Genomic DNA, 72089 nt, shown 5'->3' with positions numbered 1-72089 from the left:
TGTGGAGGCAACTTCTCACCTTCTTTTTCACAAAACACCTCTTTGTATTCCTGATATTCAGTTGGAATTTCGAAAGTATCAATTACCCCAATGGATCCTCTGTTGAAAGACAATAAGGTGGCCATAGAAGGTTCTGGAATCTCTTTAACAAGAGTGAAGCAATGTTCCAAACAGAAGTGAGAATCCCTGTCGACAGTCCTGTTCTCCCAGTCAATTGTGGGATTGTGCATGGAGAGCCAAGGGAGCCCCAGATTTATTTGAAATTGTGGAGCGTCTATAAGGTTGGACTGGATGAATTCTCGATGCCCATTGGATTAAAGTAATTCCACAGATTCGGTGTGATGAGTAATTGGCCCGGAAGAGAGATTAGTCCCATCCATAGCCAGAACTGGTTCCTTTCTTTCTTTTTGGATTGCCTGAATGCCAATCGATCTGGCGTACTTGATGTCGCAGACGTTTCCCGTGGCACCGGAATCTATCATGATGGCCACTCCGATAATCTCTTGGTTCCGAAATGTCAGTGTCATTTGTAAGATCAAATGAGGTGCTTGAGTCTGGAGAGTATTCATGATATGGTGGGATCCTGGAGTCTCTTTCTCAACTTTCGCCATCTGAGTGACTCCGCCTACAGATGGTTTTGCGCGTTTCCCGAAACAGCTGTCTTGGGTCTTTTAGGACATTCCTACACAAAATGTCTGGATCCCCTACAATACATGCATAACTTCTTTAGTCTTCTTGGTTCTCTTTCTTCTTTACTCAAAGGGCCACGTACTGATCCAATCTGCATTGGTTCACTCTCTGCCGCAATTCCAGGAGTCCTGACTCCTTCCGATTTACATCTGTCAAAACGTGGGAAATTCCATCTAACATCTCTCGTCTTCTTCTCACCTTTGCGCTCGGACCAACGAAAATCGATCTCTAGAACCAAATCCACTGACTCAGTGGGGCGATTCAGAATCTGCGCCAGTGTGTCTTTAATTTCATCTTGCAATCCCTGTTAGAACAAGGCGGCTCTTTTCTCTTCTGGCCAGCTGGTCTCCACCAATAACTTATTAAACTGGGTCAGGTACGTTATCAGATCTTTGGTTCCTTGGCACAATTCTAACAACTCGTTGTCAGTGGCCTGAGAAATTTTTCGTCTATCAAAAATCCTAAGAAATTCAGTCGTAAAACGTTCAAAATCATACAAAAACGGGCCATCTCTGGCCCAATTGGCAGCATCCCCACCAAGGTAGGACAAAATGAATGCAACTCGGGCCTGAGCAACTGGGAAAAGAGTAGGGCGACACTTGAAGTGCAATGAACATTGAGTTAGGAAGAGTTGGGCCTTCTTGGGATCCCCACTAAACCTTTCAGGAGGGGCCAACGGAATAAGAGGGGAAACCAAATGAACAACTTGAGCTTCAGTGCGTGGATTTTGTTCAGGCAAGGAGCTACTTGGCAAGGCTTGTGATGGGTGAGATGCCCCTGTAGCTATTTCACTGACTCTCTTTGTCAACAACAGGGTTTCTTGGAGTGAAGCCAATATATCTTGCTTCAAACTTTTATTCTCTTCTCTAACTACTCCTAATTCTAGATGAATTCCTTCTAACATTTCCCCCAAGGCTTTCAAACTAAATCCTTCGGCTATTCTGCCCGGGTGGAGGAAAATCGTGGGCACTTCAATCTGTCAAGCGCTGGATTCACCACAGAGGTAGGATGTGGCTAAATCCCAATGCAAACCACCCAGAACACTCTGCCTATAAATGCAGCTGCTCTAGGCTAGGAAGAGGGAAAGGGGTTAGGGACAGAGAAGAGACACTCCAACAGACTCTGGACTCTCTCTCCTTCCTTTGGAGTCTTCTTCTTCGTACTCTACATGAAGGGGATGGAGAGTTTCTACTGCACAGATGGAAACAGAATTTCCAAATACCTTCCTTCACCAAACAGTTCTGAATTAAACTACACCACTTATACTCCCCCTACCATATTCTTCAAGAGGTTTTGCTTCTCTTCTATTTCTATGACGTAACGTCAGCCTTATTGATTCTATGTGCTGAAAGTACCTAACGCACAAGGGAAATATAACTTTAAGGTTAGCACTTCATACCTCACCACCCTCCAATACTATAACAAATGTATTCTCAATTCCTACCTTTTGAATTGTCTTTACTTTTCTATAATTCAGTGTCAGTGAGTAACCCCAGTAATGGTTAGTAGCGATTGAGTTTTGAAATAACTTCTCCTATACTGTCACTGTTCCATGAAAATTGTTCTTGGTTGTTTCAGCACATGCAGATAAGGTAAAGTTCCAGGCGACTCTGCTTCACAAAGGGGAACGCGCAAAAAGGATCAAAGGAGGAAAAAAAGGAAGGAAAGTAAAGGAAGGAACGAAAGAAGGCAAGGTAATGCGGGGAATCTCAAATGAGCGGAGCTTAGCTGCACCAGTCAAATTAGCTAATTCAGGCACTGCTGGAAATGGTAGCTACTCGCTTACTTGTGACTTGAAGAGTTTCTACCTGGCTCTGGAGCTTCTCACATTTTTCCTGAAGGACGTGTGAACTTGCCAATTTACCCTGAGTGGGATTCCGAAAGCCAGAACTTTGGTGGTCTTGTAGTAGGCAAGAAATAAAAGCTCAATGAGGGCTGGACCCAGGAGTAAGCACCCTCAAAAGCCTCGTCTAAGCTCACCGCAGTATTCTCACTCGCTGAGAAATATTTCGGCGAACTATTGGGCACGGAGAGTTTCCTGAGTATAAGAAACTCCGGAACCAATTCTGTACAACTCTGGAAACTGTGAGGAAATAAACGCGCCCGAATTTGACTAAATTTGGAGCGCATTTCAAAAACAGGTCTTCACATCTCAAACAACAAATTGAAGTGCGCAGTTGTAAGTGCCTTCACCCAATGTGAAATTTTGAATCACGCAAGATTTCGACTTTCAACACAAACTATCTACAAGTTACAGGAAACATGGTGGCCATCTTGAAACATGCTGGGACACATACAAATCCACCCACAGATTAACGCAAGAGGGTTTTACTAAGATCCTGCGCCTCCTGCGTTCCCTGTCTCTGCTGATTACAGCATTCACTTGGTTCCTGACAGTGACTGATCACTGTAATTGTCGGTTTGAGATTTGTGAACCTTGCACATATTGCTTGACTGCACTGATATTCCACTTCTTTAGTAAACACTTTTTGTAGTGGTCGCACATTTATGAATTAAACCTTTTAAGTCATCAGTTAATAAACAGATATTCATTTCATTGTTGATAAAGAATATGGCACACTCTAATTACTTAATTAGAGTTATCATCTGTTTGTCATGTTTGTCAATGTGCAAACATTTTATGCATCTTTTATATTCTAATTGTATAAATCTTAATCCACAGCCCTGAAGAAGCTCTTCGTTGCCTCAAGAGCGAAATGTGCTGGCTGTTGATTTGTTGCATGTTCAAGATTTTGATTTGAAATAACGAATACATTTTCACAGACACAAGTTGCAAAAGCATTCATTATCAACTGGAAATCAAAACTGGGAAATAAACGAAGACTGCCTTTATATTACCTCTCCTATCTGCGTACTGATAAAATAAATAGGTCCTGAAATTAACCACAGATATCCATGACTACACACACCCGAGTAATCAAACACTGCAAATGAGAGAGAAAAGATGTCAGACAATGCATTAAGGTGGGCATCACAAACCACAGATTGACAAGGACACATGCAAACTCTAAAGAACACACCTCCCCACATGTATTTAAAACATGGACTGCAACCCACAAATGAGTGAATTGGCAGCTACATGGCTCATAACACAGAGTCAGGCAAACAACAAAAGCTGGCAGAGGATGACTGAGTATCTGAGAGCGCATGCTCCCTATGAGGAGACACTTTAGCGTCACTCTTGATCCACCAGGATGCACCAACCTGTGAGCTCACACCTGCAAACACCATACAAGTGTAGGGACTAGCAACAACAACCGCTCCTGTGTTTATAATGCACAAAGCAAGATTCACCCTTGACCTCCCCAGATGGAGTCACATCACCCCACCTCAAGCTGCTACACTGGCTGTCAATCCAGAAGAGATGCCAGTTCAGGATGCTGACCCACACATACAAAGCCCTGCACTACGAAGGACCAGCATCCATCAACATAGACATGACCTTCCACAAACCAACCAGACACCTGCGATCCACCTCTTTTCCTCGCAGACACCCGCCGATATGTTGATTCAACAGTGGAGGACGCACCTTCTCTCACCTGGCTGCCAAAGCCTGGAACGACCATCCCCTACACCACAGGAATGCCGCATGGCTCCAGGAATTCAGAAAAAGACTCAAGACATGGTTGTTGGAGTGAACAGAGCACCACAAAGCCGCTGGTAACTCTATTGTCTTGGGACTGTCACAGGTGATTTGCTCAGCTTTATAAATCCTAATTGATTGAAATGGCATTCCATGAGTTGTGGTGAGGCAGGCAGCCTCTCAACACACTCCACCTCATGCACTCACTCAGGCACCCACAGCCACCTCATGTACTCACTCATGCACCCACCTCCACCTCATGCACTCCCTCATGCAAACACCTCCGCCTCATGCACTCACTCATGCACACACATCCACCTCATGCACTCACTCATGCACACACCTACATCTCATGCACTCACTCATGCACACACCTCCACCTCATGCACTCACTCAGGCACCCACATCCACCTCATGCACTCAAGCTCCCATCCACCTCCATCTCATGCACTCACTCATGCACACACCTCTGCCTCATTCACTCATGCACACACCTCCGTCTCACGCACGCACTCATGAACCGACCTCCACCTCATGCAGAGCACACACACCTCCACCTCATGCACTCACTCATGCACACACCTCCACCTCATGGACTCACTCATGCAGACACCTCCGCCTCATGCACTCACTCATGCAAACACCTCCACCTCATGCACAGCACGCACACCTCCACCTCATGCACTCACTCAGGCACACACCTCCACAGCGGGACAGCAGAAAGGAAATGGAGGTTCCGGCCTGAACCCCTATTTGCTGCATAGTAATGCCAGGCACAAGCCGGTGCTCGACGGGGTCTGGCCTCCCGGTGTTGCCTGTGGGTCCCCAATCGGAAAGGTAGCAGCTCTCGCACCTATAAAAGAGCTAGAGAAACCATAAGGAGGAGAGACGGTTGTCTGGCAGATCTTAGTGGGTGCCCCTCTACCAACCCTCCTCCACATGAGGTCCTATGTCTGAATGTCAGAGGGACAAAAAGAGCATGCTTCTCATTGAGGAGGGCGGAGGTTGTGTATATGGTCAGTGTCAGCCTGGTACATGGCTTCATGTGTTTGTTGCAGGTAGTCCAGACGCAGACATTCACACACCTCCAGGTCATGGAGAAGGGCACCTGTCTTCTAGCTCCACGCCCGTACCACCTGAGCAACAGGAGGGAACGCGTGCCTGCATTCCAAGAGAGGCCACCCCAACCAACAGGACACTACAAGTCACATCCTATGGGACCTAGCCATGGATTCTGGTGAACCCCCTTTCACCCACAGATGGCCAGGATTGTCCTCAACATCACAGGGGTGTTTATCTGGAAAGAGATGCAGAAAGTGCCACACCTTAAAATAAGAGATCTGAGTTATGTTAGTGCTATTTGTAGGAGGCGCTATTACCAAAGGTCTGTAGGCGCTACAGAAAGCACATGACACGTAGCACACCTTCCATAACAAAAATTGGCAACCTAATATATCTCTCCCTTGGATAACTGGGAGTATCACAACCAATTCAGCATTGTACACAGGAACATGTGCATAGCATGTGATCTGTCTACCCTCATGAGCAGGTACCCTTCCTCCTATGTGCCTTGGTACTCTGCACCGTAGTGGGCAACTCAGTGACCCCTTCAAGGTTGCTTGTTCATAGCATCTGCCATGTTGTGTTCGGTCGCGAGGGCGTGTTGGGCCGCACTCTGAACGTGGCCTTGCTCCTCCCCTCACTTGATCCTTTGACCCTTTGACTCACCTGCTTTGAGTAGGTGTAAAGGCTCCTTGGCCCCCCCATGGAAGCACCTACTGTGGTGACCTCCTGCTGTGTGCTGTAGACAGAGCTCTGCGGTGCAGCCCACTGGCCGTCACACACACCCACCTCTGAACCAGGGCTGTCTTTAATGGTACTTCCATGATGCAGGATTGGCCATCGAGACCCAGAGGGGCTTATTTACAAGCCCCTTGCGCCACTTTTGCGTCATTGTTAACATGGGAAACGTTGTAAATCTGCCTAAGAGTGTTTAGTGCTGCTGGGTGAAAATCCAAGTCTGGCTGCAGACACCTGGTGACACCGGGGCACTGGACAAGTGTCCATGTCCACCTGTAGAGCCGGACACACAGCTGCGTGTTTGACTCTGTCCTATGAAACTAACCGGGGTGGAGGATGGTGGGGGGAGGGATGCTGTGTGTTTGCACTGAGTTCCTCTTTAAACAAAGCCCTTTCCAAAGAAGGAAATCTGTTACTGTTTACCCCTGCTGGGGAGGCTGTTACAGACACAGATAAACGCAATTAACAACAGAACACAGCTTTCCTTTCCAGCTAACACGTACAAAACGTGATAAAAATGACTTCTTTAAAAAGATTTTCAATGTTAAAAAAGGGAAGAAAAGTGACTGCCAGAGAAGGTAAAATATGTTTCGAGATAAACAATCTGTTCTGTAATAAGGATAATTATCTGTGTTAATGCGATCGATACTATGCATATGCAAATCTGAGGCGCTACTGCATAATCATCTCCAAGGTGTTTGTGATCCGTGGTGAAAAAAGAAATCATGTAGGTTTCACCATTAGACATTAGAGAAATAATATCCCTTTTAATGTGAGCCGCGGGGGCTTCATCTGCTCTGGAGTCTCACTGACACCCTCAGTCCTGAAGCTTCACCGACACCCTCAGTCCTGCACCTTCACCGACACCCTCAGTCCTGAACCTTCACTGACACCCTCAGTCCTGAAGCTTCACCGACACCCTCAGTCCTGAAGCTTCACCGACACCCTGAGTCCTGAACCTTCACTGACACCCTGAGTCCTGAACCTTCACCGACACCCTCAGTCCTGAAGCTTCACCGACACCCTCAGTCCTGAAGCTTCACCGACACCCTCAGTCCTGAAGCTTCACCGACACCCTCAGTCCTGAACCTTCACAGACACCCTCAGTCCTGAAGCTTCACCGACACCCTCAGTCCTGAACCTTCACCGACACCCTCAGTCCTGAAGCTACACTGACACCCTCAGTCCTGCACCTTCACCGACATCCTCAGTCCTGCACATTCACCGACACCCTCAGTCCTGAAGCTTCACCGACACCCTCAGTCCTGAAGCTACACCGACACCCTCAGTCCTGAATCTTCACCGACACCCTCAGTCCTGAACCTTCACTGACACCCTCAGTCCTGAAGCTTCACCGACACCCTTAGTCCTGAAACTTCACCGACACCCTCAGTCCTGAAGCTTCACCGACACCCTCAGTCCTGCACCTTCACCGACACCCTCAGTCCTGAACCTTCACTGACACCCTCAGTCCTGAAGCTTCACCGACACCCTGAGTCCTGAAGCTTCACCGACACCCTCAGTCCTGAAGCTTCACCGACACCCTGAGTCCTGAAGCTTCACTGACACCCTCAGTCCTGAAGTTTCACCGACACCCTCAGTCCTGAACCTTCACCAACACCCTCAGTCCTGAACCTTCACTGACACCCTCAGTCCTGAAGCTTCACCGACACCCTGAGTCCTGAAGCTTCACCGACACCCTCAGTCCTGAAGCTTCACAGACACCCTGAGTCCTGAAGCTTCACTGACACCCTCAGTCCTGAAGCTTCACCGACACCCTCCTTCCTGAAGCTTCACTGACACCCTCAGTCCTGAACCTTCACCGACACCCTCAGTCCTGAAGCTTCACCGACACCCTGAGTCCTGAAGCTTCACCGACACCCTGAGTCCTGAAGCTTCACAGACACCCTGAGTCCTGAAGCTTCACTGACACCCTCAGTTCTGAAGCTTCACTGACACCCTCAGTCCTGAAGCTACACCGACACCCTGAGTCCTGAAGCTTCACCGACACCCTGAGTCCTGAAGCTTCACAGACACCCTGAGTCCTGAAGCTTCACTGACACGCTCAGTTCTGAAGCTTCACTGACACCCTCAGTCCTGAAGCTTCACCGACACCCTCAGTCCTGAACCTTCACCGACACCCTCAGTCCTGAACCTTCACCGACACCCTCAGTCCTGAAGCTTCACTGACACCCTCAGTCCTGAAGCTTCACCGACACCCTGAGTCCTGAAGCTTCACAGACACCCTGAGTCCTGAAGCTTCACTGACACCCTGAGTTCTGAAGCTTCACTGACACCCTCAGTCCTGAAGCTTCACCGACACCCTGAGACCTGAAGCTTCACTGACACCCTGAGTCCTGAAGCTTCACTGACACCCTGAACTTCAAGCTCTCACTGACGCCCTGAGCTCCCAGCTCTTACTGACACCCTGAGCTCTGCACCTCACTGACGCGTCAGCTCCCAGCTCTCACTGTCATCCTAAGTCCTGAAGCTTCACTGACACCTTGAGCTCTTCTCCTCAGTGACACCCTCAGCTCTCACTTGCACGCTCAGTCCTGAAGTTTCATTGATGCATTGAGCTCAGCACATCAGTGACACCCTCAGCTCCGGCTCTCACTGACACCCTCGGTCCTGAAGCTTCACTGACACCCTGAACTCTGCACCTCAATGACACCCTAAACTCTCACTGACACCCTAAGTCCTGAAGTTTCATTGATGCATTGAGCTCTGCACATCAGTGACACTCTCAGCTCCCAGCTCTCACTAACACTCTCAGCTCTGCACCTCATTGACATTTCCCATCCCAGCCCTCACTGGCACCCTCAGTCCTGAGGCTTCACTGACACTCTGAGCTCTGCACCTCACTGACACCCTCAGCTCCCATCTCTCAATGACACATTCAGTCCTGAAGCTTCACTAACACAATGAGCTCTGCACTTCGCTGACACCCTCAGCTCTGCACTTCACGGACATCTTCTCTTTCCAGCTCTCACTGACTCCCTCAGTCTTGAAGCTTCACTGACACGCTGAGCTCTGCACCTCACTGACACTCTCAGCTCCCAGCTCTCACTGACACCCTACGTCCTGAAGCTTCACTGACACCCTGCGCTCTTCACCTCGCTGACACCCTCAGCTGTGCACCTTATGGACATCTTCTCTTCCCAGCTCACACTGACACCGTCAGTCCTGAACCTTCACTGACATTCTCAGCTCGGCACCTCACTGACACCCTTACCTCCCAGCTCTCACTGACACCCTCAGTCATCAAGCTTTGCTGACACCCTGAGCTCTGCACCTCACCTCACTGACACCCTCAACTCTCACTGACACCCTCAGTCCTGAACCCTCGCTGACACCCTCAGTCCTGAGGATTCACTGCACCCTGAGCTCTGCACCACACTGACACCATCAACTCTCACTGACACTCTTAGTCCTGAAGCTTCACTGACACCCTCAGCTCTGCACCTCATTGACACCCTCAGCTCTGAACCTGACACCCTCAGTCCTGAACCTGCGCAGACACCCTTAGTCCTGAAGCTTCATTGACACCCTGAGCTCTGCACCTCATTGACACTCTCAGCTCCCAGCCCTCACTGACACCCTCGGTCCTGAAGCTTCACTGACACCCTGAGCTCTGCACCACAGTGACAACCTCAGCTCCCACCTCTCACTGACACCCTCAGTCCTGAACCTTCACTGACACCTTCAGCTCTGCCGCTTACTGGCGCAGCTGCTCCCAGACCTCCCTACCGCTTGTGGTCAGGAGCTTCCACTTCTGATACCATTTGTTTGGACCCTTCACTGGAAACCTAAGTCATGAGCTTCAGTGACACCCTGAGATCCGGCTCTCACTATTACCATCTACCCCCAGCCTTCACTGGCACACTGCACTCTGGTACCCGCTGATACCAGCTGCCTCCAACCTTCACTGACACCATGAGCTCTGGTCGCCACTGATAGGAACTGCCCCCAGCCTTCACTGACACCCTGCGGTCTTGTCCTCACTGACACTATCTCCCCCACTGCTACCACCTGCCCACAGCCTTCACTGACACACGTCATTATACTCCCCTGTGAAAATATCTGCCTCCAGCCTTCACTGACACCCTTCGCTCTGCTCCCCACTGATACCAACTGCCCTCCAGCCTTCTCTGACACCCTGGGCTCTGGTCCCCTCTGATACCATCTGCCCCCCCTTTTACTGGTACCCTGCACTCTGCTCCCCACTGATACCAACTGCCCTCCAGCCTTCACTGACACCCTGCGCTCTAGTCCCCTCTGATACCATCTGCCCCCAGCCTTCACTGACACCCTGCGCTCTGATCCCCACTGATACCATCTGCCCCCAGCCTTCTCTGACACCCTGGGCTCTGGTCGCCACTGATACCATCTGCCACCAGCCTTCACTGACACCCTGCGCTCTGGTCCCCTCTGATACCATCTGCCCTCAGCCTTCTCTGACACCCTGGGCTCTGGATGCCACTGATACCATCTGCCCCCAGCCTTCACTGACACATGGCTCTCTGGTCCCCTCTGATACCATCTGCCCCCCTTTTACTGGTACCCTGCACTCTGCTCCCCACTGATACCAACTGCCCCCCCTAGCCTTCACTGACACATGGCGCTCTGATCCCCACTGATTCCATCTGCCTCCAAACTTCACTGACACCCTTAACTCTGCTCCACACTGATAACATCTGCCCCCAGACTTCACTGACACCCTACGCTCTGCCCCCACTGACACCATTCGCCCCCAGCCTTCACTGACACATGGCGCTCTGATTCCCACTACTACTATCTACCCCCCCCTTTCACTGACTGGTGCCCTGCGCTCTGCTCCCCACTGATATCAACTGCCCTCCAGCCTTCACTGACTCCCTGCGCTCTGCTCCACACTGATACCACCTGCCCCCAGCCTTCACTGACACCCTTCATTCTACTCCGCATGACAATATCTGCCTTCAGTCTTCACTGACACCCTGTGCTCTGATCCCCACTGATACCATCTGCCCCCAGCCTTCACTGACACCCTGAGCTCTGGTCCCCTCTGATACCATCTGCCCCCAGCCTTGACTGACACCCTGCGCTCTGGTCCCCTCTGATACCATCTGCCCCCAGCCTTCACTGACACCCTGCGCTCTGGTCCCCTCTGATACCATCTGCCCCCAGCCTTCACTGACACCCTGCGCTCTGCTGCACACTGATACCATCTGCCCCCAGCCTTCACTGACACCCTACGCTCTGCTTGTCACTGACACCATATGTACGCACTGTTACCAACTGACCACAGTCTTCACTGACACCTTCATTCTACTCCCTTCTGACAATATCTGCCTCCAGTCTTCTCTGACACCCGGAGCTCTGGTCCCCACTGATACCATCTGCCCCATCCTTCACTGATACCCTGTGCTCTGGTCGCCACTAACACCATCTGCCCCCCAGCCTTCTGTGACAGTCTCAGCTCTGCTCCACACTGATACCATCTGCCCCCAGCCTTCACTGACACATGGCACGCTGATCCCCACTGATACCAACTGCCCCCAGCCTTCACTGACACCCTGAGCTCTGCCCCCACTGATACCATCTGCCCCCAGCCTTCACTGACACCCTGCGCTCTGCTCCACACTAATATCATCTGCCCCCCGCCTTCACTGACACCCAGCGCTCTGCTCCACACTGATACCATCTGACCCCAGCCTTCACTGACACATGGCACTTTGATACCCACTGATACCAACTGCCCCCAGCCTTCACTGACACCCTGAGCTCTGCCCCCACTGATACCATGTTGGACAGGCCACACGAAGGGATTGCTCCCTCCCCGCACGACAGGGCCCGAGCTCCGGCCCACCAGGCATAACCCACGAAAAGCACCCGTACCCCGTCTCCCGACGGATCTTCTGCCCTCGGACCTCTACTCCTCACGGGGCCCAGCCCCACCGGCTCCCCCGGCCGGTTCAAGCCGCCATCTTGGGCCCTGCACCACGAGGCCGCGTGGCCTCGCCCCGACCCTAACCCCGGGCCTGACCGGCCCCGACATCCCGGCACCACCATCCACCCGGGAGGTGAGCGGACCACTTGGCAGGTCAATGGGAGGACGAAGTGTCAAGAGCTCTTCCCCCGCCAGGTGCCGATCGCCTCCAGCTCCCCCAGGCGCTGGCTCCACCCCCTGCTGGGTGTCTGGACACCTTCATCCCGGGCCCTCCGACCTCCAAGTGCGAGGGTCCGGACATCAAAGAGCGCCTGCCCTATAACTGGGGCAACTCCGGAGCAGGAAGGCAGTTGTATCCTGGAGTCGAGAGACACCGAGAGAACTCAGCCTTGACGGACTACTGGCGCTGCCGTAGCCCGCTCTTGTGAACCATCGACCTGCCTGCTGGCGCTGCCGCGGCCTTCTACAACATCTATCCTCGTCGGGACCTGCTGGCGCTGCCGCGGCCCGTTGTAACGACCATCCTCACCGGGACCTGCTGGCGCTGCCGCGGACCGTACATCGACCATCTTTCCGGGACCTGCTGGCGCTGCCGCGGCCCGTTGTAACGACCATCCTCACCGGGACCTGCTGGCGCTGCCGCGGACCGTACATCGACCATCTTTCCGGGACCTGCTGGCGCTGCCGCGGCCCGCACCAACTAAGCTCGAGGATTGTGAGCTAATCATCATCTCATCCAAACTACCTGACTGGTAGACAGACTGTCCCGCTACCCCTTTACCCTGCTTTGAGAGACTTGAATCGAGGGGACCCCCTGAGTCCAGACCTCCTTGTACCATTCAACCGTACCTTAAGAAGTGCTTATAAAGAACACTGAACCTTATCCGTGTGTGGTATCTGTCTGTGGGGGGGAAGTTACTTGTCTGTACGATCGCTGGAGACGGCTCTCCCCGGAGACCTCTCCTCCTGACCCCGGCCGACCCTCCCGGTCCGTCTATCCTTTCTAACATTGGTGGCCAGCGGCGCGATCCGAATCAACGCGTAATCGTACAGAGAGTAGCTCACCCCACGACAACAACACGATGTCAGCCAAAGATAGCAACTCCACCGAGAAATTCCAAATGGATAAATTAGAAGAATACAACCACCGCGAACTGAGACAATTCTGCATAGAACTTGGCATTGCTACCACCGGCCTGAGTACCAAAGATGATCTAAAGCACGCCCTAGAGTCGTGGACAGAAACTGGGGTCGCCGGACCCTCCGACCAAAGCAGCATCACACCAGAGGGGAACGCCACGGCTCCCGAGGAGCGGGGAACGGGCCTCTCGCAGGAGGAGATCCGAGAAAGAGAAAGAACCAGATTGCACGAGTTGGAAATGGCACGACTCAAGATGGATGGGGAACTCAAGTTAGCTGAACAGAAACTCAACCTCGAGCACATGCGGCTCCGAGATGAACGAGAAGAGAAGCAGAGACAGAGAGAGCTGGAGGAGAAAAAAATAACGCTCGAGCACGAGCGCAAACTGGCGGAAATAGAACTTCGGAAACAGAATAAAGAACTGGGGGTGCCTGAGCGACCACACACCCCGGGGCCAATCGAGAAAAAAGTCCACATCCCCAAGGATGTTGTCCGCGAGTATGTCCGAGAAGACGACATACAACAGTGGTTTAAAGCCTACGAGATCGCCATGACCTCCCACCGGATCGACCGGAGTGATTGGGGAGCCGGACTCTGGGGGAGGTTTATCAACGAGGGGCGCGATGCCCTACTGCAGCTCCCAGATCACCAAATGTCGTCCTACGACCACATGAAGGCTGCCCTCCTCACCACCAACGGCCTCACACCCGAGATGTACCGCCAGAGGTTCAGAGATTGCACCCGGATCCCAGGTACAACTTGGGTAGAATACGTGAACTATTTCAGCCGTGCCTTCGAGGGTTGGATAAAGGGGAGCCAGGTCACCACCTACGAACAACTCTTTAACCTGATGGTATGGGAGCACCTGTCGAACAACTGCTTCGTCGAGCTCAGGCAGCACCTCCTCGACAGTAAGCTGACTGACCCCCGGCAGCTCGCCGCCGAAGCTGACCGATGGGAAAGCACCCGAGTGGGCCGAAGGGGGCCACACGAACAGAACAGAAACAACCAAGGCCAGCACCGTCCTCGGGGAGGAGGAGGGGGCCAGGGGCGAGGGAGAGACGCCTTGCCCGCAACACCCGTGGCCAGCACCCCGGCTCCGGCCGGTCGGGGCAACCCCCCGTGGCGTCCTGGGGTCCGAGCCAACGTCACGTGCCACCGATGCCAGCGAGTCGGCCACTACGCCAATGACCCGAGCTGCCCGCAGAACCAAACACCCAAGCCCCGCCAGGTAGCTGCCGCCGCCCTGGGGGAAGAGCGATCATTGGAGGAACCAGAGGAGTATGAGCCGGCCCAGCAAGAGTGGGAACCGGCCGCCATGGTCCTGGCGTGCTTAGGGGGAAGAGACATGGTCCCGCGGGCTCCCCTACCCGCTAACACCAGGAAATACGGTCAGTGGGTGACCATTAATGGACAGCGAGCCGAGGCCTTGCGTGACACAGGCGCCAGTGTGACGGCCGTCCGCTGTCACCTGGTGAAGCCCGAGCAGATCCTGCCGAACATTCTCTGCCCCGCCCGCTCGGCAGACAACTCTGAAAGTATGTGTCAAATGGCCTGCGTTCCATTCGAATGGGGAGGGGTCTCCGGCCTGTTGAAGGTGACGGTCCGGGACGATGCCCCCGTGGACTGCCTCCTGGGGAATGACCTCGAGAGTTCCCCGTGGGCCACCGTTGAGAGAAGAGAGCACCTGGGGATGCTGGGCCTCCCGGACTGGGCCTGCATAACCACCCGGTCCATGGCCGCCCGTGCCGTCCCTCGATCAGAAGAACCAGAATGGCCAGCACCTCCGCCCCCAGTCGCCCCAGTAGAAGACAACGACGAGGCCAGCCTCCCAGACCCGACGGCCGAAGGGGACGCGCAACCCCAGGACCTTCCTGACCTGGCTCAGTGGCGTCAAGAGGGGGGGCCCACCCAAGCACAGTTCCGCCAGGAACAAAAGACCTGTCCCTCCCTCGAGGGCCTCCGCCAACAAGCCAGCGCCCAGAACGCAGGGGACTCCACCGGAACTCACTGGGTCTACTGGGATAACGACCTGCTATACAGCGAGCAAAGAATCGCCGAGCTGGGGGCCGGTCGAGTACTGGTGGTACCTCTCCGCTTCAGAGACTTTCTGCTCAACCTGGCCCACGATGTCCCCCTGGCTGGACACCTGGGCCAAGATAAAACGTACAGCCGCCTAGTGACCCACTTTTTCTGGCCGAAGATGAGGAACGACGTCCTGAACCACTGCCGATCTTGCCCCACATGCCAAGCCAGCGGGAAGAGTGGTCGGAAGCTGAAAGCCCCTCTGCAACCCTTCCCTGTGGTCACCACCCCGTTCGAGAGGGTGGGGATAGACATCGTGGGGCCTCTGGACCCCCGCACGGCACAAGGACACAGGTTCATCTTAGTACTGGTGGACCATGCCACCCGCTACCCCGAGGCGGTGCCCCTACGGACCGTGACAGCTCCGGTGGTTGGCCGGGCCCTAATGGGGATCTTCTCCCGGGTAGGCTTCCCCCGAGAAGTCGTCAGCGACCGAGGCACGAACTTTATATCCAAATACATGAAGTCCCTCTGGCAACAATGCGGGGTCACCTACAGATTCACGACCCCCTATCACCCCCAAGGGAACGGACTAGTGGAGCGTTTTAACCGCACCCTCAAGGGGATGATTGGGGGATTGGAAGAGCCCCTCCGTCGCCAGTGGGATGTACTACTCCCGTGCCTCCTCTTCTCCTACCGCGAAGTTCCCCAGAAGTCCCTCGGTTTTAGCCCTTTCGAACTCCTGTACGGGCACCTTGTGCGAGGGCCCCTCAGCCTAGTAAAAGAAGGTTGGGAGATGGCCCCCCTAAAGACCCCTCCAGACGTCTTCAAATACCTCCTGGCCCTACGCAATCAGACCCGGCGCTTCAGAGAGATGGCCAAGGCGAACCTCGAGGCCAGCCAGGAGGACATGAAGAAGTGGTATGATCACAATGCCTCCTCCGTTGAGTTCGAGCCTGGACAACAAGTATGGGTGATGTCCCCCACCGAACCATGTGCCTTGCAAGATAAGTGGACGGGGCCCTTCAAAATGGTCGAGCGCAAAAGCCCCGTCACTTACCTCATCGACCTGGGGACCTCCCGGAACCCCCTTCGGGTCCTCCACACCAACCGACTCAAACCACACTTTGTGCGCTCAGAACTCAGCCTCCTGATGGCTACGGACAGTGGGGCAGAGGAAGACTCCGAACCCCTCCCGGATCTTCTGAAGACTCAGGAGAATGACGGCTCCGTGGACGGGGTCCGGCTCTCTGACGCCCTCACTTCGGAGCAACTCCAGGGCTGCCGGAACCTCCTGCGGCAGTTCGCTACCCTGTTCTCCCTCACCCCCGGGGTCACCCCTTGGTGTTTGCACGACGTGGACACCGGGGACAGTCCCCCTGTCCGACACCGGGCCTACCGCGTACCAGATCGGGTACGGGCCTGCATACAGGAGGAGGTGGCCAAGATGCTCACGATCGGGGTCATCGAGCCCTCGGACAGTCCCTGGGCCAGTCCGGTTGTATTGGTCCCCAAAGCCGCTGCCCCCGGCACCGCACCTGAACTGAGATTCTGCGTCGACTACCGGGGCTTGAACGCTGTCACCCGGACCGACGCTCATCCGATCCCCCGAGCAGACGAGCTGATCGACCGGCTGGGGGCCGCCCGCTACCTCAGTATCTTCGACCTAACAGCGGGCTACTGGCAGATCGGCCTCACACCCAGGGCTCAGGAACGGTCAGCCTTCTCTACCCCCGATGGCCACTACCAATTCAAGGTCATGCCCTTCGGCATGAAGAATGCCCCCGCCACGTTTCAACGCCTCGTGAACCAGGTCTTGGCGGGGCTCGAAGAGTTCAGCGCTGCCTACCTGGACGATATCGCTGTATACAGCCACCACTGGCCCGACCACCTCCGTCACCTCCAAGAGGTCCTACAGGCCCTCCAGCGGGCCGGCCTCACAATTAAGGCCGGCAAGTGCCAAATTGGCCAAGGGTCTGTGACCTACCTTGGGCACCAAGTGGGAAGCGGGCTGGTGGCCCCGCTACAACTTAAGATTGCTGCCATCCAGTCCTGGCAGCCCCCGTCACCCAGACCGAGGTCCGAGCCTTCTTGGGGCTCACCGGCTACTACCGGCGGTTCGTGAAGGACTACGGCAGCATCGTGGGGCCCCTCACGGGTCTCACGTCCAAGAACCAGCCGAAGCGGATTAACTGGACCCCCGATTGTCAAGCGGCCTTCGAGAAGCTGAAGGCCGCTCTATGCACCGCCCCTGTGCTCCAGGCCCCCGATTACAGTCGGGAATTCATGGTACAGACCGACACCTCCGACCACGGCATCGGAGCCGTCCTTTCTCAGTTAAACCCCGAAGGTCATGACCAGCCGGTGGCCTTCATCAGTCGACGTCTCCTGGCCCGAGAACAGCGCTGGAGCACCATCGAGAGGGAGGCCTTCGCAGTGGTGTGGGCCCTCAAAAAGCTCCGGCCCTATCTCTTCGGTACCCACTTCCGGGTACAAACCGACCATCGACCCCTGCAGTGGCTGATGCAGATGCGGGGGGAGAACCCAAAACTCTTGCGCTGGTCCATTTCCCTGCAGGGAATGGACTTCACTGTGGAGCACCGACCAGGCCAAGACCACGCCAACGCGGATGGCCTGTCCCGCTTTTTCCGCCTCGACGAAGAGAGTCCCCAAGGAGATGGGTGACTCTCCCCGCCTTCAGCTGGGGGGGACGCATGTTGGACAGGCCACACGAAGGGCTTGCTCCCTCCCCGCACGACAGGGCCCGAGCTCCGGCCCACCAGGCATAACCCACGAAAAGCACCCGTACCCCGTCTCCCGACGGATCTTCTGCCCTCGGACCTCTACTCCTCACGGGGCCCAGCCCCACCGGCTCCCCCGGCCGGTTCAAGCCGCCATCTTGGGCCCTGCACCACGAGGCCGCGTGGCCTCGCCCCGACCCTAACCCCGGGCCTGACCGGCCCGACATCCCGGCACCACCATCCACCCGGGAGGTGAGCGGACCACTTGGCAGGTCAATGGGAGGACGAAGTGTCAAGAGCTCTTCCCCCGCCAGGTGCCGATCGCCTCCAGCTCCCCCAGGCGCTGGCTCCACCCCCTGCTGGGTGTCTGGACACCTTCATCCCGGGCCCTCCGACCTCCAAGTGCGAGGGTCCGGACATCAAAGAGCGCCTGCCCTATAACTGGGGCAACTCCGGAGCAGGAAGGCAGTTGTATCCTGGAGTCGAGAGACACCGAGAGAACTCAGCCTTGACGGACTACTGGCGCTGCCGTAGCCCGCTCTTGTGAACCATCGTCCTGCCTGCTGGCGCTGCCGCGGCCTTCTACAACATCTATCCTCGTCGGGACCTGCTGGCGCTGCCGCTGCCGCGGCCCGTTGTAACGACCATCCTCACCGGGACCTGCTGGCGCTGCCGCGGACCGTACATCGACCATCTTTCCGGGACCTGCTGGCGCTGCCGCGGCCCGTTGTAACGACCATCCTCACCGGGACCTGCTGGCGCTGCCGCGGACCGTACATCGACCATCTTTCCGGGACCTGCTGGCGCTGCCGCGGCCCGCACCAACTAAGCTCGAGGATTGTGAGCTAATCATCATCTCATCCAAACTACCTGACTGGTAGACAGACTGTCCCGCTACCCCTTTACCCTGCTTTGAGAGACTTGAATCGAGGGGACCCCCTGAGTCCAGACCTCCTTGTACCATTCAACCGTACCTTAAGAAGTGCTTATAAAGAACACTGAACCTTATCCGTGTGTGGTATCTGTCTGTGGGGGGGAAGTTACTTGTCTGTACGATCGCTGGAGACGGCTCTCCCCGGAGACCTCTCCTCCTGACCCCGGCCGACCCTCCCGGTCCGTCTATCCTTTCTAACATACCATCTGCCCCCAGCCTTCGCTGACACACTGCGCTGTGCTCCTCACTGACACCATCTGCCCCCACTGCTACCAACTGACCACAGCCTTCACTGACACCCTTCATTCTACTCCCTTCTAACAATATCTGCCTCCAGTCTTCTCTGACACCCGGAGCTCTGGTCGCCACTAACACCATCTGCCCCCCAGCCTTCTATGACAGCCTGAGCTCTGGTGCCCACTGACAGCATCTGTCCCTGGCCTTCACTGACAGCATCTTCCCTAGCCTTCACTAACACCCTGAGCTCTGCTCCACACTGATACCATCTACCCCCAGCCTTCACTGACACCCTGCGCTCTTGTCCTCACTGACACCATCTGCCCCCAATGCTACCAACTGACCACAGCCTTCACTGACACCCTTCATTCTACTCCCCCCTGGCAATATCTGCCTTCAGTCTTCACTGAAACCCTGCGCTCTGCTCCCCACTGATTCCAACTGCCCTCAAGCATTAACTGACACCCTGCGCTCTGGTCCCCACTGATACCATCTGCCCCCCAGCCTTCTCTGACACCCTGAGCTCTTTTCCACACTGATACCAACTGCTTGCAACCTCCACTGATACCCTGTGCTCTAGTCCTCACTGACACCATCTGCCCCCACTGCTACCAACTGACCACAGCCTTCACTGACACCTTTCATTCTACTCCCCTCTGACAATATCTGCCTTCAGTCTTCACTGACATCCTGCGCTTTGCTCCCCACTAATACCAACTGCCTACAGCCTTCACTGTCACCTGAGCTCTGGTCGCCACTGATACCATCTGCCCCCAGCCTTCAGTGACACTCTGTGCTCTGGTCTCCACTAACACCATCAACCCCCAGCCTCCACTGACATCATCTGCCCCAGCCATCACTAACAATCTGAGCTCTGCTCCACACTGATACCATCTACCTCCAACCTTCACGGACACCCTGCGCTCTGGTCTACTCTGATACCTTCTGCCCCCAGCCTTCTCTGACATCCTGGGCTCTGGACGCCACTGATACCATCTGCCCCCAGCCTTCACTGACACATGGCGCTCTGATCCCCACTGATACCATCTGCCCCCCCTTCCACTGGTACCCTGCGCTCTGCTCCCCACTGATACCATCTGCCCCCAACCTTCCCTAACACCCTGAACTCTGCTCCACACTGATACCATCTGCCCCCAGCCTTCTCTGACACCCTGAGCTCTGCCCCCACTGATACCATATGCCCCCAACCTTCACTGACACATGGCGCTCTGATTCCCACTGATACCATCTGCCTCCACTTTCACTGACTGGTACCCTGTGCTCTGCTCTCCACTGATATCAACTGCCCCCCAGCCATCCCTGACACCCTGTGCTCTGGTCCCCTCTGATACCATCTGCCCCCCAGCCTTCACTGACACATGGCGCTCCGAAACCAACTGATACCATCTACCTCCAACCTTCACTGACACCCTGAGCTCTGGTCCCCACTGATACCATCTGCCCCAGCCTTCTCTGACACCCTTTGCTCTTGTCCTCACTGACACCATCTGCCCCCACTCCTACCAACTCACCACAACCTTCACTGACACCCTTCATTCTACTTCCCGACAATATCTGCCTTCAGTCTTCACTGACAACCTGCGCTCTGTTCCCATCGGATGCCAACTGCCCTCCAGCCTTCACTGACACCCTGCTCTCTGCTCCACACTGATACCATCTGCCCCAGCCTTCACTGACACCCTTCATTCTACTCCCTCCTGACAATATCTGCCTTCAGTCTTCACTGACACCCTGCGCTCTGATCCCCACTGATACCATCTGCCCCCAGCCTTCTCTGACACATGGTGCTCTGATCCCGGCTGACACCATCTGCCCCCAGCCTTCTCTGACACCCTGCACTTGTGGAAATGTGCTTTTCAATTAGCACACCGGTGCAGGGGTCACCCTTCTCTGTCCACGGGTCCTTAGACCAACAAAATAGAGATTGGCACTGAAGCTGGAATTAAAATAACAAGTTTATTGATCACTCATGAGTGGGACTATGTCCACACAGCACTCTCAAGTGCTGCCTGAGGTAGTACATTGAAGTCACAGAACACAGGCCTTACATACAGCTTTTTCTGCACTGGTAACCATGTGGATACAAATAGAAGGTACAGGCCTACACAGGAATAGTTACAGACAAACACGAGCAGATGGGAAATCACTTTGTCAGCAAAGTGGGAGGGGGAGCAGGAGTGCTCATGGAAGCACTAAGAGATTGACAGTTGAGTCTGAGACCAGGTGTTCTGGCAGCTACAAACTCTTTAGCATGCATATTGCTTTTAGCTGAGTCAGGAAGTCAACTACAATAGTACCCACAACAAAGAAAAGGGGGGAAGAGGCACAAACCCTATCTCATCCTCCTCGAGAAGTACGTAAACACACACTAAGAGGTAGAGCGACAAAAAAGCAGCCTATATATGTTAGCAATTGCAAAGGGTTCAAGAGAGCACACACACTTTGTAAAAACTGCCCTCACCCACAACAAGTTGTGGCATGCTTCATCATAGGGCTGCTACTAACGCCTCTGCGCAAACCCAACGCTAGAGGCGGAGCAATAGAGAGGGGTAAACAATACAACAGTGATACAAACAAACGGAAAAAGCAGGATCCTGAAGTGCAGAAGTAGTGAATCTTAAAACTGGCTCAGGGATATCTCTATAATAATTTTATTCATGGATTCCCTAGTCAGGAATAAAAAGGTATATAAAAGAATATATACCTAATGGATAGTGGTGGAATGAGTAAATTAAGTGCTCACCATCCCTCCATTCTGCATAGCGGTCCAAGCTCTTGGTTGACCTAATGGTCACTGCAAAAATAACGCCAAAGGATACCTCAGTCTGGATCTGCCAACACCTAGAGCGTCAAATCAAGAAAACCAGAAAAATCACTTCGGCTGCAAAGACAAGGGTGTCCTATTGCAGGACGTCTCCTCAGCAATATTCCACTATTCCATCAAGACCACTCCTTTGGACGGCCGCGTCTCCGATGAGGACACACGTGTCGGGCAGCAACTGAGGAAATGTGCTTTTCAATGAGCACACCGGTGTAGGGGTCGCCCTTCTCTGTCCACGGGTCCTTAGACCAACAAAATAGAGATTGGCACTGAAGCTGGAATTCAAATAACAAGTTTATTAATCACTCATAAGTGGGACTACATCCACACAGCACTCTCAAGTGCTGCCTGAGGTAGTACATTGAAGTCACAGAACACAGGCCTTATATACAGCTTTTTCTGCACTGGTAAGCATGTGGATCCAAATAGAAGTTCAGGCCTACACAGGAATAGTTACCGACAAACATGGGCAGATGGGAAATCACTTAGTCAGCAAAGTGGGAGCGGGAGCAGCAGTTCTTATGGCAGCACTAAGAGATTGACAGTTGAGTCTGAGACCAGGTGTTATGGCAGCTACAAACTCTTTAGCATGCATATTGCTTTTAGCTGAGTCAGGAAGTCAACTACAATAGACAGCCCAGGCAGGGAGAAAGACGAGCAGCAGAGGATGGGAGCATTACACAGCCAACAAAATGGATGCCATAACCAAGATGGTCTCAGCTTATGCTAACAGTAATTATTTCAGATTTCCACACGCTCTTATCTTCACTGACACCATCTGCCCCACTGCTATCAACTGACCACAGCCTTCAGTGAAACCCTTCATTGTACTCCCCTCTGACAACATCTGCCTTCAGTCTTCACTGACAGCCTGCGCTCTGGTCCCCACTGATACCAACTGCCCTCCAGCATTCACTGACACCCTGCACTCTGATCCCCACTGATACCAACTGCCCCTAGTCTTCACCGACACCCTGAGCTCTGCCCCCACTGATACCATCTGCCCCCAGCCTTCACTGACACCCTGCGCTCTGCTCCTCACAGACACCATCTGCCCCCACTGCTACCAACTGACCACAGCCTTCACTGACACCCTTCATTCTACTCCTTTCTGACAATATCTGCCTCCAGTCTTCTCTGACAGCCTGAGCTCTGGTCCCCACTGATATCATCTGCCCCATCCTTCACTGACACCCTGATCTCTGGTCGCCACTGATACCATCTGCCCCCCAGCCTTCTCTGACAGCCTCAGCTCTGGTGCCCACTGACAGCATCTGCCCCTAGCCTTCACTGACAGCATCTTCCCCAGCCTTCACTAACTCCCTGAGCTCTGCTCCACACTGATACCATCTGCCCCCAGCCTTCACTGACACCCTGCGCTCTAGTCCTCACTGACACCATCTGCCCCAATGCTACCAACTGATCACAGCCATCACTGACACCTTTCATTCTACTCCCCCCTGACAATATCTGCATTCAGTCTTCATTGAGATCCTGCTCTTTGCTCCCCGCTGATAGCAACTGCCTACAGCCTTCACTGTCACCCTGCACTCTAGTCCTCACTGACACCATCTGCCCCACTGCTACCAACTGACCACAGCCTTCACTGACACCCTTCATTCTACTCCTCTCTGACAATATCTGCCTTCAGTCTTCAGTGACACCCTGCGCTCTGCTCCCCACTGATACCAACTGCCCTCCAGCATTCACTGACACCCTGCGCTCTGGTCCCCACTGATACCATCTGCCCCCCGGCCTTCTCTGACACCCTGAGCTCTTCTCCACACTGATACCAACTGCTTCCAACCTCCACTGATACCCTACGCTCTAGTCCTCACTGACACCATCTGTCCCCACTGCTACCAACTGACCACAGCCTTCACTGACACCCTTCATTCTACTCCTCTCTGACAATTTCTGCCTTCAGTCTTCACTGAAATCCTGCGCTTTGCTCCCCACTGATACCAACTGCCTACAGCATTCACTGTCACCCTGAACTCTTGTCATCACTGACACCATCTGCCCCCAGCCTCCACTGACATCATCTTCCCCAGCCTTCACTAACACCCTGAGCTCTGCACCACACTGATACCATCTACCCCAGCCTTCACTGACACTCTGTGGTCTGGTCCCAATTGATGCCATCTGCCTCCAGCCTTCACTGACACTCTGAGCTCTGGTGCCCACTGATACCAACTTCACCCAGCCTTCACTGACGCCCTGTGGTCTGGTCCCCATTGATACCACCTGCCCCCCTTACCCCTTTCACTGGCACCCTGCGCTCTGTTCTTACCCATACCATCTGCCCCCAGCCTTCTCTGACAACCTGTCTTCCTAGACTTCACTTACAGTTTCCATCATGAGTCTTTATTGACATTCTGTACTTGCCAATAAATGTTTCTGCTTCCAACCCTCACTCTCACCTTCTGCTTTGAGCCCTCACTGGTGCGCTCTCCTCTCGGTCTTCACTGACATTCTCAGACAGCTTTCTCAACTTACATTCTGAGCTCCTCACTGACATTCTCCACTTTGAGTTCTCACTGACACCCTCTGCTGACACCCCCTGAGACTCACAGCAATGACTCTTCATTTACATCTTCTTTCTTCATTACATTATGCTTCTCTCAGCACTTAGTGACACTCTGAGCCCTCACTGATACCCTCCGCCCTGTTCACTCACTGCATATTCAACTCTTCATTGACATACTCCCCTGAGAACTCACTGACACCAACACCCTCACTTCTGCTCCTCACTGGCACCCTTAGCGCTGGTGCAACCAACTGTGATCCCTCTATCACATCCTCCATAGCTCACAAATTACCTCCTCACGCACTGTTCACCGACACTTCTGTTCTGACGTCTTCTGTTCTAAGCTCTTGCTGAAGCCTGTACTAACAGACACCCTCTCCTCTGACATTCACTGACAGCTTCTCCACAAACCCACCCTCAGTTCTGCTTCATCCTCGTCGCCAGTTTGTGTTCATCCTCGTCGCCAGTTTGTGGTGATCTAAAACACGGACACATGTTGTGGCTACACTCTGTATTTATTGTATCTGCCTGCAGCTCATTCATCTGCGTCCTAACATAACTGGCACCGCCACTCCCTTAAAGCTCAACACTCCACCCTTGATATCACAGTCACAGGGACATCATTCACACCAACATTACATTGCTATATACCCTGCATGTGCAACTCTTTATCTCATGAATGCCAAGGCCACCTAGCCTTCATTTCACCTCATGCCTCTTTCTTTCAACCCATCCACTTCCTGTCTATCACAGGAGTACTATGGTTGTGTGGTCTTGTTTCTACCTCATGCCTCTTCCTTCCACCCCCTACACTCCCTATCTCTGTATCTCTACCTTGTCGGTTTGTTCTCACCCAAGCTATCTTCCTCCTTCTGTCCCTCCTTCATGTATCCTTTTCCCCTCTTTCTCTGGGTCAAAGTTGGGTTAAGGGAGATGTTCCACTGGTACACTCCAGGGAGAGATCTGCATCGCAATCGGGCCACCTTACACTGAGGCCGAAAGACAAAATGACGGGCAGAGGTTTCTCAGTTGCTGCTGCCAGACTCTGGAACTCGGTCCCCCAGACCCTGACTTCAATCAAGGTGCACTTGCCTTTCAGAAGGGCATTGAGTACCTGGCCATACACGGCTTAGGCTGTCCTTTTTTGACCTCCCACTTGTGTGATTCACGGCTGGAACGTGCAGGTCGTTGTGACTTTAGCGCCTTGATGTCTATGGGCATTTGCCGTGCTTTATTATTATTAAGCCTGGGCAAAGCACTACGCTACGCTCGTGTAGTTTGCAAAGTTTGCGCTACTTCGCTCTACGCGAATTTCACGTAGCACAGTGCAAACACTCGTAGCGTAGCGTTGCGTAGTGCAGCGGTAATTTTTTGCTTGTTCGCGGTCCTCAACGTCAAGTTGGCGACTGCGAGCAAGCAAAATGACATCCCAGCGAGACATTTTCCTCATTCGCGATCAGCAACATCAAGTTGGCGATCGCGAGCATGGAAAATAAATCTCCCGGCGAAATCTCAGGTTTCTCATTGCGAGTGGTCGCGTATGCTCGCGACCGCTCGCGATGAGAAACTACCAGTCCGCGTTGAGAAAGCTGCCGCTCGAGTAAAAATCTACTCGAGCGGCAGACAACTACAGCTCGCACTATGCAAGATGCTGTTTTCAATGATTGCACAGTGCCGGATGCTTCCCCGCACTGTGCAATCATTGAAAACGGCATTTTGCACAGTGCGAACAGAGTACTACGCAGTTCGCAAAGTGCTATGCCTAGCTCGCGTAGTGCAAAGTGCACTTTCGTAGCTACGCGTAGAGCTACTTCGCGAACTACGCCCAGGATTAATTATTATTTGTTTTTTTAGTTAAATACTTTTATTGAAAATGCACAGATAATAAACAATACAATAGTTAAGCAAGATATAGAAAGTTAAACAGAGTACAGAGTTAATAAACTCGTTTAAACAAGAAATCCCTTAATTACATAGAAAAATTAAATACAAATCTAGTGCTAAGAAAAATGAAATAATCCAAAAATAATTATATATATTTTGTGAGTTGTTTTTACAAAAAGGAAGAGGGAGAGAGAAGGAAAGACAAGAGAGGAGAAAGAGAAGAGAGGAGAGGAGGAAAAAGAGAAGACATACAAAGAAAATCATGAGTGTTAGGAGAATGATGACTGTGAAGATAGAAAAGTGGTAAAAGGTAACAAAAGTAAATCAGATTTAATTTTTTGAGATAACGAAAAAGATGAGACAGAAGATATTCTATGTTCATCACAAATAAGGTTCCACCTAACCAAAAAAGATAACTTAGAGTTATTTTTCTAACAAGTTAGTATAACTTTGAGTGCAAGAGCAATACAAAGGTCAAATAAAATAGTTTTTGAAGAAAGATGAATAAAATCAGCAGATAAATACCCCCCAAAATATTTTGGATAGAGAATGGAATATTACATGTAAAGAATCAAGAAACATTAAGACCATATGGCTTTCCAAAATTCATTCACTTTAGGACAATAATAAAGTTGGTGAGTCAAAGTACCATCAGAGGAAAGACATGACCAGCTTTAGGGAGAAATAGAGGGGTCAATTTTATGAAGGAAGGAGGGAGTAATAACAGCTCTATTGTATATGAAAAATAACGATTGTGTAATATTGGCAGCTTTAGAGGTACTAAAATATCTTCACCACAGTTTATCCCATTGGTGAGTAGATAGTGATTGAGATAAATCTTTCTCCCACAAAAGCTCAATAGGGGATTTTTTCCTCATAGTGATAGGGGATTGTTTAGTAAAAAAGGCTTGAAGAAAGGGAAACAATAGGTTATAGTGCTGAAGGCAAGAATCAGGGAGGCCATATCTTTCCTGCAATTGAGGAAAGGGTATAATGGAGTTATGAGAGAACAAATGATTCACATAAAAAATACCCTTTTCTTTCCAATGTTTAAAGTAAAATGATTTATGGTGGAATTTGACAAATGTATTATACCAAATAGAGGAGGCAAGTAACGATTGACAAAAAATCATATCCTTGGGTAAATAGTGTGTGTAATAGATGATGGGAATACTTTAAAATTGGGTATTTAGTTATGAATGTACAATTAGACATGAAAACAACATCCTGAAAAGAAAAGTTATGTAATAGAGAGTGTTAAAAAACAACCCATGTTGATATAGGAGAATCATGGTATTCTTTAGACATAGCATAAAATTGTCGAATTAAAAAGGTGGTATGATATAATTCTAAGTCTGGAAATCGTACACCGCCTTCAGTCTTTAGTCAAATTAATTTAGATAAAGCAATACGAACACGTTTATTATTCCAAAGGAATTTAGTACAGATAGAAGTGATCTGGGAAATATAAAAATTTGGAATTTTAAAGGTAACAAAGAAAGCATAAAAAACATGAAGGACAATCATCAATTTAATGGTGTCTAATCTACCCCATCAGGATAAAAATAAAGGAGACCAGAAAGATAATAATTGATGGAGTTTAAGTTTTAAGGCGGTAAAATTATGAGCTAGTGTATCAGGTATGGTGGGGGAGAACCATACCTTCAGGTATTTAATCTTATGGGGACATCAAGTAAAGTTAGTCTTATCAAACATACAGCAATAACAAGAGGAATTTAGTGGTAAAGTCTCAGTTCTACAAAATGTTTACTTGTAACCAGAAACATTGGAATACAAAGCAATCTCTTGTAAAAAAAAAAAAAAAGGATCCAAGGAATGGGAAGGATTGGACATATAGATTAGGATATCATCTGTATATGCGGAGAGTTTAATTTCTTGGGATTTGAATTTAAAACTAGTTGTATCGCGGTTACACCTGATACGTTCAAGAAAGGATTCTAAACAAAGGAGAAAAAGTTACGGAGAAAGAGGACAACCCTGTTTAGTGCCTCTATGTAACTTAAAATAGGGAGAGAAATGACCATTAACAAACACACAAGCACGTGGTTCAACATATATCAGTTTGATATCGGAAATAAATGTCTGGCCAAAACCAAACCAAAAAAGAGTATAAAACATAAATTTCCAGTTTATACCATCAAAAGCTTTTTCAGCATCAAGCGACAGGGCAAGAATGTTGGAGAACATTCTGGCATTATCAGATGCAAGTCTGTCCTTCATAAAACCAGCCTGGTCAGATTTATTAAGAAGGGGAATCATATTCTCTAAACGATAACCTAGGATTTTAGCAAAAACTTTATAATCGTAGTTGATTGGTGAGATGAGACGGTAGTTTTTACAAAGGGCGGAGTCTTTATCTGGTTTGGGTATAATGACAATAAGTGCTTTCAAAAAAGAACTATTAGATTTAGAAATAAACAAAAATGAATTAAAAATTTCTAGTAATTTAGAAGCAAAAATAGAGGAAAGGGATGAAAGAAAGGGCCAGGAGCTTTAGCTTTTTTTGTGGAAGATTTAAGAACATCAATAATTTCTTAGAGAGAAATATCTTTTTCAAGGTGTAAGAGAGTGTAAGACCTGGGGTCACCAAGCCCTAAGGGGGTAACGTGACTCGAGCGGCTGGGCACCCAAAGGCTTAAGTGTAAAGCGACCATACAACACACACCTCCCCTGAAGCAGGAAACGCACACAATAATGGACGCCACACCGTAGGTTCAGTGAAAATCAAACACGTTTATCCAAGCAGTTATATGCAAATGCAGTTCATGAGATGGCAATGGGCATTACTTGAATACATTAACAGTAGATTCACCAGCATTTCATCATGGTGCCCTAGGCAGTACCTGAATACCTTAGCGTCAGATTCACCAGCAGTTCATTATGATGCAATATGCAGTACCTGAATACATTAGCGTCAGATTCATCAGCAACTCATCATAGTTCCCTTGGCAATACCTGACGGTGAACACAGCGGTTAACCAGCGCGCTGCGCCCCTCCCACCACTAGCGTTTCAATCTGCCGTGGGTACCTTGCGCGGTATCTAGCGATTATCAGCGCTTTGAAATGGGGCTGGAGAACGTGGTGCCACACATGGAAGACTACTAGCGCTTAAGCACAGAACTTGAGGATCCCGCGCTACTCAAAATAATCAAACATTAACCATTGGTGAGCAGAACTTAAGAATACAGCACTACTCGTAATAATCAGGCATCAAGCCTGGGTGAGCAGAGCTTAGGAGTACAGCGCTACTCGGAATAATCACACATTAAGCATTGGTGAGCAGAGCTTAGGAATACAGCGCTACTCGTAATAATAACACATTAAGCATTGGTGAGCAGAGCTTAGGAATACAGCGCTACTCGTAATAATCACACATTAAGCATTGGTGAGCAGAGCTTAGGAATACAGCGCTACTCGTAATAATCACACATTAAGCATTGGTGAGCAGAGCTTAGGAATACAGCGCTACTCGTAATAATCAGGCCGTAGGCACTGGGTCCCCTTTTACGCGGCAGTCTAGCAACAAGAGGGGGGCAATCCCACGGAGGGGAATCAGAGTCTCCGGTGCGCAGAGGGAGTCCCGCGGAGGGGATCCCAAGTCTCAGAGTGCGGTGCCGCTCCCGCTCGACAGGGGGCGCACCGGGTCCTTCCTAAGCCTCCCGGGGAGCAGGGGGGTGAGTCCCAGGCCTCCGCACGGCCACGCTACCTCCGAGCCCCCGGGGGTTACCTTGATCTCGGCGTCCGAGGAGTCTTTACAGCGGCAGGCGTTCTTCGCCGCTTCGGACTCCGCAGTCGATCCCTCAGTGACGGGGGCCGGTCACGGCCTCTCACACCTCCGCCAGCAGCTGTGACGACAGCGATGGGGCCCCGGGCTTCTCCGCAGGCCTCGACGTGGTGATGGTGCAAGCTTCCGGCCTCCGGGCCGCGGCGGTGAGCGCGCTCTGGTCCCCGCGTTAGGGGGGTGGGTCAAATTAAGCGGGAGCGCTCAGCGCTTAACGCGGATTGATGCAGGGAATCTCAGGCCAGGTCAGGGAGCGCAGGGGTCACAGCGCTAATACCTGGTTGATCCCCAGCAGTTCAGCATTCAATCGCAACGTGAAGTTTCAGCATTCAGTTTGGTCATGCAGTTTCAGCATTCAGTTCTGGCATAAAGTTTCAGCATTCAGTTCTGGCATGAAGTTTCAGCATTCAGTTCTGGCATGAAGTTTCAGCATTCAGTTCTTGCGGCGCAGATGTCACTGGCGCCCTTTGGGGGTTCTGTTCCTTGGGGATAGGGACTGAGTTGGTGACTAGTTCCTTCCTAGTCAAGCTTAGCAGATGGCCCTTGGGTTCTCCTATCACTGGGCCAGAGCAGTGGGCTGTACAGGATCCCTCACTCACTTAAAAGGCAGTACCTAAGTCATGTCACTTTCAGAGGCATAAGTCCCTGGCTAGGCCCTACCGCCTACACTCCTGCGTGGATTTTCCCCAGGTCTGCTTTACTCCCACTGGCCAACTGACTAGAAAATGTTCCCTCCCTCTGTTAAGTATCCCTAGGTCAGGTGACCTCTATCCAAGGCGGCAAAAGTAAAAACCCCACCTCCCTTCTAGAAGGTTCCAGCACATTCCAGGAGCTTCCCCATTCTACCTATGGGACAAAAAAGGCGGGCTGGTGTCGCAACATTGTTGTGGGGTTCCAGCCAGCTCCTGGCAGCTAGGGTGCTACTAGTAAGACCACTCTGCAGTAGCAGGGGCCTGTGGCAGCCATCTTGGGAGAAGGGAGCACCTGCACCTTAACACTGATTGGCAATGAAAAGGCGTCCGGAGACCTAAGTCCAACATCAAAATGAGGGTGGAAAAAATGAAGCACGATCAAAAATAGAAGGGGAGACCACCCTAGGGCTGACAGGTCCAACAGAGAGTATCAGTAATAAAGGGAGGTTTAGTGAGTCCCTGAAAAAAGATTTTGATATCGCATTTAGAAGGAGTTGTATCTTCTGTATATAGTAGTTCATAATAGGACTGAAGGGTGTTTACAATGTCAGAGTCGGAGGACATCATCTTGTTGTTCTGTTCAGAGCCAATAGGACAAATAGTTTTCTATTCCGATTTGATTTTTAAATAATTGGCCAACATTTTACCAGCCTTATTTTGGCCTCCGTGGTTTTTTAACTTAATTTTAAGAAGGACATTACAAGCGTTGACTGTAGCAATCTTATTCAGGGCAGACTTGGCTTTAATAAGTTCCTGTAGGTTTGAGGAGAATTTAGAGATGAAGTAAGTATGTTCCAGAACCTTTATCCTTTGGAGAGCTGAGAGGTACTCAGCACTCAATACCTTTTTCTTTGTGGCAGAGAAGGCAATGGTGAAGACCCTGAAGGAAGCCTTAAAAGCATCCCATTTATTATGAACAGAGGTATCTATAGAATGATTGATTTTAACAAATTCATTAATAAAATAGGTTGCTTCCAAAATAAAGATTAGTCTGGTAGTAAAGAATTATTAAAACACCAACGGCTTTGTGTGCAGGTGTTGAGAGACATATCAAAAGAAGATAACATGGGAGCATGATAAGAAAGGAAAATAGAACCAATTTCTGATGTTTGAATAGAGGGGAGTAGTGATTTGAAAAACAAAATATAATCAATACCAGACATAGTATGATGTACCTTAGAGAAAAATGTGAATTCATATATATCAGGATTACATGTTTTCCATACATCAAAGAATGGACCAGAGGAGATGGCGGATTGAAAGGCTTTGTGAGACTTATCAGATTTAAACTTGCACTTAGATTTTCTATCAGTAAACGGGTCCAACCAATCAATAAAATCACCAGCAACAATGATATTGGGATTAGAAATAAAAGAAAGTTGCAATTTAACATTTTGCCAATTTTCAGGGTCAGATTTAACAGGGCCATAAATATTGAAGAGAATGACTTGCTTTTGAAATATAATAGCATCAACTTAAACCCATCGTCCATTCGAATTACAATCAGTTGATACAATTTGCATATTCAGTGACTTACGGAATAGAATGGCAACACCACCATGACGACTAACAGCAGGAGATAAAATAACCTGATTAACCCATCGACGTTTAAGTGATTCAACATCATTACAATGTGTTTCCTGTAAAAAGGCAACATATGTGTTAAGCTTAGATAAATGAGAATGTACCTTTTGACGTTTGACGGGGTGACCCAGAACACAGACATTCCACGAGACAATATTAAACATGTTGTGGGGTGAGGGAAAATATATGGGAACAGGTACAATGGGCTGCAAGACCAGTTAAAGAGACAAAGAGACACCATTTATCGACCATCAAATAATATATAAGGGTAGTTATGATAGGAAGAAAAACACGAATAGGGAAAACACTCATGTAAGAACGAGACTAGTACGAGGGGAAGACAAGAAGGAAAAAAGTCAAATAATGGGGAGGGAGGGCTAAGGAGAAGGAAATAAGAAAATGAGAAATAAAAGACAGATCAAGGATAAAAAATCCAGATCTGAATTGAAAAGGTTGAAGGGTAAGCGAAGGGCATGTTTACAACGAGAGCAAGAACGGCAACAGAGAAAAAGACTATAACAGGTGTATAACAAGTAGTCACAGACTAAAGGGAAATATAGAGACAAACAGGGTAAAGTGAGACACAAACATGCAAGAAAATTAAGAGTATTAGTAGTATTCATAATAAGGTACAAGAACACAAAATAAAAGTGATATTAGTTATAAAAATAAAGAAGTACATATTTGCAGCAAAAATCAAAAAAGAGGAAAAAGAAAAAATTCAGTGGAAGAAAATTAAGCATATTTGAAAATATAAGCATTAGTCTCCATTTTGTGGTTTGTAACACTTTGCAGAAAAGTTTTCAGTTTGACTGGTTCATCAAAAGAACATGAGGTGCCTTCGTAGGGGATCTTACAGAGGCAAGCATGTAGAATGCCATATTGAATGTTCAAATGTCTCATCTGGGGACGAAGAGCTAAGAATTCCTTATGACGGGCATTGGTTGCATTGAAGACATCTTGTGAGATAAACAGGTTATGGTCAGACCAAATAAGAAGGCTTTTTACTTTAGCAGCCTTCAAGACACGCATCAGATCAGCGAATTCCAAAAAGAGCATTATTATTGGCTGAATGAGGTTGATGGTGGCCCAAACGATGTGCATATTGAATGTTAAGGGTGGTGTAGGTGGAAGATCCAGGAGGTATGAAAGAAATTTCTTCAGGAAGACCAGTAGATCAGAGCCCTCAATGTTCTCCGGAAGACCATAAAGGCGAAGATTGTTCTGTCTATTTCAATTTTCAAGGTCTTCGGTGTGAAGCATGAGCTTCTGAATTTCTTGTTCCAACATAAGTATCTTGGTAGTTACATCTTGAAGGTCTCCCACATGCTGTTCCAACTCCGACATCTTTCCCTCCATAACAATCCATCGATCCTCAATTTGTTGCAATTTTTTGTTAGTAGTAACCATAAATGGTTGCAGTCCACGTACCTCATCCAGGATAGAGTCTAGTACATGATTCTGGGATGATAAAATAGTAGAAGGAGGGTCGTTCTTTGCTCTTTTTGGTTTAGTGCCTGAAGAAGACGGTTTGGAAGATACATGTATATCACTGGCCAACTTGCTATAATGAGTTGAACACCGCATGCAAATTTGAAAGCAACAAATCCGGCCCATACACCAGTAAAGAGAATATTAGACCCAGCAGTTCAGCAAAGAAAAAAAAAGGTATATGAAGAAGTATTCACGAAAAGGAGGTCACAAAACCTGATCTCCCAAATGTTGTTAAACCTAATAAAAACTAGAAGGTATCCTGGAGTAGGGCTACAGTAGTTTTCCAGCAATAAGAGTATCAGAGAAGCAGACCCAGCTTATGAATGGAGAAAGACATTAGTGAACAGACATGTCTGAGGAGACATACCTTCACAGAAGAAGCATCAGCAGTCAAGAGGAATAAAATCACCACTTGCAACAACCAGGTCGAGATTTGTAGCAAATAAAGAGATCCCAGTTGAGTCAGACAACATTTATAAGGGAGGTGCACTGAAATACTGCCAAAAGAAACGAAAAAAATCTCTGACGCGAGCGACGCTGTCTAAAATGGCAGCAGCTCACGTCTTTGTGGGGAAAATAAACACCGCAGCACACTGTTCTCAAAGAGCACCCTAATAATGCAAAACGGCACGCAGACTTACTGCCGGCATTAAGAGGCTGCAGACCGCATCCGTATGAAGTAGGAGTGAGAAAGAAGAGGACACAATAATAATAAAAGCTCTGCGTTCGTGTCGGAGCTTGCGGGAGAGTTGCCATCCTGTGCTGGCGCCGAAGCCACGCCTTCCTTTATTAAATTTAACTCAAATTCTGATGGTTAAAAATAAGCCAAGGTCCCCAAAATTGAGCACCGGTGCCCACCACCAGCTAAAACCACCACAAATTAAACACTTCCTTGGCCCCACTCTGCACCCATGATAGTTGCTGATAAGTCAGGGCAGGGAGAGGAAACCAGAGGACAGGAGCATGGCTCCTACTGCTGGTGCTTTCGAGGCTTCTGAGAAAAGGGGGCACAAAGGGGCAGCGAGGAGTAGGAGCTGCTAGACCTGGCTACCACTTATTCATATCTCTGCATTAATCTCAATAAAACGCGCTGTAAACACAAGAGATTGGAAAGAGATGAGGGTGATGGAGGGTGGTCATGGGGTAACCAAACGAAATGGCTGAGAAACAAAAACTTATGACTGGAACCATGGAGGTGACCCGGGATGAGGGTGAACTTAAGGGAAAATGAAGGTGAACAAAAGGAAAGGAAGAGAAGGGAGCATCAAAAGAGGGGATTGGCCCTTATCGCACCCTCAAAGACAGAAACCATATTTACGGACAAGAGACAGAAAAGACCAGAGTTAACAGAGTCAACGGGTGGATCTGGGATTCTGTAGTGAACCGTGTGACTTTCTGCAGGAGAGTAGGATCTACTTCACATGGGTACCCCCACTTTTTGCTGGTGTTTCACTGTTTTTCGACCTTAGTCTGGCTGTAGCCCTGCTAATCAGGACCCCAGCCTAGCTGCTTCCTCTCTAAAATGGTTTCCATGTACATTAGGCACATCTCTAACTGGATTCTGGAGTGCCTTATAAGTCCCTAGTATATGGTATACTATGTACCTAGGGCATAGGTACCTCAGAGGCCTACCAGGGGCTGAAGCAGGTATTATGCCACCTCTGGGAAGCACTCCAAAATGACACCACAGGTCTGCTACTGCAGCCTGGGTAAGGTGGTGCTTGCACCCCTTATAGTGGTATAGGCTACCTATATCACTACCATTGCACACACATAAAACCTATAGGTCACTCCCATGGCAGGCCTTAACAATCCTGAAGGCAGAGTGCTTGTTTTTTATGTGAGAGGGTGGCCATGCATGAGCAGAGCCCCTCTGCAGCATTCGGAGTACCTCCTCTGATGCTGTTTGTGGTGCAGCGTGACCATATACCCTTAAGTGCATTATAACCTTGCGGTCAATGCTAACTTTGGACTGGCTGCACGGAAACATGTCGTGTTTGGTGTCAAACGCTTTGGAATACTACCCCCCGCCAGTTCTGGCGGCGGGGGTAGCATTCCACCCTTCTAGAGGGAGAGACATGTTCACACTGGTCTACCCGGTAAAGACTTTCTAAAGCCCTGGCATCACAAAATGGATGCCACTGCCACAGACACGGGTCTGGCCTCCTGCTGCTGACTGAATCTCCGGCAGGGGAGGCCTGGACAATAGGCTTCCTTCCCAGGGAGGTGTAACCACCTCCCCAGACAGGCAGATATGTATTGGGGCTGGGCGGGAGCACTCTCAGGTGCTTTGAAGTCCTCCACTGGGGGCACACTTGGTGTCCCTGTGCATAGTCCAGTTCAAACCGGTTGCAGGGGCTACCTGCCCCTGCTCTGGCGCGAAACTGGACAAAGGAAATGGGTGTAACGCCCCCTCTTTCCAAACCCTCCCATAGGTGGGTCCCTAGTGTATATCCAACCCCCAAACTTAGTATAAGTATGGGAACCGAGTCTTTGCGACTTTAGATTACCCTGGACGAAACTCTGCAACACATATCCTGGACCTTCGACGTTCTACTTTGCTTAGAAGACCAAAGAAATCTCCCTTGGGATCAAGGAGAAACTTCCCTGCTTTAAGGCACCAAAGAAGCAACTGACCAGTCTGCATCGCTGAAGCTCCCGCCGGACGCCGAAGTCTTTGCATCACCAGACATGGATTTCCAGACTTCCCCAAGGCTACTCTGAGACCACTGCAAAGCTGAGGCCCGTGGCGATCGTGGGTGACGTGGAACCATGACCCCTGGACACCGTTAACTTTTGCAGCAACACTATCTTCCTGGTCCTCCTCGAAGTTGTGCTTTGGGCTCCAAGTAGCCCCAGTCTTGAGCACCTCCGCACCAAAGATTGTTGGCTCCCACTCCACGAGTGAGCCTTGGCCCAGCTCCAAGTACTACCGCTCGAGTCTCTTTTGCGATCACTAGCCCGTCGGCTAGCAGGTACCCACGAAGGCAACTCCTCTTCTGCTTGGGATTACCTGGTTGCTCCAGACGTGCCCTGACGTACCCTTGCTGGGTGAGTCCCTCAGACCTTGCTGGTCTGCACCGCAGTCCTTTCTCTAAATTCCAGTGACTTGCCGTTGCCAAGGCTTGTTGGGTCCATTCTGGTCGCCGACACCGCAGCACTCAACAGACTTCGTGGTACAGCTCGAATCTGGCTCATGGACTTTGTCGACGCCTCCTGGACCTCGTGGCTGAAGATTCAAGACACCCATCAACTCACCTGAGGCACCCGACATCTGTGGGCATTGGTCCATACTGCCCTCGGTCACTGGCAAGTGACCCAGACTCTGTCCCCTCTGCTTTCAGGTTCTTTACATCCTAGATCCAGGCTTGGATCTCTTTGGACACTTCTCCTCTTCACGGCAGCAGCAGTTCTTTGCAAGCTTCCATTGAAATCGACGACGTGACCCGACACCAAAAGACACCTATGCACCCGGCTTCCCTGGGTGAGGTAACTCGAGTACTCCAGTGCTCACATGGGTGCTAGCCCTAGAACTTCTTAAGCCCAAAAGGGTTTGGTCCAGACTTTGCCCATAGAAGATAACGGACCCGTGGTTGTGTTTACACACTGCATACAGTTCTCGTGGGTCTCCTGTGTCACTACCTTGGGTGGTTCCTTGGGGTCCCAGCGATTCTACAGGCTATAGGCCTAGTGTCTATTCCAGTCGTGGTTCTTATACCACTTTTTTGGTATATGGTTTGGTACGCCCCTAGTGCCCAAACGTGTATTTGTGCTATTACTGTTGATTGCTAACTTGTAAATTAAGTACTTCGAACTCCAGTCTCATAAAGAGACTGGAGGGGTGTGTTTTATCTTAAATACATATATTTTAAATGTATACCTGGTGTGGTTGTCCTTTCATTTGGTCATTCAAGAGATTATAGACTGGTAAAACAAGCTGCTTTACATTCCTTCAAGAGTTAGCCTGAAGGCTGCTCTCCATAGCTACCACTAGGATAGCTTGCAATAAAGTTGTCTTTAACCTTTCACCATAAGGGGTTGTTTGGACTGATACAAGGTGCTCACTAGAACTAGTGGACAGCATATATATGGCCACCTTCTCCACTTTGTAAAGCCTACAGTGCCCTGTTCCACTATGTGATGCTGCATGGAGTGCAGGGGGGGGGGCTCTGTAAGGCCCACAGTGCCATGCTCCAGTGTGTGATGCTGCATGGAGTCCCGGGGGGGCTCTGTAAGGCCCACAGCCCCCTGTTCCACTATGTGATGCTGCATGGAGTCCAGGGGGCTCTGTAAGGCCCACAGTGCCATGCTCCAGTGTGTGATGCTGCATGGAGTCCAGGGGGGCTCTGTAAGGCCCACAGTGCCATGCTCCAGTGTTTGATGCTGCATGGAGTCCAAGGGTCCTCTATAAAGCCCACAGCACCCTGCTCCAGTGTGTGATGCTGCAGGGCAGGGGGGGCTCTGTAAGGCACACAGCGTCCTGTTCCAGTGTGTGATTCTACATGGAGTCCAGGGGGGCTCTGTAAGGCCCACAGCGCCGTGCTCCAGTGTGTGATGCTGCGTGGTGTGCAGGGGGTCTCTGTAGGCCCACAGCGCCATGCTCCAGTGTGTGATGCTGCATGGAGAGCAGGGGGGCTCTGTAAGTCCCACAGTGCCATGCTCCAGTGTGTGAGGCTGCATGGAGTGCAGGGGGGCTCTGTAAGGCCCACAGTGCCCTGCTCCAGTGTGCAATTCTGCATGGAGTCCATGGTCCCTCTGTAAAGCCCACAGTGCCATGCTCCAGTGTGTGATGCTGTATGGAGTGCAGGGGGGCTCTGTAAGGCCCAGAGTGCCCTGCTCCAGTGTGCAATGCTGCATGGAGTCCATGGTCCCTCTGTAAAGCCCACAGCGCCATGCTCCAGTGTGTGATGCTGCATGGAGTCCAGGGGGCTCTCTATGGCCCACAGCGCCATGCTCCAGTGTGTGATGCTGCATATGGTCCAGGGGGGCTCTGTGAGGCCCACAGTGCCATGCTCCCATGTGTGATGCTGCATGGAGTGCAGGGGGGCTCTGTAAGGCCCACAGCGCCATGCTCCAGTGTGTGATGCTGTGTGGAGTGCAGGGGGGCTCTGTATGGCCCACAGTGCCATGCTCCCATGTGTGATGCTGCATGGAGTGCAGGGGGGCTCTGTAAGGCCCACAGTGCCATGCTCCAGTGTGTGATGCTGCATGAGGTCCAGGGGGGCTCTGTGGGGCCCACAGCGCCATGCTCCAGTGTGTGATGCTGCGTGGAGTGCAGGGTGGGCTCTGTAAAGCCCACAGTGCGGTGCTCCAGTGTGTGATGCTGCATGGAGTCCAGGGGTGCACTGTAAGGCCCAAAGTGTCATGCTCCAGTGTGTGATGCTGCGTGGAGTGCAGGGTGGTCTCTGTAAAGCCCACAGTGCCGTGCTCCAGTGTGTGATGCTGCATGGAGTCCAGGGGGGCTCTCTATGGCCCACAGCGCCATGCTCCAGTGTGTGATGTTGCGTGGAGTGCAGGGTGGGTTCTGTAAAGCCCACAGTGCTGTGCTCCAGTGTGTGATACTGCATGGAGTCCAGGGGGGCTCTGTAAGGCCCAAAGTGTCATGCTCCAGTGTGTGACGCTGCGTGGAGTGCAGGGTGGGCTCTGTAAAGCCCACAGTGCCGTGCTCCAGTGTGTGATGCTGCATGGAGTCCAGGGGGGCTCTCTATGGCCCACAGCGCCATGCTCCAGTGTGTGATGCTGCATATGGTCCAGGGGGGCTCTGTGAGGCCCACAGTGCCATGCTCCCATGTGTGATGCTGCATGGAGTGCACGGGGGCTCTGTAAGGCCCACAGTGCCATGCTCCAGTGTGTGATGCTGCATGGAGTGCTGGGGGGCTCTCTATGGCCCACAGTGCCGTGCTCCAGTGTGCGATGCTGCATGGAGTCCAGGGGGGCTCTCTATGGCCCACAGTGCCATGCTCCAGTGTGTGATGCTGCAAGGAGTGCAGGGGGGCTCTGTAATGCCCACAGTGCCATGCTCCAGTCTGTGATGCTGCATGGAGGGCAGGGGGCTCTGTAAGGCCCATAGTGCCATGCTCCAGTGTGCAATTCTGCATGGAGTCCATGGTCCCTCTGTAAAGCCCACAGTGCCATGCTCCAGTGTGTGATGCTGTATGGAGTGCAGGGGGGCTCTGTAAGGCCCAGAGTGCCCTGCTCCAGTGTGCAATGCTGCATGGAGTCCATGGTCCCTCTGTAAAGCCCACAGCGCCATGCTCCAGTGTGTGATGCTGTATGGAGTGCAGGGGGGCTCTGTAAAGCCCACAGTGCCATGCTCCAGTGTGTGATGCTGTATGGAGTCCATGGTCCCTCTGTAAAGCCCACAGCGCCATGCTCCAGTGTGTGATGCTGTATGGAGTGCAGGGGGGCTCTGTAAAGCCCACAGTGCCATGCTCCAGTGTGTGACGCTGCGTGGAGTGCTGGGTGGGCTCTGTAAAGCCCACAGTGCCGTGCTCCAGTGTGTGATGCTGCATGGAGTCCAGGGGGGCTCTCTATGGCCCACAGCGCCATGCTCCAGTGTGTGATGCTGCATATGGTCCAGGGGGGCTCTGTAAGGCCCACAGTGCCATGCTCCCATGTGTGATGCTGCATGGAGTGCAGGGGGGCTCTGTAAGGCCCACAGTGCCATGCTCCAGTGTGTGATGCTGCATGGAGTGCTGGGGGGCTCTCTATGGCCCACAGTGCCGTGCTCCAGTGTGCGATGCTGCATGGAGTCCAGGGGGGCTCTGTAAGGCCCACAGCACCCTGTTCCAGTGTGTGATGCTGCATGGAGTGCAGGGGGGGCTCTGTAAGGCCCACAGTGCCATGCTCCAGTGTGTGATGCTGCATGAGGTCCAGGGGGCTCTGTGGGGCCCACAGTGCCATGCTCCAGTGTGTGATGCTGCAAGGAGTGCAGGGGGGCTCTGTAATGCCCACAGTGCCGTGCTCCAGTGTGTGATGCTGCATGGAGTCCAGGGGGGCTCTCTATGGCCCACAGTGCCATGCTCCAGTGTGTGATGCTGCAAGGAGTTCAGGGGGGCTCTGTAATGCCCACAGTGCCATGCTCCAGTCTGTGATGCTGCATGGAGTCCAGGGGGGCTCTCTATGGCCCACAGTGCCATGCTCCAGTGTGTGATGCTGCAAGGAGTGCAGGGGGGCTCTGTAATGCCCACAGTGCCATGCTCCAGTCTGTGATGCTGCATGGAGGGCAGGGGGCTCTGTAAGGCCCACAGTGCCATGCTCCAGTGTGCGGCGCTGCATCCAACAGGAGCTCCCGCCCTGTACACCCCCACACCTCTCACCCCTGCACACCCCGGCTCCCTTACACTCTGTGCTGAGACAGGAGCGGGCCGCGCCGGAGGCTCACGGATTTCAACATGTCAGCAGACGGCTGTCCAAGGCCGGCCCGTTCCCAGGGCCCCCGGGTCCTGATTAAATTTTAATGCGGCTTTTAAGTAAAGATTTTGCTTATCAGAGACTGAATTCCGAGTAAATATTGCTATTGATTGCACGGGCTGGATGTAAACGATCCTTTAAGTAATTGCCCAGGTCTCAGTGTGACTTTTTAAGTGTCTGTTGCGACGGCGGATCATTAGAGGGCCTTGTTGAGCTTCCGGGGCCGGCGGGACGCTCCGCAGCGCGCGCCCCATCTGCCGCGGGAAGCCGTGGCCCTCAGCCGCTGAGGGGCCCTCCATCCCACCGTTGAGAGGCAGGCCCTCCATCCCACTACTGAGGGGCTAAGGCCCACCACCACACCGCTGAGGGGCCGTCCCTCCATCCCACAATTGAAAGGCAGGCCCTCCATTCCACCACTGAGGGGCTAGGTCCCTCCACCACACCGCTGAGGGGCCAGCCCTCCATCCCGCCGTTGAGGGGCCAGCCCTCCATCGCACCCATGAGAGGGCAGACACTCCATCCCACCGCTGAGGGGCAAAGGCTCTCCACCACACGGCTGAGGGGAGCCCCTTCATCCCACCGCTGAGGGGCCGGCCCTCCATCCCCCGCTGAGGGGCTAGGGCCCTCCACCACACCGCTGAGGCGTAGGCCCTCCATCCCACCGTTGAGGGGCAGGCTCTCCATCCCACCGCTGAGGGGCTAGGGTCCTCCACCACACCGCTGAGGGGCCAGCCCTCCATCCCGCCGTTGAGGGGCCAGCCCTCCATCCAACCCATGAGAGGGCAGACACTCCATCCCACCACTGAGGGGCTAAGGCCCTCCACCACACCGCTGAGGGGCGCCCCTTCATCCCACCGCTGAGGGGCCGGCCCTCCATCCCACCGTTGAGGAGCAGGCCCTCCATCCCCCCGCTGAGGGGCTAGGGCCCTCCACCACACCGCTGAGGCGTAGGCCCTCCATCCCACCGTTGAGGGGCAGGCTCTCCATCCCACCACTGAGGGGCTAGGGCCCTCCACCACACCGCTGAGACGTAGGCCCTCCATCCCACCGTTGAGGGGCAGGCTCTCCATCCCACCGCTGAGGGGCTAGGGCCCTCCACCACACCGCTGAGGCGTAGGCCCTCCATCCCACCGTTGAGGGGCATGCTCTCCATCCCACCGCTGAGGGGCTAGGGCCCTCCATCCCACCGTTGAGGGGCAGGCCGTCCATCCAACTGTTGAGGGGCAGGCCCTCCATCCCACTACTGTGGGGCTCCACCACACCGCTGAGGGGTCTGCCCTCTGTCCCACCGTTGAGGGGCAGGCCCTCCATCCCACCACTGAGGGGCTAGGGCCCTCCACCACACAACTGAGGGGCCGGCCCTCCATACCACAGTTGAGGGGCAGGGCCTCCATCCCACCGCTGATGGGCTATGGCCCTCCATACCACAGTTGAGGGGCAGGGCCTCCATCCCACTGCTGTGGGCTAGGGCCCTCCACCACACCGCTGAGGGACCGGCCCTCAATCCCACCGCTGAGGGGCTATGGCCCTCCACCACACCGCTGAGGGGCTGGCCCTCCACCACACCACAGGGCCGGCCCTCCATCCCACCGCTCAGGGGCAGGCCCTCCATCACCCCGCTGAGGGGCTAGGGCCCTCCACCACACCGCTGAGGGACCGGCCATCGATCCCACCACTGAGGGGCTATGGCCCTCCACCACACCGCTGAGGGGCTGGCCCTCCATCCCACTGTTGAGGGGCAGGCTCTCCACCCCACCGCTGAGGGGTTAGGGGCGGGCGCTCCACCACACCGCTGAGGGGCCGGCCCTCCACCACACCACAGGGCCGCCCCTCCATCCCTCCGGCACCAGGGCCACCGCTGCCAAATTAAATGCTTTTAAACAAACAGCTTGATCTCGTTCTCCAGCGCATAAGAGCATTTTTTCTCTCCTATTAAATATTGATTTCCTCCTGCTCCCGCGAACAAATGCTAATATAGACACACCGATGAGTGGGACTTGTTTTGAGGACATTTACATTAAACGCAGCACGAGAAACCCAGAACTAAGGCTTGGCTTCTGTTCCTGGTGGGAGGGAGGCACATCTACATAATTTTCCAAAAGAGTAACTCAATCAATACGACATCAGCGTACACTGATTTCATGCAGCAATACGAGTTCGTGCTCAGGAATATTTATAAAATGAAGATTTTCTACAATGTTCGAACATGAGTTGATACTCATTCAACTGCTCCCAGCCTCAGTTCTAAAATAACTGTTCTATTTACCCATTATTAATGAGCGTTTACTGATAGACAGGTCCACTGGAAATATGCGGCAGGAGGATCACATTATACGGCATGGTTGACAGAATTATGCTGCATGGATTGTGCAAAAACAACAATTAATGGACAGAATGCAGAACAATGTCATACATTCACCCCAGTACAGAGATCTGGGCCCAAATCCATCGTTTTTTTGCTCACCATGCCATTCCAGTTTGAACCCAGCCATATGCAAATCAGTCTTGACCCTGTGCCTCATGGGAACAGTCCAGCCCGAAGTTCCAGGCCAGGTCCTCCCTAGACTGGAAACAAGCATCCTAGGACCGGTTTCGGGGTTTCACCCCTCTTCAGCCAGGATAGCTTGACTCCAGTGGCATGGAGAGCACGGGACCCACGTCTGAGCATACCCGTCCCACTCGGGTTGACAAATGCAAAAACAACAGTTGATGGACAGAATGCAGATCAATGACATACATTCACCCCAGTACAGGGATCTGGGCCTAAATCCATCGTTTTTTTGCTCACCATGCCATTCCAGTTTGAACCCAGCCATATGCAAATCAGTCTTGACCCTGTGCCTCATGGGAACAGTCCAGCCCGAAGTTCCAGGCCAGGTCCTCCCTAGACCGGAAACAAGCATCCTAGGACCGGTTTCGGGGTTTCACCCCTCTTCAGCCAGGATAGCTTGACTCCAGTGGCATGGAGAGCACGGGACCCACGTCTGAGCATACCCGCCCCACTCTGGGTGACAAATGCAAACACAACAATTGATGGATTTGTTTGCTGTAACACGATGGATTGTGCGGCATGAGAGGACAAATTATGCAGCGTTATGTGGCACTTTTTCTGAAAGTATTACCTAATTATTGGATCTTGCTACACACAGGTTAACTGTGCAAAGGTTTCTTGTCCTTAGCACCGGTTTTCAGCATCGGATGGATTAATTGGCAAATGCGTCAGAACCGCAATTGTGCGGAAAACGCGGCAGCTGCAAAGTTGCCTCATTCCAAGGCCCTGATAATGTTTGCCACAGATCTATGTCTGAAGTGGTGACACCCAGGTCTCGATCTACGAAGGACTTGTTGTGTGTGTTTCTTCAAACTGTATTATTGTTAAATACTGTGGCTTCTCGTCGGAATCTAGCGCTTCACCCATTGCACTTTATATTGTTTGATAAGTAACCTCATGCAATTGTTCAATGGATGAGAACTTGCTTGTAGATGTAGCCTTTGCCAAGGGTGCCAGGTTCGGACCTGTCGAATCTGCCAAGGATCCCAGCGATCCCATCCCAAGATCCCTTTGATACTTAAATCCCTGCGATTCCTAAATCCCTGGATCCCTGCGATCCCAAAATCCCTAGATCCCTGCGATTCCTAAATCCCTATGATCCCTGTGATCCCTGTGATTCCTAAATCCCTATGATCCCTGTGATCCCTAAATCCTTGTGATCCCTAGATCACTGCGATTCTCAAATACCTGCGATCCCTATATTCCTGCTATTCATAAATTCTTGTGATCCCTTAATCCCTGTGATCCCCAGATCCCTGCAATTCCTAAATCCCTGCAATCCCTAGATCTCTGTGATGCCTAGATCCCTGTGATCCCTAGATCCCTGTGATTCCTAAATCTCCGTGATCTATAGTTCCCTGTGATCCATGCGGTCCCTAGATCCCCTGTGATCCTTAAATCCCTGCAATTCCTAAATCTCTGTGATCCCTAAATCACTGCGATCCCTGCAATCCTAGATCACTGCAATCCCTAAATCCCTGCAATCCCTAGATACGTGCAATCCCTAAATCACTGCATTCCCTAGATCCCAGCGATTCCTAAATCCCTGCAATCCCTCGAGCCCTGTGATCCCTAGATTCCTGCTATTCCTAAATTCTTGTGATCCCTACATTCCTGAGATCCCTTAATCCCTGTGATCACTAGATCCCTGTGATTCCTAAATCCCGGCAATCCCTAGATCCCTGTGATTCCTAAGTTCCTGTGATCCATAGATCCCTGTGATCCCTGTGGTCCATAGATTCCTATGATCCCTAAATACCTGCGATCCTGACATCCCTGTGATCCCTAAATCACTGCGATCCCTTGATCCCTGCAATCCTAGATCACTGCAATCCCTAAATCCCTGCAATCCCTAAATCACTGGGATCCCTAGATCCCTGCATGTAGTCAGACACCTCCAAAGTAACTGGGGGAAAACAGGAAAAGGGGTTCAAAGAAAACCAGGAGCGAACAAGTCCTCTAGGTGGATCTGTCTGATCTGGTGGTTGCCCCCACTTTTTTCCTGGTGTTTTGCTGGTTGTCGACTTAGTTTGGCTGGGATCCTGCTATTCAGGACCCCAGCCTATCTGCTTTCCCCTTTAAATTGATTACCAGTACTTTAGGTACACTCCTGGTTGGATTTGGGGGTACTCTTATAAGTCCCTAGTATAAGGCATACTATGTACCCAGGGCATAGGTACCCCAGAGGCCTACCAGAGGCTGCAGCATGTATTGTGCCAACCCTGGTAAGCCTTCCAAAATGACACCACAGGTCTGCTACTGCAGCCTGTGTAAGGTGGTGTATGCACCCCTTAATGAGATATAGGTTACCTGTATCTCTCCATATCACTGCACATGTAAACATATCAGTCACACCGTTTGACAGGCCTTAACAATCCTGAAGGCAGGGTGCTTGGTTTCATGTGAGAGGGTGCCCATGCATGAGCAGAGTCCCTCTTTCGGAACCTTTATTCCGGGGTTGTTTGTGATGCAGCCAAACCATATACTCTTATGTGCATTGTAACCTCGCGGTAATTGCTAACTTTGAAATGGCTGCATAGAAACATGTAGTGTTTGGTGTCAAACACATTGGAATCATACCCCCACACCAGTAACTGGTGTGGGAGGTATGATTCCACACTACTAGAGGGAGAAACGTGACAGCACTGGTATACCGGTACCAGCTTAACAGACTCTGGCATCACAAAATGGATGCTGCCAGCCACAGACGCGAGCCTGCTGTTGGACGAAACTTCAGCAGGGGAGGCCTGGACAATAGGTTTCCTATCACAGGGGGGTGTAACCACCTCCCAGACAGGCTTTAGTGTATTGGGACTGGGTGGGTGCACTCCAAGAGGGCTTTGATGTCTGCACTGGGGGCACATTTGGTGTCCCTGCGCATAGTCCAGCTCAAACCAGTTGCAGGGGCTACCAGCCTCTGCTCTGGCGTGAAACTGGACAAAGGAAATGGGTGTAGCCACCCCTCTTTCCTGACCCTCCCATAGGTGGGTCCCTAGAGTTTATCCCACCCCTTCCTTGGGTATAAGAAGGAACCCCTTGCTACATAATCCTGGAACTTCGACAATCTACATGGCGCTAGATGACTGAAGAACCGCCCTTGGAGTGAAGGAGTTACTCCCCTACATGGCAGGCACCTAGGACGCATCTGACCGGTTTGCATCTCCGAAGCTCCCACCGGACTCCGAAGAATTTGCAACACAGGAGGTGGGTTCCCAGACTTTCCAGAGGCCGACCCGAGCTCCCAGCAAAGCTGAGACCCGTAGCCCTCGTGGGGACGGTGAAACCGGAACCCCTGGACACCGTGCACATTTGCAAGTGCATATGCTTCTCGTCGAACCTTGAGGCTGTGCTTTGGGCTATTTGTAGTCCACACCCCGAGCAGTGTCTCCCCCGAAGATTACTGGCCTACACTCACCGAGTGTCCCATGGGCTGGTATTGTGTGATTACTCTCGAGGTCCCTTCGCGATCCCTGGTCCGTCGACTGGTGGGTCTCTGTGAAGGTAACTCTAACTTTAATGTGGAAGAGGCCTCTGTGCAAGTCAGAAACTACCAAATCTATAGATAAATAAACAGGGGTTGACACCCATCCGTCCTAAGGTGCATAATTAAGAGGTAGATGTCTGGAATCACGCAGTAGGCAGGATTACGAATGGTGGTAAGTGCCTCCGGTGGAGTCTGTACAGGGTTGCGTAGCTTGGAGTTACAAGATTGTGATGTTAGTGTGCGTGACCTTGAGGCACAGTGTCTGTGTGTGTGTGGGGGGTGGTGATGGAAACAACCTGAGGATGACACCTGAAGAAAAATGTTTGGTATAACCCTGCCAAGAAAGGTTTGAGCAGGCAAGCTTACAATAACAAAGTACATGAGGACAATATGGGGTAATGTGGTAAAGACCAAACAGCTAGGCCTGTTGACGTGCAGTCTTGCCTTGGTGAAGGACGTGGGGTCCTGGGAGCTGAGTGGAGTTGTGTGGCTTGACACCACCAATGGCCAAGAGTCACTTGTAAAAGACTGCACATTGGTTGCTAGTGATTGTAGGACAAGTTTAGACCCCAGCTCTCTGACAGAAGCCAGTTCGGGGGCCGGAGATGAAGGAACAGGCAGTCTGACATTCATGAGTTTGAAGGAGACGGCTTAGGGCAGGAATGCTGTGGCAAGTAGGAATCTAAGGATGAAGACAATACAGGGCAACACTCCAAAAGGGTAGCGACCTTCCAAAAATGCTCCACTGCAAAGGTGGCCCAATGAAAACGTGTGGGTTCTGAGAATCCCTCCCACAGGAGGTGGCATCTCAGGCCCCCTGTGGTCGAGGGTAAGAGATATCTTCTGGGCCTTCGGTGGTGTGTAGAAGGACATTGGAAAGCTTTGACAGTCTCTGATGGTCTGCTCTGGATGCATGTAGCGTGTAGAACTGGCGAGAACCCGTGGACTGCTTGACTGAAAGGGCTGCAGCGGAACGCATTGCATCCCAGTCCCTGGGACATCTAGTCCCTCTCTAGCGTGCACCGGGTACATCGGCTCGCAGCCCACAGGTGGCAGAGGGCCTTTCCCTCTACCTCGATGTATCAAAAGAGCCAAAGCCCAAGGTCTTCATCGCTGACTGTCGGAGTCAACCTGGGATTGATGATTTTAGATCACGAGTCTCAGACCCCATCCCTCCATCCCTCAGTCTGACATTTCCAGGTGCAGCTCAGCTGTCTCGCTGATCTGTGACACGCTGTTGCCGTTGAGTTTCACGCGTCAGCGCAGCGGGGGGCTGCGGTCAGCAAGTTTCTCCATCACTGTGTTTTGATAAGATCCATTTTAGAATTTCTTGGTCGGCATCAGGAGGTGCTGGTCCAGCGTCTCCGTACATTGCTTTCCGTGAAGGTCCCTTGTGTGTCACGCAGGGAACAGCTGTAGATATCTGTAGGACCTTGTTGTGGAGTTGTTCATGGATTTCCAGTTCTGCTTCCGACAGTCGCTCTACCATGAGAAGGTCTATGAGTGCGTGGGTCGGACAGGCGCCTTGACTATGTAGACTTTACTATGTGTAGGCACTGAGTTCATTTTCAGGAGTGGGTTCAATGCTGCTATTTTGAGAGATATTCGCTAATGAGTTTCCTCAATTTGAATTTCCATCTCAGTTCAGAGCTCAGTGGCGCCTCTGTTTAGGTGCTACTCTTTCTCCACGTAACTACCTCTCCATTGAGGCTGGTCAGCTGGTGTCCTTTCTTCTTCTTTCTGGTGAATAAAGACACTGTTGTCTCGCCTGTGTTGAGATCTGTCCGTCTGTCACTCTACTAGCCAGAGAGTCTGCTGAAGGAACTTTCCTAGTTCTTAGCCTCTTTCTTTTCCCTAAAAGAGTGAGAGATGACAAACATCGAATGGCCCCTGCTGCAGGGCGTTCTATATCTTCCTTTCCCAAGGGTGACTGGCAGCTGCAGCAGCCAATCTCCAGGGAAGGGGCTCCCTCCTCCGAGAGGAGCATTCTGGATCTCTCTGGTGATGTCAGCTGGTCACCTGACATCAGGAGACAATCATGGGTGACTACTATGTTTACTCTCACTTACAATAGGTTATTTGTTTGTGAGGACTACCATGTACCCGGGCCTCCCCTGGTCTGGGTGACTCTTCATATCTATCCAGGATTTGCCCCATCATGAGGCTTCACACAGCTCTCCAGAGATGTCACACCGAGCAGCATCTGTCCGTATTCAAAGCACAAGCTTATGGCCAGTGCTTGCTGGCGTCCCCTGTGTAGGGGGCAAGTGTAAATCCGGTGTGGGGGGGGGGGGCAATGGCATCTGACTTACCACTCCAAGGGGTCAAACCTGGATGAACCTCTCTGTTCAGCCAGGCAGGCTACAAACTCTGAAGGTGAGCCCCACCTAGGAACCTCTGCAGACACTTTTAAGCAATTCTGTTTAATTTGAGCCGGTGGTTTCCGGTGCTCGGCACTGTTACTAAATTGTCGACACCGGGCTTGTAACAATCTGCCACATAGTGGCACTGTATGACTAATTTAACGATGAGCACAGCAACAGTTGTTTATGAATTCAATATACATTAAAATGACTGTTACCTGCCGCCCAAGCCGTTCTCATATCTTTGGGGGCCTGGAATAGTCTGAATTGTCACTTGCAGGGTGTGATGGTTAGTAGTTGTGTTGTTACTGTCATTGGCAGGATGGCAGGGGCAATGGGCGGTGCAAGCTGCAGCGGCCTGCTGACGAGAGACCGGGCTCCATGCTTTACAAATATATTCTCATCCAAACGTTTTTAACGTTGCGCCCACGAGTTGTCAGATGAATACAAAAGCTTTCTTCGAACACATCCGCGGTGTTTCCAAACCAACAGCCATCTCCTGCGACAGGCCTTCTGGGGTGTGCGAGCAGAGCGACCCTGCACCCCAGCCACCATGAGCAGAGCGACCCCGCACCCCAGTCACCTCGAGCAGAGCGACCCCGCACTCCAGCCACCTCGAGCAGAGCGACCCTGCACCCCAGCCACCATGAGCAGAGCGACCCCGCACCCCAGTCACCTCGAGCAGAGCGACCCCGCACCCCAGCCACCTCGAGCAGAGCGACCCTGCACCGCAGCCACCACGAGCAGAGCGGCCCCGCACCCCAGCCACCTCGAGCAGAGTGACCCCGCACCCCAGCCACCTCGAGCAGAGCGACCCCGCACCGCAGCCAGCAGAGGAGGCGTTGTCCTGTTTGGAAACAGAATATAAGATCTGTGTTGTTTCTTCTATTAGTTCCGGAGCGTCCTTCGATTTGTCTTTGGTGCACTGAGAAACAGTGCTGAAGGGCAGACACACACTTGGGGGCATATCAGCAAGGTGAGGCGATAAAATTATCGCCGCTTTTGCAGACGTTTTCGGCCGAAAAGCGGCGATAATTTTATCGTCTAATTAGCAAACTCACGCTAACGCGTGAAAACTTGCGTTAGCGTAGGAGTTCCTAACGCCCAGCTTTGCATCTCTAATGAGATGCAGAGTGGGCGTTCCTGACCTGACATGACAGGAGAAATGTCGCTAAGCGACATTTCTCCTATCATCAAGCCCCACGCTATGAAGCATAGCGGCAGGAAAAGCAGCGATAACCCCTGTTACCGCTACTTTCCTTACGCCTGCTTCAGGACTGACTTAGCCATGATATCCTATGGAAGGTGGATATCATGGCTAAGTAAGTGAGGCCCTATCAGCAAGCTAACGCCACATTGCGTGAGATTATCGCTGGGTTTCCAGCGATAATCTCACGTTAGGCAGTTAGCGCTAGGATTTTTATCGCTTTTGAGATAAGCGTTGCTAATAGCACGCTATCTCAGCGATAAAAATCCACGCTAGCCGGCGATAATTATCCTAGCGCTAAGTGCGCTTAGCGATAATTTTCGCCGGGTGTTGCTGATATGCCCCTTGGTGTCTTGGGTTGGCTCTACAAACTTTGGGAAGCAGAGACCGGAGTCGCCCGCCTGCCCCCAGCCTGCCCCCACCCGCCCCCAGCCTGTCCTCTAATCAGCTGTCAATACAAAGCTTTGCTGAACCCGGGCGCTGCTCAGCGCCCCGATCAGGTTCCAGTGTCCCATGAATTTTTAACGCGCCCAAGGATTGTTGAGGTCGAAAGGTCTCCAACAGATGAGTTTCTTGAAAGCTGACTTATGCAATATTTACGGCGCACGACGGGCTGTAAACACAAGCACGGTTTGGAGGCGGACACGGGGTTTCGGAGACAGCCGGGGCCGGGGGCGGACCGGCCGTGGGACTCGACGCTTCCAGAAGTTTCTCCAGGACGATGTACAGTTGTTTGTCAAGGAGAACAGCGCGACATGCGGATTAGGGCGATTGTGTTACCGCCATTACAAGCTTTTTAAGTGGCTGCTTGAAATTGATTGAAATGTAGGCGCAGGCCAGACGTGGTGGCCATGTGTCCTGCAGCCCGGGGCTCTGGTGTTGTGGACATGCCTAATCCTTCCGGCCGGCTCGAGAGCCTGACATGAGGATACACTTGACCCCTGACCTTGTGCATTATTGCCTCTGTTTAAGTTGAATAAAACACTGAGATAGAAAGCAGAACAGAAAGGGCCGCCATCTTGGCTGTGGCGTGGAAGAAGAACATGGCGAGTGGATTAGCTGGCCATTGGCCATCACCGTGGGGGCGCTTCCCACGGAACAATGGACATTACCTGCCACAGTGCACACGGACAACACACATTTGTGTTTATGTGCCCGCAGAGCTGTGCCAGGGCAGGAAGTTCCATCCATCAGCCTGGACGCAACTCCAGGCTGACGATTCGACAAGTGTCCCGCATAAAAGAAAGAGGGGGAACGCAAGCCCCCGAAATCTGGGAATCTCACAAAAGGGATGCTTGTTGGGTGGAAGCTGCAAACGGTGCATAAGGGCCGAACTTCAACGCAGTCGCTTCCTTTTTTTGTATTCGTCACCACGGACACAGCTCTAAAATCAAGTTGCCACCGGCGTCCGTGCCTCACAAAAATGAATGTGTCTGTCTGTAACACAACCGGTGCTCATGTAAAGCTCTCTGATACCTTCTGGCCTAGTATATAAAACTCCCAGGAAAAAAACAACTTCTAAGGACCAGTTACAACATCAAACTGGTTGTTAGTGTCTGGTTCTTTTACCTGGTATTGCTTACCTGCAGTAGAACACACCTTCTTTCTCCAGATGAACCCAAGGTGCTCAAATCTATGTGCCAGAACTATATGTCCTAGAAACCATGTGCAATAGGTCAACTGGACTCTCTGCCCGGGTGGATATATTTACCGTGTGACTCGTGGCACTGGTAATCATGATGTCAGGTGGGGAAATGCTCTGCAAGAACCTGTCACGAGCCCGTCCAGCCCATCAGCGGCACTAGACTTAAGTTAAGGGTCTCTGTCTGAGGGGCCACCGGCTCCCAGCATCAGTGACCACACAGGGCTATAAGAGGATGCTGGTCACCAGTTGCAGCAGGTGTGCAGCCAATGGTGAGGTAACAGAGGGCCCAGGGCTCCTCATCCTCTCAGAAGGGGTCTTCCAAGCTAAGGAATGAAATGCCAGGATACAAAGGGCGTAGGCAGCATCAGACTGGCCACGGGCACAATTGGCATGCACTGGCATGATGTTACTGGCACAGTTATGAGAGGTTGCAATATGTACTCCTTTGCAGCTATGCAATCACAGGGCTCCATGTGACCTTAATTTCAGGGCCCCCCCACATTCATGCTAAGGTCTATGAATATCGGAGAGCTATTTCGAGGACACATTCTGGGAGGATCCCCGTCTTGTGGAATGCGCCTCTGATAATGTTGAGAAGAACAGCTGACCTCTGACCAGAGTCCTATACCTAACTCAAACTATTACCAATTACTCATTTACAGGGCATAGGAGCCATGTCCAGCGTTTCTTTTTTTTCACCATATCCCATTTTTGCCAATGAATTGAGCAATCTCAAAACTGTACCGACAAATATGTGTCCAAATTGTACTGGCCCAAATTCCTTCTAAATAGGGTTTTTAATTTTCTGATTTCGATTAGGAGCAAAACCGTACCTGAAATCAATAAACTCATTCATTCTGTCTTCAATGGTTCAGAGCTCACTGGGAGAAGCGCGACAGGGAGTCGCCGGGTAAGATACATCGATTTGTAAAATAAATGAAATAGAACAATTATTGAACTACAAACAGCGCCACTGGAATTATATGATTGTGTGGCTGCAGCTTTTTCAGTACAGTTATAGACCGGCCGCATTTGCTATATAATTCATCTTTTGCTGCATAATCTGAAGATTTTAACAAAACAAAATTGTTTCTAGCTCAAGCGATTCAAAAGTTGCTAAAAACGCACTATCACGTGTCGCTGCGCAGTGGAAGGCCCTTTGCAGAGGTTGACTGGTCGCCCTTCTGTTGCCTATTGAAATGTTTGGGTGCTCGATTGGTACTAATGATGTGCAACCTGCACCCAGACAGGGTTAGCAAGTGTAAAAAGGTCAGAATAAGGAAGTAATCCTATCAGAAAATGTGACGCAGTATGCTGCATAATTTCCTGTTTTTGATGCATTATTTAGTCAACCCTGCCGCATAATATAGCTCTCGCCTGCCACATAATTCCAGTGGCCTTTGCTATAGATCATAAGGAGGTGTCACTCCTGATCCTAGCAAGCAATGTTGCGTGGACTCTAGCCAAACAAGCCATTACAAGTGTATTTAAAGCCGTAGAGTATAACAAGAATTGGTAAAGCCAATAGGTCTGACATTGGCTGCCAGCCTTTTGTCTTTGTCAATGCTTGTTTTGTCTTCTCGTGTTTTTCGTAAAAATTTCATGTTAGGGAGCTCCTGGCCCACAACAATATAAAAAAATATTGGCTAAAAAGAACAATATCATTTTGGTTTCGAAAAGCATGCCTTGTCACAGCGGCTCCTGACACTTACGGGAACTACTTTGCTCGTGGATGTGTTCCTTGTGAAAGAGTGGAATGCTGTAACTCACTTTGAAGTTAGCCAATGGCTGAAGTGGGCTGACCCATTACTCCATACAGAATGCTGTAGAGGGCGGGAGAAAAATGTGAATGACACAACAACAGATCCATGCAAGAAGCGGGCTGACTGAAAGTCCATATAAGTAAATGTATTATACATATTTTAGTAAAATCAAAAGATCTTGGCATAATGCTAGACCTAAAAAAAATCTATCAATATTTATTGCAGAAAATCCAGTATTTATTTGTGTATCCTAGAGCATACTGCTGACTCGAAGCCTGTGATGTAGCCAGACACGTTTTAAAAGATCATTTTAGGCACCGTGGATATCACCTTGTTCTGCGGGGGTCTGAAGCTTGCAGTTTGAGGCCAGGATGTATGTGGAAAATTATAGCGGAGAAGCAGGGGCCTGGAAGACCAGAACCTGGGTCACTGGCAGAGCTTTTCTGTGTCTTAGGGCTCCAACAGAAGGGAGAGCCTTGGGTCAAGACTTAGGAACATTGAGGGAGTGGTGTGTGGGTCCAGTACTGGAACAGAAAAGAGTACTGTAGGTGAAGACTAGCAGAGACGTGTGTGGTCCCTTCACCATCATTGCTTGTGGAGCAGCTATGAGATCTGCAGAGGTATCATGCGACTTAGTGGAACCTGGATTGTATGTGGCAAGAAATGCAGTCTACGACCTGAAATACCAGGGGACCTCTGGTGACAGTACGGGTTCATAGCTGAGAAGGATGCTCTATCCATGGGACTGGCTGGTGCTCTGTGCTGGAGCTAAGTGTACGATTTGGTTTGAGTTTGAAAATAGGTTTGGTGGACACCCACTTTCCAACACCCAATTCAGGATGCCGACCCACACCTACAATGCTCTCCACGACTAAGGACCACCATACATCAACTATTGACTGAACTTCCACCAACCCTCCAGACACCGGCGCTCCACCTCCCTCGCCTTTGCACACACGCCCCACATCTGCCAAAGCTACAGTGGAGGACGATCCTTCTCCTACAGCGCCACCAAGTCCTAGAACAACCTTACCCTCCTCCTCCGTACATCATCCTCCTTACTAGAATTCAGAAAGGGACTCGAGACCTGGCTCTTTGACCGATCCCAGCAAGAATCTAGCGCCTGGATACCCTCTTGGGTAATTACAAATCAAAGTTGATTGATTGATTGACTTAATATACAGTGCTGCAGGTGGGCTTGGAAGAAGTCGGAGAACCGTTACTTTTCAGAAACACCTCCACATCTTTGCTTAATAGTAATTGTTTATTTGAAGGATGTTCCTTCTTGGCCACTGACAAGCAGCTCTGGCCCCTAAGCACTAGGAGTCATCGCTTGTCCGCAACATGGAGTCGTAAGGTTTCAGGTCACGTAAGGTCATGGCTCTAGGTAGCGTCCTTTCTAAGCTTCGCTCTATTGCCCAGTGCAGAGCGGTAAAGAGACTGTTTGCCTGTGTCCCTATGTGGAATTATCAATTCCAGCAAACCTCAGTGGCCCCTTGCCACAAGGACTCAAGCTCTTCACCACTTCTGTTTGCGGTGTTGCTATAGGTCAACACCATTTCCCACTGCATACTAGCCGCCAGACTTCATGACGCCGGCATACAGGGATCCGCTCGAGACTGGCTCCGCTCCTTCCTCGCTGGCCAAACTCAAAGAATCAGAATCCTGCCCTCCCTCTCAGACCCCCACAAAGATCAGATGTAGAGTACCCCAGGATCCTCTCTCAGCCCCACGCTCTTCAACATCTACATGGCCCCACTCGCAACTATCGTCAGAAAACACGGACTCAGCATAGTATCCTACACTGACGACACCCAGCTCCTCCACTCCCTCACCAAGGAACCCGTCATCACCAGACACAGCTTCGAGGAAGGAATGAAGGACATCATGGATGAACAGCAGCTGCCTGAATCTCAACTCTGAGAAGGCAGTATCTTCATCCTCGGGTCCACCCCCTCCACTTGGGACCACACCTGGTGGCCCCCTGCCCTCGGCAACCCACCCTCACCCACGGACCAGGCCCGCAACCTCGGCATCATACTTGACTTCTCTCTCACCATGAACCGACAGATCAACGCTGTATCGTCGCATGCTTCAAACCCCCCGCATACTCCGCACGACCTTCAAATAAATCCCTCCTGAATCCAGAAAGACTGTCACCCACGCACTCATAACCAGCAGGCTGGACTACAGGAACGCCCTCTACGCTGAAATCAACAAATCTCTACTCCACAAACTCCAGACCATCCAGACCGCCGCAGCCAGACTCGTCCTCAGCATCCCACGACAAGAACACATTACCCAGCAACTACGAGACTTCCACTGGCTCCCAGTCGACAAAAGAGTGACTTTCAAGCTACTCACACATGCCTACAAAGCCCTCCTCAACATTGGACCTCAACAAAAGAATCTCCTTCTACTTCCCCAAGAGGAACCTCCGCTCCGTCGACCTTGCCCTGGCCGAAATCCTACACATCTGCAGAACCAGAACGTGAGGAAGATCTTTCTCCTACATCGCGGGCAAGACCTGAAACTAACTCCCTCTCTGCATCAGACGAACCCCCACACTGCAAGCATTCAGGAAGAGCCTCAGAGTCAAGACCTGGCTCTTCGGATGAGCCGGAGATGCTTGAAACCCCCTCCCCCCCAACAGCACCTTGAGACCCTTGCGGGTGAGTAGTGTACTCTACAAATTCCTTGATTAATTGAGTGCATTTTATTTTTTATTTTTAATCTACGATTCTAAAATTGCTGTATGTGGTCTTGTAATTGTGAAAATAGAAAAAGTATTCCGTGATGGCTGCCCTGCATAAACATCATGAGGCACCAGCTGCCATTTTTAGTTTACTATTCCAAAATGGCTACCAGCAATTGTATAGCAGTAATTAAAAAACACATTGTGCCTGAGCACTAAAACAAAGACGTAAGTGGCCCTGTTGCTGAACACGACAGCAGGTCCTTTACAGAAATAGAAAAATAGTAATACGAAGAAAAATAGGAGGTGCTGGAAGGGGCAGTGCTGTGATGGAAGAGGACCTGACAGCACTGCGCAGCTGCACAACTGCTGAGTCCTCATAGAAATAAATAAAAGAAAGCAGTAATAAAAGTCATGCACGGAGCAGCAACGGAGCAGGGCAAAGGGAGGAGCTGGAGAAATGGACGAGTGAGAGATTTGGGGTGGTAGTGGGAGGGAGCTAGGGGGAAGTGATACTCTCCGTTGGTTACTGAAACTAAGTAAAAAGTAGTCCCCTTACATCCAGCAGTGGAAGTATACAAGTCTTTCTATTAGACTGTGAGTAAAGATGCTGTGCTCCAGGACAGGACTAATCCACAGATAGGGATGAAAGCCAGAAAATAGGAAGCGATCCTTGGGGACAGACAAGACAATCACTAGTAAGAGGTTGGCTCACAGCCCTTTCTGTATGTTGTATTGTAGCCAATAGGTCTTTGTCAATAGACAGGTATCAATCAATCAATCAATCAGGGAATTGTAAAGCGTGCTACTCACCCGTGAGGGTCTAGGTGCTGAGGGTGAAGAGGGGTCACCAGCTCCGTTCAGTCGAAGAGCCAGGTCTTGAGGGTCTTCCTGAAGATGTTCAGAGAGGGGGCGCATCTGATGTTGATCGGGAGCTTGTTCCAGGTCTTGGCCGTGATGTAGGAGAAGGCTCTTTCACCTCTTCCGTCTCTGCAGATGCGTGGGGTTTTGGTGAGGAAGAGGTCTGCAGATTGGAGGTTTCTCTTGGGTATGTGGAGGGTGATTCTCTTGTTGAGGTATTGAGGTCCGGTGTTATAGAGGAATTTGTAAGCATGGGTGAGTATCTTAAAGGTTACTCTCTTTTTGACGGGGAGCCAGTAGAGGTCTCACAGGTGTTGGGTGATGTGTTCTTGTCAAGGGAGGCCGATGGCAAGTTTGGTAGCGGTGTTCTGTATGGTTTGGAGTTTGAGGAGCAGAGACTTGGTGATTCCGGCGTAGAGGGTGTGTCCATAGTCCAGTCAGCTGGTTATGAGTGGGTGGGTGACAGTCTTTCTTGATTCGGGGGGATCCATTTGAAGGTCTTGCGAAGGATGCGAAGGGTGATGAAGCAGGTGGAGGCGACGGCGTAGACTTGTCGGGTCATGGTGAGGGAGGAGTTGAGTACGATGCCATGGTTCCGAGCGTGGTCTCTGGGGGTGAGGGGGTTTCCGAGGGCGGTGGGCCACCAGTTGTTGTCCCAGGCGGTGGGAGAGGGTCCAAGGGCGAGGACTTCTGTTTTCTCCGTGTTGAGCTTCAGACAGCTGCTGCTCATCCAGGATTAGATGTCCTTCATTCCTTCTTGGAAGCTAAATCTGGTGGTGACGGGATCTTTCAGAATGGAGAGGATGAGCTGGGTGTCATCGGCGTAGGAGAGTATGTTGAGTCTGTGCTGTTTGACGATGGCGGCCAGGTAAGACCTAAAAATATCTATAACCCCCTTTAAATGCATTTGGAGATGACCCAAGTGGGTCAAAAGTTCCTGATGGGTGGTCTGATGTGCATTCAGCTTCCATTTTGAGCAGTCAGGTCTCGAGTTTTTCATGCTCACTCGCCTCATCATTCAGCACCACTGGGGGATGATCCACTCAGTGGCATAGCATGGGTGGGGCCACAGGGGCGTTTGCCCGGGTGCAAAAGTCTTAGGGGCAATCTTAGGGGTGCAGGAGCAATCTAAGGGGTGCATAATTAAAAAAGATACTTGCCTTGCCCGTGTGCTGGCAACCCACGCTACCCCGCTGGCTCCTCTTTTGCTGCTGTTGCTCTCCCACCACAATGTTAGACTCTGCTTGACCCTGGGTACACCCAAAGTGCACCCCACCAGTAATGGGGGTGGCTACTGTCCTTTCACCAGGCTGTAAAAAGTGATGGATATTGATAGCTAATTCTAAGTGCAGATGCAGAAGTCTTTTCAACCAATACCCCAGGAATGGGTATCTACAAACTCTTTCTAAAATGTGTGACTCATTTCCACCCTAGTGTGTGATACCCTGGACTTGGAGTTAGCATAAGGACTGACCTCTCTGAGACACAACGCCCGGCACACAAGAAGGTTGTTCCCTGTAACTGGCTAAAAAGCCCTTCTGGTTTCCCCTTCTCTTGGAGCATCCCTCAGGCCCACGCCTCCGCTACCGTGCAGGAACTGCACTCTTTTCTGATTCTTGACTGCACTTTATATTTGGCCACGAGATCTGCTTGGCACAGAGGAATGACCTAAAACCAGTTTGGCTATCTAAAAACCCATTTCATCAGCTATGTTTTGCAGATTTGTAGAGCGCGCTATCACCTGGTAGGGGATCCTGGCACTGGCCAAGTGCGATGTCTCTCCTCTACACACCTGGAAGAAGGTTTGGTTCTCCTCCCGCCCCTCCTGTGTATCGATGCTGGGGCCATGATTTTTTACGGTGGCACACAGTTTCATTCCTGCAAGTGCTGCTAGTTTTCGATGCTGCACGGCTGAAGCCAGTAGATTGTACATGGCTTGGGCACTGGAAGCAGTTCTGCAGCACCAGCAGGAAAGACCTCTGAATAGGACCAGGTCTGAAGTTTGCAGAGAAGACCTCTGAATAGGACCAGGTCTGTAGTTTGCAGGTCTGAAGTTTGCAGAGAAGAACCCCGAATAGGACCAGGTCTGTAGTTTGCAGGTCTGAAGTTTGCGGAGAAAACCTCTGAATAGGACCAGGTCTGTAGTTTGCAGGTCTGGAGTTTGCGGAGAAGACCTCTGAATAGGACCAGGTCTGTAGTTTGCAGGTCTGAAGTTTGCAGAGAAGACCTCTGAATAGGACCAGGTCTGTAGTTTGCAGGTCTGAAGTTTTCGGAGAAGATCTCTGAATAGGACCAGGTGTGTAGTTTGCAGGTCTGGAGTTTGCAGAGAAGACCTCTGAATAGGACCAGGTCTGTAGTTTGCAGGTCTGAAGTTTGCAGAGAAGACCTCTGAATAGGACCAGGTCTGTACTTTGCTGCCCCCTCAAAGTTAGTACACATCTTAGGATGCTGGAAGACAAACCTCCACAGAGGAGAGGAGCTGCACTGACCCGAAGGACATGCACAAAGCTCCATTTAGTGAGACCTCCATGGAGGTTTCAAGGATGTGAACTTTCCCAGGAGCCATGATGGTGTTAAACCAGCTAGTCTAGTGTGAGGGCGCTGCACCCCTGAAGCGCTATGCTTGTTGGTGAGCTGTACTGCTAATCTGTATAGCACTGCAGCACTGAAGTGGTTGTTCAGTGCTGTACATAAGACACAGAAACAAACATAGTCAGTTAATCAATGACAGCAAAAATTAAGTCAGCAAGACTGTGCAGAAACCATAGACCTCACCACTTGTTTCATTAAGAGGCAGAAAAGATGAGTTTTTAACAATTTTCTGAAGGTAAGATGAGTAGTTTGCATTCTTACGTAGGTTGATAGAGAGTTACAAAGGGTTGTTGAAGCACCTGCGAATCTCAGCCATGCCACGTGTGGAGGTCTTACTCCTGTGATCTCTGTACCACTGTGATGGGAACAGAACTGGCCAGGTGGGTGAACGACCTTATAAGTGAGGCACCAGGTTTTACACGTGTCGCTTCAATAGGTTACCAGTGTGGTTTTCGTTAGATTGGGGAGATGTGATCGACATTTCTTGTAAACGACGACTTTTGCAGTGGAATGGAAACAGCCTTACAGTGGGTCCCTGCAGGTACGACATTATCAAAGTCCAAGTGAGAAACAACTAGAGCGTAGGCTGCCCCTCTCAGCCGGGCAGGTGAGAGCGGGTGCCAGATCCTCTTACTTGAGTGATAGAGTGGATCGGGACACCCTGTGATTTACCTGAGAGGGAAAGTCAGGGGGAGAAGCCTTCACCTTGAGTTTGTTTAGAAATAATGGGTCGCCAGCAGAAAGTAAGGAGGAGGGCGTCCATTTTCTAAGGGTTGAGCAGCAGGGCGCTGTCTGATTTCCAGTGCTGCAATAGTACAAGGATAGTTTAAAGGGTGAGAAAGTCACTGATGGAAGGCGGTTTTGTATAGATCTGAGTGTCATCTCATATATGTGAACGGAAAAGCTTGTCCCCTTCAATAACAAAGTCAGACATTGAAAATAACAATGACTTATCCAACTTTTTTGGAGTAGCATGGTCCGTCCTTAAGACTGACAAGAATTGGAGGCTTCACCCCTTACTGCTTGGCTGAGTCAGGTCACCCCGATTTCAGACAATATATTGTATTGCACACTTTTCTCCATAATGTTTCCATATTTTATGGTTTCTAGTCATAGCACTCCCTCTTTGCAAATCAACATGAACTTTCTCAAGGAGCTTTCCTTTTAATTAGAATAATGTTCTGGCAGTGTGTGTGTAGAACTGCAATTCCCATTTCGAATAAAAACAAAATATTGTATTATTTAAAGAGAATTTCTCTTGATGAATTCTGCACATCACTTTTAATAATTATTAAAATATTGTGGGATTTTTCCTAATTTCAAACTTCAGAGAAATAATTTGAATTTATTATAATATATTCAAACTAATTTCATTTTTGATTTCAATTAAATTATAATTGCTATAACTTTTTTGTTATTTAGATCTACTTTCCAAATAAATCTAAAACATAATTTAAATTAATATTTTTCATAAAAAATGAGGTCATAATTTTCAAGTTCAGTAAACTTTTTAATTTCCACTTTATTAACCATAGGGAGATCTCCACCACCAGAGCGGAGTTCTCATTATGATGAAGTATGGAGAAAATTGTACAAGTTTAATAAACATGAAAAATATTTGTAAACATATTTACTAATATTTTATATAACCTGTGACCTTGAATACTAGGAAGTGACACCATATGACCTTGATCCTGATGACATCACAATCATGGTTGTCACTGAAGCTTATGCGTAGCTCAAAGATAAAATGTATTAATAAATCACAAGGAGATTCGCAAGAAAGATGTGAAGATAATAGGAGTCAGGACGACCAGTATTACCCATATGTACATTGAATATCAACTATGTTACTCACTTCATTTACTCCTTGTCATAGTTAACAACTTTTGATTTACACACATAGACACATTCATTGGGGGATTGTAAAAGGAATGGAAGGTGCACCAGCAAAGAGTCCGAACTCCAATAGAAGTCCTTTATATTTCTTTTATTCTTATAGTGTAAAAGTATAGTAAAACATCAGCCAACGCATTTCGTTCTTAACACAAGAACTTCTTCAGGGCTGAAACAAGCGACACAACCACATATAAATAAACATAACTACATGTAAATGTAACATAGATAAAACCACACACAAGACATAAGCACTAAAACATAAACAATATATATATATATATATACAAAGAACAATATTTATATATACAAAAAACACCACATATGTATTTTAAAAAAATTACTATATGAGCATACATCACATAGTTTTATCAAATCCTAGTACATTTTGATAATCTAAACCAAAGTTAGTGAGAAACCAAGTTACCACCATAATCTGGTAAAGCACACGGTTACCACTAAGCAGCACCAGGACATACCTAACCATGTAAATGTAATGTAAATTGATACTTGTATAGCGCACTACTCACCCTCAAGGGTCTCAAGGCGCTTGTACAAATACCGCTGGGGAACCCATCCTGGCTTTCCCTGTGAGACATCCACTCCTGGGCACCCCCAAGGTGGAGGCCAGGCATCCTTAGCGTTGAGGGGGCCGTTGTGGAGATTAAGCAAGCTATTGCCCAGAGTTGCTGAGTGGGACTCCATGATTGGAATGGCACCGAGGCGAGAATTATCAGGTCTGTGGAATTTTTTTGCCCAAGACCCGCCGAGGCGGGGAATTGAACCCTGGTCCCGGGCTAGACCTCTGCATCAGGGTCTGCCGCTCTAATCATTGAGCCACACTTCTCCACCGTGGACTACATAATCATACTTTCTAGGTTAGCAAGGGTGAAAAAGTAACCCATTCATTGGGGGTCTTGGGTTAGCTCTGTTCATCCATTGGTCAGTCCTATAGTCATTCACCTTTTGCTTATACCCGCTGCAATAGACCGCTCAGAGCAGCGGCTCCTCCCACTTCATCTATTGGCTGCAGTAGACCGCTCGGAGCAGTGGCTCCTCCCACTTCATCCATTGGCTGCATTGAGCTATGAGTGACTGCGTTTTACCTGATCACAGACCCACATCTTCTTAAAAAGAATTGCACTTCCGTGGACCAACACTTTACTTTTCTAATACTCTTTTCTTTCTATTCCTAATCCTTATTTTGTCGTCATTCTGTGTGTTTAAACGTGAACAGTAACTCAGATCCTACAACACGTTCTCTTTGTGTCAATAAGAATCATGTTGTCTTGTGACGTGCATTAAAACGAAAAAGGGTTTCTATACTTCTAAGTACAGCTGCCTGTTTGGAAGGATACATACTGTTCTATTAAAATTGTACGCGTTTTTACTAATATTAATATTGCAAGCATACAGCACCTCATTGAGACAGCTTATTTTTCTTTCTGTGACATATCCTTGTAATAATTCTTACCAGCATATCAGACCTTTTGGCTTTGCCATTGCTTGTTTTTCATGTATTCACAAGAAGTATTCTTTAATTTGTTTCATTTTGGCGTGTACTCTAAAGAGCGTGGAACTGCCGAATGCATCTATTTTCACCTTACAGAAAGTTATGCCCCAGTAGGAGATGAAGAAAGTAAACCCGGCTGAACATGCCACGTTCCACTTCTGTCCTTACCCCTGACTTTGTCACTGATTAGGCAAGGGGTCGCAAAGGCAGGGTTACGGGTCACAAGGGACAAGTCAGGCGCACTGCTGTGACCCCTTGCAACCCTTAAATGATGTCCATGTGAATTCTGACTCTAAAGCATGGGGGAGTTTTAATGATGCCCAATTCTCACAATAAACTCTGGAGGAGTCTTCATTCTGCTGAGTCATTTCTGTCGGATCTACTCTACTGTTGCAGGAGTTTTAATAATGCTGAGTCATCACTATCAGCTTGTCTGTTGAGAGGAGTTTTGATAATGCTGAATCCTCGCTATCAGCTCTGGAGGAGTTTTAAAAATGCCGAGGCATCGCTATCGGATCTTCTCTTGGAAATGCTTTAATGATGCCAAACTCTCTCTGTAAACCCTGGGGGAGTTTTAATAATGCTGCTGAGTCATCACTATCAGCTCTTCTGTTGGAGGAGTTTTAATAATGCAGAGGCATCGCTATCGTTCTTCTCTTGGAAGTGCTTTATTAATGCTAAACTCTCTCTGTACACTCTGGGGGAGTTTTAATAATGCCGAGCCATCACTATCAGCTTTTCTGTTGGATGAGTTTTAATAATGCCGAGCCATCACTATCGGTCGGCTCCTCTGTTGGAGGAGTTTTAGTAATGCTGAGTCATCACTTTAATAATGACAAACCCTCTCTGTAAACTCTGGGAGAGGTTTAATAATGCTGAGTCATCACTATCAGCTCTTCTGTTGGAGGAGTTTTAATAATGCAGAGGCATCGCTATCCTTTCTTCTGATGGAAGTGCTTTAATAATGACAAACTCTCTCTTGAATGTCTGGGAGAGTTTTAATAATGCTGAGTCATCACTATCAGCTCTTCTGTCGGAGGAGTTTTAACAATGCAGAGGCATCGCTATCCTTTCTTCTGATGGAAGTGCTTTAATAATGAAAAACTCTCTCTGTAAACTCTGGGAGAGTTTTAATAATGCTGAGTCATCACTATCAGCTCTTCTGTCGGAGGAGTTTTAACAATGCAGAGGCATCGCTATCCTTTCTTCTGATGGAAGTGCTTTAATAATGACAAACTCTCTCTGTGTAAACTCTGGGAGAGTTTTAATAATGCTGAGTCATCACTATCAGCTCTTCTGTTGAGAGGAGTTTGGTAATATCGAATTCTCACTATTGATTGCAAGAGAGTTTGAATAATGCCATCTTCCCCATTATCTCCTCTTTTGTGTAGGAGAGTTTTAATAATGTTGAGTTATTTCTAGCTACTCTGCGGTTGCCAGAGTTTTAATTGTGACCACTCTTTAAAATCATCATCTGAGGTTGGGCCAAGGAGGTTTTGAAACAGTCCTCACTATCGACTCTTCTGCCGTGAGAGTTTTAATCATACCAGCCCTCACTGTCAACTGTTGGGGAGTTTTAACAGTACTGAGTCTTCACTGTCACTTTGCTTTTGTGGATTTGAAATAATGCTGAGTCATCACTATTGGCTTTGTTGTTGGGAGACTTTTATTTGTGCCAAGTCATCACTATCGACTCTGCTGGTGAGGGAGTTTTCATAGCACTCTGTTTCACCATCACTCTGTTATTGGGATTTGTAATAACCAAAAGTCATCATTATCACTCTGCTACCGGGGAGTTGTGACAGTGCAGAGTTGTTACTATTTACTCTTACGGTTTGGGTATCTTTTATAGCGCTGTGTCCTCATCATCATCTCTGCTATTGGGAAGTCGAAATAATGCAGAGTTGTCACTGTCAACTCTGCTTTTTGGGGAAGTTTTTGAAGGGATAATACTTCACTATGAACTCTGCTGCTGTGGAGTTGTAAAATGCTAAGTCGTCACTATCGACTCTCATGTTGGGGAAGTTTTCAGATCACAGTGTCTTCATCATCATCTCTGCTGTTGGGGGAGTTGGAACATTGCTGAGTCGTCCCCAACAACTGCTGCCGGGGGAGTTTTAATCATAGTGACAATAGAACTCCCCCGGCAGTGATGCCGTTCGGGATATTAAACAATGCTGAGTCATCAATGTCAACCCTGTTGTTGTGTGAGTTTGTACCAGTCACCACAATCAACTTTGTTGCTGATTAATGAATAAAACATTATTTTTAAAAACGAAAAACTTTATTTTGTTTCCCGGCAAATGTCTCCCTTCAGGCTGGCTGCTCCGATAACGCCGCAGACAGGATTCCTCCGCTTTCGTCAAGCCAGGCCTTGGGCAGCCCTAATTGACTCCTTGGAAGGAGATTCTTTAATGCGGCAAACAAGGTTATCTGTGGGCGGGAAGCAGGAAGCTTCGGGACTCCCATTGTGGCCCACTCTATTTAGGTTTGGGGGCTGTTTGATACCAAAGAACAGGCTTTTTAATGTACATCTGTCAATTCAAATCCAATCACAAGTTTGGAGACACCGCCTTGAAGATGCAGAGCGGTCATCCGATCTTGGCGCGCTACAAGGCCGCGCGCATTAGGGCATCTCAGAGAGAGGAAGCCAAGGGCCAGCACGAGAGGACAGGTTCGGATTTCAGGCCGCAATAAGTGTGAATATGGCCTCAATTTAATAAAGCCTCCTAATGCTCCTTGCCCGGGCTTAAATTTCCTACAATTGGTCTTGGAAGGGGGACTTGTTTTCCAATTACTGGCCACTATAATCCGCTTACGCCCTCAACGTCTCCTTTAAAGATGTCTTGATGCGATTGAGTGGTCCACCTCTCAGATGTGTGTTCCTCTACTGCCCTGAAGAAACAAGACAACAGTTTACATCTCTCTGAACCTGATCCGAGCTGCTGATTTAAAAATCCATACGGGCAATCAAATTTCCCTGAAAATATATACACACAAGTCTGCTCTGAGGTGCCTAAAATGAAGTAAATGTAGTTTTAGGAGACAGGAAGAAGGCCGGGTCTTGGAGGGGAGAGATCCCCCGCGCAAATGGGCTCTGGCTGAAACCAAGCTGGAAAGACATCCTTCCCCGGGGGACCTTCTAAGAGGGCCGGGAAGGCCGGCTCTGCAGAAGAAGAATGTTTGTGTGATTTCTTTTGAGCAGACGCCATTAAATATTCAGGGCCATGGGAGGCGGGATCGCCTTACAAGACTCTTGTGTTTCTGGTGTATCGACTGACAGGTGCTATAAACATACACAGGCAAACATGGCGTCGCCGCTGCAACGGTGGGGGCCGGAAGTAGCGCGCATTGTCTTGTCTCCCCCCTCGCCCCTCTTGCTTCAGACCTGCCCTCAGTCATTGGAGAACGCCGGTGCCATATGGATTCAGTCAGAGAAATGAAGGATTGAGTTAGGACGGTGCAAGTGCTCTGTTACTCAGGGGTCGGGCACGGTGACCTGAGAGGAGGGTCCCTTAGTACTGTGACCTCTGACTTCTCCCCGAACTATCCGGCTTATCCTTGTAACGCAAGCAGCTTCTCAGAGTAAACCTCTTTCAGCTCAATGTCCTTAAGCATGTGTTTGTTTTTGAGTAAAAGGTGCTGGGCAATCAGATTTCTGATAGATGCTTTTAACCACAGATTCCTCACTTCTAGACTATGCCCAGGATTCAGACTGGATCCGGAAGATTTAAAACAGCATTGCTGCCATGCGCCTGCAGGGGGCGTCATGCGGCTCCGCGCTGACTTGGTTCCACTCTAGAAGTGGCAACAATCAAGCCGGATATAAGCGGCACCTCTGCGCATTCAGGACAGTTCTGGTCTTTCGTACTCTGATCTAGGAGCTCACTCCCAAATTCTTCCTCGTCAGTTGATCAATCAGTCGGGGACTTGTAGAGTACGCAAATCACCCATGAGGGTCTCAAGGCGCTGGAGTCGATGCTTGATTCGTGGTGACCTTTCAATTCAACCAGCCAGGTCTTGAGACCTTTCCTACATTGCAGGACTTATAGGGTGGGGGGGGGGGGTTGGGTCCTGAGGTGTAGGGGCCCCTAATATTGTTCCATGCTTTGGTTGCCAGGAGTGAGAAGGAGCGTCCCCCCCCCCCCCACCCGGTGGATGGGCGGGGGGGGAGTCTGGGAGGAGGAGGAAGGCGGATCCTAGGTGTCTGGATGGTTGGTGGAAGGTCAAGCGTTTGTTGATGCACGTTGATGAGTTTTTTCTTGCAAATTAAGGTTTTTCCAGCGTGCAACAGAATGATGTTCCTTCCTAAAACTATAGGATTTAAGGCTTGAAAGGACTGTTACAAACAAGTGTCGTACAACTCCAAGTCCTGCGAGGAGTGTGCCCTTATGAATCAGAAGGCGATCCAAGGTAACGAAGCAAAGCTCTACATCGCCAGACACCAAAAGAAGTCTCAGGCAGTTCCTGTGACAGGTCTTCATTGGAGTCCAAGCCCATGAAGGCCAAGTGGGATTCGTCCCAGTCCAGCCACACTCAGTGCGAGGATGTTAGCGAGCCTCATGCTCTCGCTGCCCCACCAAAGAGCCAATTCCACAAAAGGATTCTGACGCACCTTGAGTTTCCCAATCATTTAGTGACATCACAACAGATTGAGGCCTACAGTAAGTACATATTGTGCCCTAGGATTAGCGGAGGCCTCCATTTGGGTTACCACCGGCAAGTCCACCATCAGCGTCCTCTGTGCCTCCTGAACCTGCCTCGGGTTCTGCTCCAACACAGAAGCTGACTTCCAATCCGGCACCAAAATCCATGCTGGTCCCTGTGACATCAAAGATGGTACTGACGCCATCAGTGCAGGAGAGAGATTGTGTTTGTGTAGTCCCATGTGGTTCCGAGCTAAATTCATTTTAGCCCCGATCAAGGTGACATCCCAAAGCCATGCCAAAGCACCCATCACCAGTTCAATCTGATTCAGACAGAATCTAGTCTGTACCTCAGAGCCCCCCTCAACACTTCAACACTCCGATCAGGGTTCCGACTCTCATCAGGGTTGACCTGTCTTGAAAGATGACATTGGAGATGAAAGGGATTATTTCCTCTAACACAAAACCTGTACTGTTACTTGCAGGAGGCCAGTGGGTTAGACACTTACCCAGGCACCAGGTTGTGTTCTCCCACAGGTCCATCAGTGGAAGAGAGATTCTCTTTTCTGTAGTGTTGAGAAAAGCAAGAGGTATTGGACTTACAGCTGCCAACTATGGAAGACAAAACTAATGTGTTAACGAATGTTTTGTAACACAGACAGACCTCCTCTGAGCCTTTATTACCATTCGATGTAGACATTACGGACACCGTAATGAGCACCGGGTCCAAGCCTTGTTCCTACCCGCTGATGAGGAGGCAGGTTGCTTGGCTAAAAAGACTGGTGCCAGGCAGCCCTGACTTCTTGATACTGGACCCTACACCAGAAAGCATGGTGGTTCTTGATTTTACCATCATGGTGATCCCCAATTATTTCCCTACAACTCCCCCAGACAGGGAACCAAAGCAAATAGAAACATTTGGTAACAGATGTTTCCTCAGCCAGTCTAGCCCTCTGGCAATCAATGTCAGCCGTTTACTGTGGAGATATTCCTTTGCTTTTTGGGACTTAGTTGGTGAGATCTTGCCGGTAGTCCAAGAGGAATTTCAGGTCAACCTGGCTCAAGCCATTTAGGATGGTTGGAATGCAGGCAAATATATATATCATCCTTTCATCGCTGTTCCATAGAGTTGGTGTAATGGAAATGCCAATGCTCACCGCCCCCGCAACATGCCCCCTAGTCCTTTCAGGGGTGGGAGTCAAGCAGGCAATGTCCAGTCCACCAGGGTCAGTGAGCGTCCCAGTCCTGCACCCCTCTCGCATCAGCCTCCAACCATTTTAGTTTGCCCTTAGTGCACACGACCACCCAGTGGAAGGCAGGATCAGGCATTTCCTATGAGGGTGGCAGAATATTCATGTGATTGGTGCGCCCTTCAGATTGTTCGACAAGGCCATGCCCTGCCATTCCTTTTGAACCCGCCACATCTTCCACCTACATCTGAGCATCCTTGGGAGGAGCTCCTGGGTATCATGCCCGAAGAAGTGCGAGCTGTTTTGGCCAAAGGAGCCATAGGGACTGGTTGTTTCTCCAGTTATTTCCTCTGTGACTGACTGTTGAAGGTGGGCTCGCGATAGTCAGTCGTAGACCACCTCCAAAAGACGGTGAACCTCTTGATGTCATTGGGGTTCACTAACAACATGTCAAAGTCACACCTGACTCCTTCAGAGAAGCTCCCTTTCGTTGTAGCCATCCTGGATATGGCGCAGCTTCGGGCCCTCCATCCACCACGAGTCCAGGACAATCAGGCTATGATCATGATGTTTTATGGGTTGAGGGGTGAAAAGGTCCTGATCCCTTACTGGCCGTATATTGAGCGGGAGTTCTCGTTCTGATACTTGCCCTTGACAGGGGAAACCCCTAACCTCCTAATTCAAACAAGGTTCACCAAAGTTGCAGGGCAAGATAGGTTCCTCTTATTTCTTAGGAAAAAATTCCAATCAGACAATGGTTCATTTTGTTGGATGTTTGTGATGGTGTTGTCACTCTATCCATGAGAGTGAGTGAAGGAGCAAACTGACAGCCAACACTTGTTTCACCCCTTACATGGCCATCCAGCCTGGGGCTTCCTCAGGGCGTAATAAAGGATAATGGTTCAAGAAGTTTAGTCTTTTTGGTCGTCTGCCAGAACTACGGACTGAGACATCATTGCAGCGGCATTACGCCCGTATTTTAGAGTAACATAAAGAACCGACACGACCAAAACGACTAAACTTCTCGAACCGTTATCCTTTATTACGCCCTGAGGAAGCCCCAGGCCGGATGGCCATGTAAGGGGTGAAACACGTGTTCTGTCAGTTTGCTCCTTCACTCACTCTAATGGATAAAGTGACAACACCATCATAAACACCCCAAAAAATGAACCATATTCTGATTGGAATTTTTTCCTAAGAAATAAGAGAAACCTATCTTGCCCTGACAACTTTGTTGAACTATGCTCATGATGTCTCAGGCCCAGTGCCGGGTCTCAGTAAGAGCAGCTTAGAGACTTCTAGGCCTCATGGCTCCTTGTATCTTGCTCACTTGCTATGCCAGGTGGCATTTGCAGGCTTTGCAATGGAACAGAAATCTCACTGTTCCCAGCACCAGGGGAACCTCTCGGATTCCATCCATGTTTCAGAGGAGAGTGCAAAAGACCTGCAGCAGTGGCTGCTCAACCACAATTTGACTAGTGGCCAACCCCTCTCCCTGCCCCACACAGAGCTGACTGTGGGGACAGATGCGTTGGTGCTGGGTTGAGGAGGGCATCTGGAAGGATGGAGATCAGAGGACTATGGCCTCTTTTGGAGACCAGACTCCATATCAACCTGTTGGGTTTTACAGGCTATATACCTGGCACTGAAAGTCTTCCTACTGTCCATCAAGGGGAGGCTGGCTCAGGTTCTCATCAGCACTACCATCACCATGTGGTATTGCAACAAGCAGTTGGCACTGGTCGCATTGGTGGCTGGTGACATTTGAAAGTGGAGAGGCATAAAATTATCATTGTACTGCGCTGCGGCCAGTGAGCATAGCGAGCGAGCCCAAACAACCGACGAGGGGATCTGGGGGGTTCTCCCCCGTGAAAATTTTGAAAAAAGAGTGGACAAATTATGTATTTTCAAGCAAATTTGAGGAAGCAGGGCGGTAATAAAGCAATATGATTGCATTATTTATTATTTAGGAAATTGACCATTTTTATGAGTTATAGAGGACAATCTATGCGTATGCTGATGTTATCATTTGCCCATATTAACTTTTGAACACACTGATACCCTAGTAATGTTTTTAACTACACAATAAATACATTAATTGACTGTGCAGTGCTGTAAATCAATATGTTGACACAATTTACTTAAATTAATTTTCTGTTTTCATGCAAGAAACACCACAAAAACAAAAAAGTGCAGAAAGTATGAATGCCTTTCAAGTAGCACTCTGTGTAAGAAATGCCTCATGTAACAGCAAAGGCTTCCCATGTTATTGTTTCCCAAATTTCTCAGTAGAAAAGCCATCCCAGGGTCCGAGGTATGGGTGGGGGCCAGTCCTGC

The sequence above is a fragment of the Triturus cristatus genome, chromosome 9, assembly GCF_964204655.1.
Source record: "Triturus cristatus chromosome 9, aTriCri1.1, whole genome shotgun sequence".
NCBI classification, from domain to species: Eukaryota; Metazoa; Chordata; class Amphibia; order Caudata; family Salamandridae; genus Triturus; species Triturus cristatus.
This window is presented reverse-complemented; position numbering follows the sequence as displayed.